The following is a 71459-nucleotide window of genomic DNA, read 5'->3' as shown; positions in this document are numbered from 1 at the left end:
ACTCAAGCCACATTTCCTCTATCCTGTCTTTCCCCGCCAGCTTATATTCTACCCTTACACAGCGGTGGATGCACTCCAATTGAATCCACTGGAGGTTTTGCACTCCAGCTTGCTCTCTCCTTTTGCTCCAGTACCCTTCCAAAGGGGGGGGGGAGCTGTGAAGCAAAACATTCAGGGTATGAAGCTCAGAAAGCTTCCTCCCTCCCCTCTCCCCCCCTTTTTTTGGATCCATCACTTCTGGGAGCAATACGGCCTGGCTCTCTCAGCCTCCTTCCAGGCTGCTCAACAGTGCGTGAGCCATCCCGGGAAAAAACAGCACAATACAGAATGGCTGAGAACATAGTGGTGAGAGGAGAGGAGGAGAAAGCCGCTTCCATTCATTCAGCAAAACAAAAAAGCAACAAAAACAGGTCAGCTTTCTCTTGGCACATTCGGCAGCAACCACTTTCCCAGGCAAGGGCTTCTGCTCTCACAGGAAAACAGGGTTGCAGATCACAGAGGCTCCAATATTTGCTCTTGAGCGCAGACAGTCCCTCGTTTTTGATCCCTTGCAAATCATCCCGTGGACTGTGTCCCTACATTTTTCTCTCCCCCCCCCCCTAATTTTGTATTCATTTTATAACACAAATAAAAAACACAAACAGAAAAGACAAACAATACGAACAAATTCTTGTCATATCCTTATTTTTCTAAACATTGTTAAGCGGGCTTCCCCAAGCCCAACTATCTGATTTTCATTATACTTCATCTTTAGCAGTTTACATATATCATAATTTCTAACCATTTTTTAATCATGCTTACTTTTACCATAAAAATCTTCACATTTTATCACTTACAAATAATACTATTTTAAAATACACTGTCTTCTACTTCTAACCCTACAGCCTATATCCACTTCCAAAGCTATTCTAAGATTTAAATATTAACATATTTTTTCAAATATTCCTTAAACTTCTTCCAGTCTTCTTCCACCGTCTCTTCTCTCTGGTCTCGGAGTCTCCCATTCTCTGAAAATCTTTAAGTGAAGCGAGGTACCAAACTTTGTACGATGAAAGACAAGCTGTGAAGCTTTGTGTATTCAGCAAATACGATGTCCAACACTGAACAGTGATTCCGGATATTGACTACCGTTTCGTATAATTCTTCATCAGCATGGTGGGAGGATATAGAATTGCTTCATAAACTCATCTTATATCGAATGAATGTATGTAAATGAAAATATTAAATGCTGTGGAACAGTGCTCATGTAAGTCTGGTACCTCGCTTCATTTAAAGATTTTCAGAGACTTTGAGACTAAAGATTTCATTTTGTACTTGTTATGGTTTGAAGGAATTCTAGAGTGGCTGGGGAAACCCAGCCAGATGGGCGGGGTATAAATAATAAATTATTATTATTATTATTATTATTATTATTATTATTATTATTATTATCTATTGCATATGTACATGGTCAACCTTGGAGAGGTGCTTCTTGTCAGTACAGTGGTACCTTAGGTTACATACGCTTCAGGTTACATACGCTTCAGGTTACAGACTCCGCTAACCCAGAAATAGTGCTTCAGGTTAAGAACTTTGCTTCAGGATAAGAACAGAAATCAGGCTCTGGCGGCGCGGCGGCAGCAGGAGGCCCCATTAGCTAAAGTGGTGCTTCAGGTTAAGAACAGTTTCAGGTTAAGTACGGACCTCCGGAACGAATTAAGTACTTAACCCGAGGTACCACTGTATAATCAATATAGAGTTCAAAGGAGCAACAGCCCAAGACTCAGTGCAAGGCAGCCAGCAGTTTTCTGATAAGACGCCCTGAGCAGAAACAGCAGTTTTCTTAATGCTGCGCTGGTTATTATTTAAAAAATACCCTGCTCCTTTGGCTACTCTTCTCCCAACATGACCTCCTTCCTCCCTGCCGAGTTCCTTAATGACACTAAATCTTATGTTGGTTTTTGCGGTGCAGTTTTGCGCTGAGTGTTAAGCACACTGTTAAGACTTCCAAATTAATTTCACTCTTGGCGTCGGCAGGATTTAAGCCCCGGATTCCCCTGGCCTGCTAGCATGACTTGACTTGCTCCTTCGAGCAGGAATTTCCAGTGCCAAATGCCTCTCCGTTTTGATCAACACCACAGCAGAAATCTTGGCTGCAGCTCAGTGTGGCTGTGGCAGGTGGGGTGAGGACTCTTCGGGTTCCTGTTCCCTGAGATACCTTAAATACAGTCTCCTTGGTTTCCGGATGTGTCTTTAGGAATCAGTATTATTCAGCTGCTGCAGCAACCCGGGGCGGCAGGGCAGGTGGGGAACTCCTTTATGAGCTTTATGAGCTTCAGAGCAAGCAGAAAATAATCTCTCCTGGGTGCTCCTGCTATGGCAACCCCAGCCCTTAGAATTAAACCATGGAACTCGCTGCCACAGGAGGCGGCGATGGCCACCAACTTGGATGGCTTTAAAAGAGGATTGGACAAATTCACAGAGTGTAATAATAATAATAATAATAATAATAATAATAATAATAATAATTTATTTATACCTTGCCCATCTGGCTATTGATGGCTCCTAGCCACAATGGCTATGCTTTGTCTCCATGATCAGAGTCAGCAATGCTTCTGAATGCCAGTGTGGTGTAGTGGTTCAGAGCAGTGGACTCGTAATCTGGTGAACCGGGTTCGCTTCCCCGCTCCTCCACCTGCAGCTGCTGGGTGACCTTGGGCCAGTCACACTTCTTTGAAGTCTCTCAGCCCCACTCACCTCACAGAGTGTTTGTTGTGGGGGAGGAAGGGAAAGGAGATTGTTAGCCGCTTTGAGACTCCTTAGGGTAGTGATAAAGCGGGATATCAAATCCAAACTCTTCTTCTTCTGCCAGTTGCTGGAAATTGCAGGAGAGGAGAGGGCTCTCATGCTTGCAGGTTTCCCACTGGGGCACATTAGTGGCCACTGTGAGAACAGGATGCTGGACCAGATGGGCCACTGGCTTGATCCAGCAGGTTCTTCTTTTGTATTTACGATGGAATAAATAAAAGTGCTTCTGGCCTGGACAAACATGTGCGGTGGGACACTGTGCCCAGTTCTGTGGGTACTTGAGGTTCACAGGGAAAGCAGGGAAAGCCTAGTGAAAGCTGTGATTAGTTGTAATTCCTGCATTGCAGGGGGTTGGACTTTGGGCTAAATGACCCTTTGGGTCCCTTGCAACTCTACAGTTCTTTGACACTGTAAGTCAGGGAGAAGATCAGCACATTGGACAGCGACAAGCGTCTGCAGAAAGCTGAAGGATTCTCCTTCTAAGAAGGCTGTAGGGAGATGTTGTCTCAGCAGAGTGTCAGGTGTAAGTGCGGGAGCCAGGCCCTGTGACCAGTAGGACTTTACAGGACTGGGGCCTTCCTAAGTTTGTTCTGAAGAGGCAAGGCGTGGCCGCACAGGTGAGGCCGATTGGTAATTCACAGAACCAGGTGGCAAGAGCCAGGAAGGGATATAAGGTCAGCCTTTTCCCTTCGGCTCTTTGCCACAGCAACACGTTCCCTGCCTTGCTGCGTTTGACTCCTTGCTTCTTGATCCTCGGACCCCTGACTTCGTGACTCCTTGCTTCTTGATCCTCGGACCCCTGACTTCATGACTCCTTGCTTCTTGCTTCTTGATCCTCGGACCCCTGACTTCGTGACTCCTTGCTTCTTGATCCTCGGACCCCTGACTTCGTGACTCCTTGCTTCTTGATCCTCGGACCCCTGACTTCGTGACTCCTTGCTTCCTGATCCTCGGACCCCTGACTTCGTGACTCCTTGCTTCTTGATCCTCGGACCCCTGACTTCGAGACTCCTTGCTTCCTGATCCTCGGACCCCTGACTTCGTGACTCCTTGCTTCCTGATCCTCGGACTCCTGACTTTGTGACTCCTTGCTTCTTGATCCTCGGACTCCTGACTTCGTGACTCTTTGCTTCTTGATCCTCGGACACCTGACTTCGAGACTCCTTGCTTCTTGATCCTCGGACCCCTGACTTTGTGACTCCTTGCTTCTTGATCCTCGGACACCTGACTTCGAGACTCCTTGCTTCCTGATCCTCGGACTCCTGACTTTGTGACTCCTTGCTTCCTGATCCTCGGACTCCTGACTTCGTGACTCCTTGCTTCTTGATCCTCGGACTCCTGACTTCGTGACTCTTTGCTTCTTGATCCTCGGACCCTTGGCTTCTTGACTCCCGGCTCTCTGACCCTCGGACTCTTGGCTTTCTGACTCCTGGCTTCTGGACTCCCGTTCCTGCTCCCACCCCGCCATCTTGCCCCTGGTCCCGATATCTCCAGCCAGGACTTTGATCGCCCGTGAACTGGACCATGACATAGAGGCAGCCAAAGCATAATATAGCAGACAAGACCTGGAGCCTGGTAGTTACCACCTCCCTGGAGAAGCTGGTTGGCTGGTTAAAGGGCCCTCACCTTATTTTGCAGACATTCACAGTACTGAGGGGACAGAGGTGCTGCCATTGGTACTGCCACCTTAGTCAGTGGATGGTGGCAGGGCTGTGTCCTCCAGCTGAGAGGATCCTTAGAAAGATGCTGATTATTCTCCACCCAAGGAAGCAGCCTGGACCTTCTCCTCTTTCAGAGTCCCTCACCATGCAGACCGTGAGCCGTGACAATCCGTTTCTCAGCTAAGGAAATCATAGCGGACTATGAGTTGAAATCAGTTTCCTCCTAACCCTGAACTGTGCCAGCTGGGTCTCCCCTTCTTGATCAAATCTTCCAGCTGATAAGTCAGATCACCAAACAATCTGTCTCACCAGATCCTGGAATGGCTTTACTTTCCTACATTTTGCCAGGAGCTCCAGTGTTGTCTAACAAAACTTTTTATAGCCCAGTACTGGAGAATTCTCAATATGGATCTTTTTGAAGCATGGACATCACAGATATGAAACGTATTTTTTTTTTATGGACAAGCTAACAGCACCCCAAAGAGACCACCATACTAGAAGAAGCCCTCTCTTCCACACCTGCCCCCCCCCCAATATTCCTAATGACAAGTGTTTTGCTAATTAATAAGAATGGAGAACAACAGCTCTGCAACCACCCCATTTAGAGGTGGTGCTGATTAGGCTGTTCTGATTATTGTGTTCTTAATCACTTTTGCTGAGGTATGTGGCACTAATCTGCCTAGGAACCAGAAATAAGGCTGTGAGCCTGTAATGCTAAACCCAGAAATACCTCTTGCATCCTGCTAAAACAGCTCCTGGGTAGCTGAGCAACACCCCATTTGGGTAGCTGAACAACACCTTTGGTCCTTGCATAGCTTGCAGATTTTAAAAAATTGATTATCGAATGATTGTTTGTATATGATAGTGTATGTATGTATGTCTGTACATATAATGGTTATATATATATATATATATACCTCCACGGTTGGGCTGCAGGACAGAACAGTTGCTTGTGCATGGTTGTGTGTGTGGATGTGTATACATTTATAGGGCTAAGGCTGGGCTACAGGAAAAGCCATAGCAAGGAGAATAGGAACAGGATCTGGCTGGCCAAGGGAGCTGGAATGGGAGCAAGCAGGGGGAAAGCCAGCAAGGCAAAAGTGGACCTGCCTTAGAAGCTGCAAACTCAGGGACTGAGTCAGATCAGAAGCTGAGAAGTCCAAGGTAGAACTGGATCAGAAGTTAGGGGCATCACAGAATTGTAGAGATGGAAGGAACAACAAGGGTCTTCTAGTCCAATCGCCTGCTGTGCTGGAATCGCAACTGGCCACCCCTGGCAGGTGGCCATCCAACCTCTGCTTTATTTATTTATAATTTTTTTATTAACAATTTCAACATAACAACATATCAAAACATCTCATATTCATCATTTCCCCCACCTCCCCAGCAAACCCTCCCTCCCTCCCCCCCAGACTTCCCTCAGCTCCTCTCTCTGATTTCTCAACTCATATTGTTCTCTGCATACTATAAAATTGTATGAATCCTTTTATTATCTATCTACTACATTAACAATCAATAGATTTGTGTATGTTTATTCATAACCTGCCAAGGAGTCAAATTCATTTTGTTGTCTTTTGAAGTAATATGTAAAAAGTTCCTGTTCTTATTTAATGTCACAGTTGTCCTTATCTCTCAGTTTGTATGTCAATTTAGCCATTTCTGCATAGTTCATCAATTTCTCTTGCCATTGTTCTTTCGTCGGTTTTTCCTCATTCTTCCATCCTTGTGCTATCAAGACTCTTGCCGCTGTTGTTGCATACATAAATAAATTTTCCTTGGCAGGTCTTGTCCTACAATCCCTAACAAAAATGCTTCTGGTATTTTTTTACAAATGTCATTTTAAACATTTTTTTCAATTCATTATATATCATTTCCTAATTTTTTTAAAATTTCTCTACATCCCCACCACATATGATAAAAAGTCCCCTCCTTTTCTTTACATTTCTTTACATTTCCAACCTCTGCTTTACAACCTCCAAGGAAGGAGAGTCCACAACCTTCCAAAGGACTCTTTTCCACTGCCAAATAGCTCTTGCCATCAGAAAGTTCTTTCTAATGTTTCATTGGAATCTCCTTTCATGTAACTTGAATCCATTGGTTCTGGTCCTCCCCTCTGAAGCAGTAGAGAACAATCTTGCTCCGTATTCCATGTGACTACTTCTTAGATATTTGAAACAACCAGCGTATCTTCTCTCGGTCTCCTCTTTTCCAGGCTAAACACACCCAACTCCCTCAACCATTCCTCATATGGCTTGGTTTCCAGACCCTTGATCATCTTGGTCAGATCAGAAGCAGGGAAGTCAGGAACAGAATCCGGTCAGAAACCGACAAGGTGCAGGCGGAGCTGGGTCAGGAACTAGAAGTCATATCACGGGCTGTGAAGTCAAGAGACAAGATTGTATTGAATACCTGCAGTTCCTGGATGGAGCTAGGGTAAAAGCTTGCAAATCATAGAAGGAGGAGGACAGAACCTGTGAAGGAAGGAAAGGAGGGAAACAGGAAGCCAGCAAGCAGGTGTGGAGTCAGAGCAGGATCTGTCCACTCAGGAAGGAGTGAAACCTGGAGCCATCTGGAGTTTACTGATTTTTCAGATCTAAGTACTGGTTATCAAGCAGCAGAAAGTGAAAACTGGTCAGCAATAAGTAACCAAACAATTAACCCCCGTGTTGCAAACAAATATCAATAATATCAAAAGGCAACACGATGACCAAGTCCAACAATGCGATGTCAATATAATCTTTATATAATCTATACAGAACATTGAACAATATGAAATATATGAAATATGCACTCTATGCAAAACCAAATAAACAGAAATCTTCTAAATCTCTGAAAGTCACAGAATATGCACTCTTGAAAACATAGAACCAAATAAACATAAGTCTTATAGGTCTCTGAAAGTCTTTGTGGGCTATGCAAGTCTCTGAAAGAAGCAATGGGTCAGATTCTTTTCTGGAGAAAACAAGCTGTAAAGCTTTGTTTTATGATGTCCAACGCTGCCGAAGTGGTCTGCAAACAGACGTAGTGAACAATGATTCTGGATATGCCCACTGTTTCATGGAATTCTTCTTCAGCACAGCAGAAGGATACAGAAATGCTTCAAAATCTGCAATTGAATTATTGAAACGATGACCTACATATACATGGTAACTTACAATAACTCAAAGTCTGACAACTGGTCAGAGCAGTAAAACATTGGGGTTCCAGCTATTCCCATCGTGGGAACCCCCACGCAAACCTTGGCAGATGACACTGAAGAAACAGGCGGAAAAGACATTGGAGGGAAAACTGGGAAGAAGAGTGTGTCTGCCATCTTCATGTTGAAAGATTCTGCTGAATAATAGGATTGGAATAGCCCCCCAAAATAAAGATATTTTTGTATGCCACTACAGTGGCAAGACTGCTATTAGCTAAAAATTGGAAATCTCAAGAAATACCAACGGTAAAAGAATGGCAGATGAAGATGTTGGAGATTTTGGAGCTGGCTGACCTGACTGGAAGAATCTGCAATCAGAAAGAAGAGGAGCAACAAGAAGATTGGAAGAAATTTAAAGATTATCTAGCTAAATATTGCAATATAAGATAATTAGAAGGTACTTGAAAGTATCAAATAAGCCTAGGATTAGAATAAGAATGTTGTATAGTAATATGGATTTAAGTCAATAAGAAAAGAGATGAGGATAGTAAATTGAAGGAGTAAATTGTGGTAGAAAGATGATTTTGGAAAACTGTTACAAGGTGATACAATGAAATTCAGTTAGGAAGGATTTGAGGAAGTCAGTTAATAATGGAATTTAAAATGAACTTCAGAAGGAATATGTGTTTTTATTTTTGTTTTTTCTTTTCTTTTAGTATTGTAATGTTCTTTCTTTTGTATGTTTTATCTGTTAAAATCAATAATTTTGGGGGGGGGAAAGATTCTGCTGAGCAACTCTGAGCATGTGCAGAGTTCAGAGCAGCACAAAGGGTCATAAAGGGCTACATCATAAGCAGATTTATTCCGAGTCCCATTGGATCCCATAGGACTTTCTTTGGTGCTAATATACACCGAGATGTGCAATCATTCTGGCTGGGTGAAAACCCTAGACGAAGGAAATACACACACTCTGTCCCTCTGTGAACCCAGCATGAGGTGGGGGCCCACAGAGTTCACTTGGGATGAGAGAGAAGAGAGAGGGACACCTGAAATAAACCACCAGGACAAAAATAGACCTGGTCCTAAGGGCAGGAGACGAGCTGAATGAAAAATAAGTTACTATTTTTAAAGCCTGGATGTGGTTGTTATGGAAACGAGTGTCTGTTGAAGCAGGCAGCAGAACAACCACAGAAAGGCGAGGATCTCACAGGCTTCCAACAGAGCAATCCTACTGAGTCATGGACTGTCTCTTGGGAGAAATATTCTCAGGCAATTGATGGAGAATCTTAAGTCGCCGACCCACACAGACTTTCGCTATATTTTGAGCCCAGCTTCTTTCAGCCAATTTTATGGGTGAAATGTGGAATTCCTGTGCTTTTAATATTCTGCTATAGGTTTTTTGGGGGGCGGGGGGGTAAGGTCAGTCTGGATGATAATCCCGGGCCCCTTCCAAACCTGCAATCCTATATCTGTCAAGGTAGAACGTGTAAAAGGGAACCTAGTGAACTAGTCAAACGAGTTCCTTTGGCCTTAGCTGGGCAGCTGAGTACTGCTATTTACAAGCACAAATAAGGCTGCCATAGAGGCAAGTTGATGGGACCTTTCCCAACTCAACTGACTGGAAACAATAGGCTACGTGCAGAATGTGGGTGCAGAATGCCGCAGCGAGACTCCTTACGGGGTCCTCGCTGCGGGATCACATTCACCCAGTGCTATACCAGCTGCACTGGCTCCTGGTGGAGTACAGGATCATGTTTAAGGTGCTGGTTTTAAAGTCCTATGCAGTCTAGGACCCACGTACCTACGGGACCGCCTCTCCTGGTATGTCCCATGGAGGACCTTACAGTCTGCAAACAAAAACATCTTGGAGGTCCTGGGCCACAGAGAGGTTAGGCTGGCCTCAACCAGAGCCAGGGCTTTTTCAGCTGTGGCCCCAATCTGGTAGAATGCTCTGTCACAAGAGACTAGGGCCCTGCGGGACTTGACATCTTTCCGCAGGGCCTGCAAGACAAAGTTGTTCCACCAGGCCTTTGGCTAAGGCACAGCCTGACCCCCCTCCTTTGGTAATTTCCTCACAGAACTCTAGCCCAATGGTTGCCATCAATTTGATTTGAACTGATTTTATAATGAATTGATTTTAGAATGCTGTATTATTTTACTGTTGTTAGCCGCTCTGAGCCCGGCTTCGACTGGGGAGGGCGGGATATAAATAAATAAATTATTATTATTATTATTACGTGGGGCTGAGCATGTGAGAGTTGCATGTGCAAGTTGGACTGTTGCTGGAACCTGAGAGACATCTCTGCTCTGTGCTGGGCCCAAAGCTGTGTTTTGGGGCTTTCATGGAAACCTAAAGGGGACAGAAGCTCTATGGGAGTATTAATGCTGTAAGCCCTTTCACCCTATGCTCAGATTGAATATATATGTAAATAAAACCATATATCCTAAAGGCTACAGGGGAGTTGCGGTTAAGGAGATGTTGGTAATGTTCTTTCCAGCGCAGTGCAATAGCTTCTTTATCTTTTAGAAGTGTGGTACCGTCTGCTGAGCGTAGGAGGCATACGCCATGGTTTATTGGCCCATAGATGGTCTTTGTGGCTTTAAAGGAACTCTGTGCATCATGAGTGATGCTGTCACGTTGGAAAATGTCAATCACTTCTCCTACCTGGGCAGTTATCTTTCCACAAGGGCCAACACTTATGCTGAAATCCAGCATCGCCTGAGCTCTGCACGTGCGGCTTTCTCCCGATTGAAGTGCAGAGTGTTTGAGGACCGGGACATTCGCAGGGAAACCAAAATGCTTGTTTACAAAGCTATTGTACTACCAACCTTACTGTATGCTTGTGAAACATGGACCACTTGTAAATGCCATCTCCAACTCCGTGAAAGATTCCATCAACGGTGTCTCCAAAAAAATTTTACACATCACTTGGGAAGACAGGCGAACTACCAGTAATACCAGTGTACTGGAAGAAGCAAAGATCACCTGTGTTGAAACAGTGATTCTTCAACATCAACTTCACTGGACTGGTCATGTTGTATGGATGCCTGATTATCGTCTTCCAAAGCAACTACTCTATTCCAAACTTAAAAATGGAAAGTGTAATGCTGGTGGTCAACAAAAGAGGTTTAAAGACTAACTCAAGGCAAATATTTAAAAATGTAGTATAAACACCAACAATTGGGAAATACTGGCCTGCGAGCGCTCCAGTTGGAGAACAGCCTTTACCAAAGGTGTCATGGGCTTTGAAGACACTCGAACTCAGGACGCAAGTGGAGAAACATGCTAAGAGGAAGGCACGCTTGGCACATCCACACCATTATCAACTCCCACCCAGAAACCTATGCCCCCACAGTGAAAGGACATGTGGATCCAGAATTGGCCTCTACAGTCACTTACGGACTCTTTGCTAAAACCGTGTTTATGGAAGACAATCTTACTCAGCTACGAGTGATCACCAAAGAAGAAAGAAGAAGAAGATATCCTAAAGGTATCACAGTCTCCGTTGGCCTTCATTCGAAGGAAACCTGGCCCTTGGAAAGCACAGGAATCCCTGGAGTCTCTTGCTGCTCAGAGATTGGGGAACATGCAACAATTTGGGCCCGGTCTTATTCAACATCTTTATCAACGACTTGGATGATGGACTCAAGGGCATCCTGATCAAATTTGCAGATGACACCAAACTGGGAGGGGTGGCTAACACCGCAGAGGACAGGATCACACTTCAAAACGACCTTGACAGATTAAAGAACTGGGCAAAAACAAACAAGATGAATTTTAACAGGGAGAAATGTAAAGTATTGCACTTGGGCAAAAAAAATGAGAGGCACAAATACAAGATGGGTGACACCTGGCTTGAGAGCAGTACATGTGAAAAGGATCTAGGAGTCTTGGTTGACCACAAACTTGACATGAGCCAACAGTGTGACGCGGCAGCTAAAAAAGCCAATGCAATTCTGGGCTGCATCAATAGGAGTATAGCATCTAGATCAAGGGAAGTAATAGTGCCACTGTATTCTGCTCTGGTCAGACCTCACCTGGAGTACTGTGTCCAGTTCTGGGCACCACAGTTCAAGAAGGACACTGACAAACTGGAACGTGTCCAGAGGAGGGCAACCCAAATGGTCAAAGGCCTGGAAACGATGCCTTATGAGGAACGGCTAAGGGAGCTGGGCATGTTTAGCCTGGAGAAGAGGAGGTTAAGGGGTGATATGATAGCCATGTTCAAAGATATAAAAGGATGTCACATAGAGGAGGGAGAAAGGTTGTTTTCTGCTGCTCCAGAGAAGCGGACACGGAGCAATGGATCCAAACTACAAGAAAGAAGATTCCACCTAAACATTAGGAAGAACTTCCTGACAGTAAGAGCTGTTCGACAGTGGAATTTGCTGCCAAGGAGTGTGGTGGAGTCTCCTTCTTTGGAGGTCTTTAAGCAGAGGCTTGACAACCATATGTCAGGAGCGCTCTGATGGTGTTTCCTGCTTGGCAGGGGGTTGGACTCGATGGCCCTTGTGGTCTCTTCCAACTCTATGATTCTATGATTCTATGAATTCTTATTCTTGCACCAGGGACTGTTTCCTAACCTCCCACTCACTTACTTCCATATTTTAGGGTACCCTTGTACTTTGCCAATGACAGTAGTCTATTTGAAGCATTCTCCAGTCTGCTGGCATCCTTCTGTCTCAAGAGACAATGGAATGCATCTCCGGGGATGACGCCAAACTGCTGGAGAATCACAGCGCCTGCTGCGGCTGCAGAGATTGGCAATTTGTAACTCCCGCTTTGTTTTTGCTGTGTTAGCAGCACACTGACGTGGCCTTTCCGGGGTGCAAGCCTAGGCAGTGCTTCTGGAGGTCCCAGGCTGCCCAGATGACAAGACCCCACTCTTGGTTTTGCTGATGTGGTCCAAAAGAAAGCAGAGTAATATGTTTCGCATCTTCATGGCTGCAGGAGTTGCCAGACGGAGGTGTACCAGAACCCATCCAAACGTCTTAGGGACTTCACTCCAGATTTATGAGCCTTTTCTTCTCCCAAAGGTGTCCGGCAAAGCATGTTTTTACATGAGCAGAATGTGTCCTTTTATTTAAAATGCATCTCTGGGTTATTTGTGGGGTCTGCCTGGTGTTTTTACATGAGTCGAATGTGTGCTTTTATTAAAAATGCATCTCTGGGTTATTTGTGGGGCATAGGAATTCGTTCATTTTTAATTTTTTTTCAAAATATAGTCCAGTCCACGACATAGTCTGAGGGACGGTGGACCGGCCCACAGCTGAAAAAGGTTGCTGACCCCTGGACTACGGCCTGAGAATATCTGCCCTAAGGCAGGTAAAGAGTCCGTCCATAAAGGATGGGCTTTGGGGCTGCTGGTTGCAACTTTTTATTTGTTAATTTTTTTGTTACATTTTAGTGCCCTCCAGTGGTGCCAATTGGAGTAGTACAAAATCCTAACACAGGGCAAGTATGAACAAATATGGGGAGAGTGCCTGCCTAAGAGCAAAGATGTCTGGAATTGTACCCAAGAATTGTGTGTTTTTTTTATGCATGACACCCATGGGCATATACCTGATAGGGAGAGAGGCGGTTTCTTAGGTTTGTGGGGTCTAGGGTTGCCATATTTCAAAAAGTAAAAACCAGGACACCCCGAAAGTTGTTGAGCTTTTTAATTGTTGAGCTTTTTTTTAGACAAACCCCAAAGATCCAGGACAAAACGCTGCCTTTCGGAAATTTCCCCTGGGCTTCAATTCTGCCTTTGAAATCCCATTAATGCCCGGGAAAATCCGGACGTACGGCAGCCCTAGTGGAGCATCAAGGCTTTAGATGTCAAAACAAGACCTAGAATTAGGCTTGGAAACATAGAGGCAGCCAGTGCAAAAGGGACAGCAGCGCATCCTGTATACATCTGCCAAAAATGTGGGCCGCTGTGTTTTGCTCTGAGTTGTGTTCAAGGGTAGTCCTACATGAAGCACATTATGGTAGGCAAGCCTGGAGGTTAGAATATATCTTTTTAATTATAAAGCCGTGGAGAATGTTTCTTAATAAATAAGAGCACCTGTCTGAGAAGGGAATGGCTCATGTACTATTAGCCCAAAGACTAAATACTATTAGTCCCGACTAAAGAAGACTGGCAAACCAAGTTAATGGACTATGCTGAAAGGGCGAAACTAACTGGAAAGCTCAGAAATCAAGATGACAATTTTTTAAAAAAAGAATGGAAAATGTTTATTATGTATTTACAAAAGTACTGCGAACAGGTTAATACACTGGTAGAATTTTAAGAACACTTGTAATCTTAAGAGATAGTAAAGGAAATTTGAGGTTAAAAATATTTTGGAGTAGAAATAATATGCAGTTGAAAAGAAAACTTAAGGAATGGGGTGGGGAGGGAAGTCACGGGATTCAAAGAATCCCATTTTATGGATTTGATATGGTTTTTGTGTATTTTTTTCTATGTTGTATTTGTTATTGTGTATTTATTTATTTTTCTGTTTTTCTTTGCTACTTTTGTTGGAAAATTTGATTTAAAAAAAAAAAAAAGACAGAGAAAGGAATGGAGTCTGTACAACATGAAGCTGGTTAAAAGGTTTTTCTTTTTTTACCAATGTCCTCCAATGGCTTCTCAAAAAGTAGTCCTGGCTCTTGTACTCATCTGATCAAAAAGGGACATAGTTACCTCATGATCTGTCACAGGTCTATCACTCCCCTCCAAACATGCCATTAGTGTGGTTACTCCCCAAATATCTCACCCCTAAATGGTTTCTGTTTCAGTACCCGGGGACCTTTGAAGTAAGAAATTGCCTTATAACCAGTTCAGCCTATTTGACCAAGTACTACAGTACCGTCTGCTTTAATTGGCAGGAGCTCTCCATGGTCTCTCACAGCTGACTTTTCCAATGCTACTTGATCCTATTTAACTGGAGATGCCAAAATTAGAACCCAGGACCTTCTCCATGTGTTCTACCACTGAGCTGCCGTGTGTCTCCCTTACTCTTTAATCAGGGTGGTCTTGCTGCAAGAGTTGAGCCTCAGTGCTGTTTGACTTGTGATATTCAGATTTACCTTGATTTCCTTTTTTTTTTTTTTTTTTTAGCACAGAAGTGCAGCTCATACTTAATGTGCACATTTACTGGGAAGAAAGTCCCATGGTGCTCAGTGAGGCTTACTCAGGAGGAATGTGTTTAGAGCCAGAGCTTTCAGAGACAACTTTGGTGAACAGCGAAATCAAGCCCAGCCGCTGAAGTCCAACCAGGAGCTTGGGAAATTAAAAGGCCCTGAGCGACACTCTTCCTCCAGCGAGGCTCTCAATTAAATTTTGCGGCTCTTTAATAGCCACTCTTCCCCACCGCTGCCGTCTGTTGTTCTTCATGCAAACCGATCCTGGCATCCTCGGAAGAGGCTCTCAGGCCAGCAGACCGCTCTCCTTAGCAGCTAATGAAGAAGTCCATGGAGGCCACCTTTCCCAAGGCCGAGATGAGAGGCTGCTTTCCATCACTCCGCCTTCCCCTTGCCTCATCCTCTCCTCCTCTGTCTCCTGGATAATCCAATTTGCCTCAACAATTGATGAAGTCAGAAATGGCCCCAAGAAACAAAATAGCTTCCTCCTACCCATTGTGGTTTTTTTGGGGGGAGTTACATGAACATTTAATCTTGTCCAAAGGGCCGTCTTTACCCGAGGGTGCAAGGGGTGTGGGGCACCCAGGCGCAGAATTCTGGGGGGAGCCAGGCGCCTGCCGCTGAAGCTGCCTAAGCTCTTAACTATCTACCTGTTGTGAAATTATAAATAATTTTGATCAAGCTAGAAAAACAAAATACAGTCATACCTCAGGTTGAATGTGCTTCAGGTTGAGCGCTTTCGGGTTGCGCTCCACGGCAACCCAGAAGTAACAGAGCACGTTACTTCCGGGTTTTGCTGCTTGCGCATGCGCAGATGCTCAAAATGACGTCACACGCATGCGCGGAAGCGGCAAAACGTGACCTGCACATGCGCAGTCGCATCTTACGTTCTATTCAGTATGCGAACGGGGCTCCGGAACAGATTCTGTTCGCATCCCGAGGTACCACTGTACACATATACCTAGCTATTACCAAAATGTATACCTACTGTTTCACTAAAGGACTTTCGACTTTGTGCGTTCATTTACCAAAGACGCACTGCACCAGCAGTGGCACTTGTCATTCACAACGGTGGCGCTTGTCAGACTCAGTGACGGTGCTTGTCATTCACAGCGGCGCCGTGCACGCGAAATTAACTCTTACATCAAAATTTTATGTTACGTATTGTATTGAGCTGCTATGAGGCAGCGGGGTCAGCGGCACCTTTGACATGGCTGATGTTTCTCCTAAGTAGGTGCCTAAACAATACTTATAAGTTTAAGTGTGATGTTTTACAGATGGTATATAACGCCAGTTAAACTGGCCAAAATGTATAAAACATGCAATAAGTGTTGGAAATGTAAAGAAAAAGAAGGTACTTTCTATCATATGTGGTGGGAGTGTAAAAAGGCGAAAGACTTCTGGGAAATGATATACAATGAATTGAAAAAGATGTTGAAATATACGTTCGTTAAAAAACCAGAAGCCTTTCTATTAGGAATGGTAGGAAACGAAATCAATAAGAGAGACTGTAAACTGTTTCAATATGCAGTGACTGCCGCAAGGATACTTCTGGCCCAAAGATGGAAACAGGAAGAAATTCCAACAGTGGAAGAATGGAGAAGGAAATTGACTGAATATGCAGAATTGGACAAATTGACTGGGAAGATTCGATACCGGAAAGACCAAAAGTTTATCAAGGACTGGGGGAAATTTACAGAATATCTGAAAAATATATGTGATGTACAGACAATGCTTGTTGGTTTTGAAGAGACTCTGTGAAATAGTAAGAAATACTGCAAAAAAGAGAGTAAGAGGAAAAGGAGTGGGGAAAGGCAATATTATGTTTAGAAATGCGTCAATAAATAGAAATTTTTCGAAAGATTGACAGAGAAACTGAGGGAAGTAAAAAATTGAAGCATGAGTGTAAAACAATTTGTTGATTGTATAAAACTTGTTTGGAAAATGAATAAAAATTATTTAAAAAAAAAGTTTAAGTGTGATGGTGCTGTATACTTAAATATAAGTGTATTGTAAATAAATAAGCAAATAAAAAAGTTTGTTTCTTTTTCCTCCAGTCTTTTGTAAACAAGAGATAAGGCATAAGCGTGGTGTCTGACATAAGCATAATAAAATTTAATTGGGGGGCTAAACTAAATTTGGGGGCGCTGGACGGATCTTTGCACCCCGGCAGTGCATATGCTAAAGACAGCACTGCTTGTCCAGGAACCCCTTTGCCATGGAGGAATTACATCCTTTAAAAAGAGGGTTATAAACACCAAGCGCCAGATGCACTGCTGTAGTCTTCTGCGTTGCCCTAATAAGGATTTGGGGAGTTTTCTTGTGGGCTGCCATTTCTTTTCTTGAATAAGCCGCTCTGAACATTTTTCAGACCCTCCAAGCGTCCCTATTTTCCAGGGACACTCCCGAATTTACGGAAGCCATCCCGGTTTCTGATTTGATCCCGGAATGTCCCGCTTTTCCTTAGGACACCCCTATTTTCAACGGAGAAATGTTGGAAGGTATATTTTCTGCATCAGAGTAAGCTGAGGGAAAAGGGTGAGAAAGAATATAATAATAATAATTAATAATAATTTATTTATACCCCGCCCATCTGGTTGGGTTTCCCCAGCCACTCTGGGCGGCTTCCAACCGAATATTATTATTTATTTATTTTTTATAAATATTTTATTAGATTTTCTTATACAAAGTCAATAATGTAATACAAAAGAAAGAAAAGAAAAAAAGATATAAGAAGAACCAACTTTCCAAACCATTTTTACCAATCTAGTCGGACTTCCCCACATCTTCCAGACCCTGCGTTCTTTACAATAAAAACATCAGCAATTTGTTACCTTGTTTTATACCTTGCTGTATCTTTCAGTTATTATGTTTCTAAATTAAAAATGCTGTTTCCCAATTACTTATACCTTTAAATAAACATAATAAAGTTACTTCACGTTTCTACCTTGTCTTTCTTATAACTTAATTTCCAATTCATCAAATCTAGTTGCTGAAGCTATAATTTCCAAATCATGCACATTCTTAACATTCATATAGTTTAAAATGTTTTTGCAAATAATCCTTAAATTTTTTCCAGTCCTCTTCCATTGTTTCTTCTCCCAGATCACGGATTCTGCCAGTCATTTCTGCCAATTCCATATAGTCCATCAATTGCGTCTGCCACTCTTCCAGTGTGGGTAGATCTTGTGTCTTCCAGTACTTTGCAATTAAGATTCTTGCTGCTGTAGTTGCATACATAAAAAAGGTTTTGTCCTTCTTTGACACTTTCTGGTCCACAATGCCCAGAAGGAAGGCCTCTGGTTTCTTAGGAAAGGTATATCTAAATACCTTTTTTAACTCATTGTAAATCACTTCCCAGAAGGTCTTCACTTTTGGGCAGGTCCACCAGAGGTGAAAGAATGTCCCTTCAACCTCCTTACATTTCCAACATTTATTATCAGACAGGTGATATATCTTAGCAAGCTTGACTGGGGTCATGTACCACCTATATATCATTTTCATAATGTTTTCCTTCAAGGCATTACATGCCGTGAATTTCATTCCGGTGGTCCATAACCTTTCCCAGTCCTCAAACATAATGTTATGCCCAATATCCTGAGCCCATTTTATCATGGCTGATTTAACTGTCTCATCCTGTGTGTTCCATTTAAGCAGCAAGTTATACATTCTTGAAAGTACCTTAGTCCTAGGTTCCAACAACTCTGTCTCTAATTTCGATTTTTCCCCCTGGAATCCTGTTTTTTTATCCAATTTAAAAAGCTCTTGAATTTGAGCATAATGAAACCAGTCTTGCACCCTATTCTTTAATTTTTCAAAGCTCTGCAACTTCCAATTGTCTCCAATTTTTTCAATTATTTCCCAATACTTCGGCCAATTGGCCTCTGTATTGAGTCTTTTTCGAGCCTTGGCCTCCACTGGTGATAGCCACCTCGGGGTCTTACCCTCTAGTAGGTCTTTGTATTTTATCCAGACCATAAATATTGCTCTTCTGACAATATGGTTTTTAAACATTTTATGGATTTTTACCTTGTCGTACCACAAATATGCATGCCACCCAAAAGCATTATCAAACCCTTCCAGATCTAGGACATCAGTGTTCTCAAGGAGCAACCAATCTTTCATCCAGCAGAAGGCCGCTGCTTCATAATATAACCTCAGGTCTGGCAGGGCAAACCCCCCTCTTTCTTTTGAATCAGTTAGTATTTTAAACTTTATCCGGGGCTTTTTGCCCTGCCAAACAAACTTAGAGATATCCTTCTGCCACTTTCCAAAACATTCCACTCTGTCCACAACCTGTAGAGTTTGAAACAGAAATAACATTTTCGGCAATACATTCATTTTTATAGCTGCAATTCGACCCAACAAGGAAAGTTTCAGTCTTGACCAAATTTCCAAATCTTTTTTGATTTCCAACCAACATTTTTCATAATTATCTTTAAATAAATTCAAATTTTTAGCAGACAAATGAACCCCTAGGTATTTCACTTTTTTAACCACATTCAATTCTGTCTCTTTCTGAAACCCATCTATTCCTATAGATGTCAAGTTTTTTGCCAAAACCTTAGTTTTTTGCTTGTTCAACTTAAAACCCGCCACCCGACCAAATTCATGGATCAGTTCTAAAGCTCTTTTTGTACTAGATTCTGGCTCCTGTAATGTTAAAACCAAGTCATCTGCAAAAGCTTTCAGTTTATATTGTTTCACTCCGACCTGTATTCCTTGCACCAACCGGTCCTCTCTAATTGTGTTCAAAAGCACCTCCAGGACTGAGATAAATAAAAGAGGGGATAGTGGGCACCCCTGTCGTGTCCCTTTTTCAATTTTGAACTCCTCTGTCACCACATTGTTCACTATCAACTTAGCTTTTTGCTCTGAATAAATTGCTTCTATTCCATTTTCAAACCCCCGTCCCACTCCCATCCCTTCCAAGTTTCTCTTCATAAACTTCCAAGAAATATTATCAAAGGCCTTCTCCGCATCAATAAAAATTAGCACAGCTTTCGTATTGATATTAGTTTGTAAAAGTTCCAAAATATCAATAATGTTCCTAGTATTATCAAACAAATGTCTCCCTGGGAGAAAGCCTGCCTGGTCCTTATGAATTACTTCATTAAGTACTTTTTTAAGTCTACTTGCCAAAATATCCGCAAAAATTTTGTAATCCACATTTAGGAGTGAGATGGGACGGTAGTTCTTAAGTTGAGTCTTTTCAGTTTCTAATTTAGGTATCAGTGTGATGAAAGCTTCTTTCCACGTTTCCGGTGCCCTCTTCCCCTCCATAATCTGATTACAAACCTCCATTAGCGGTAATATCAAATAGTCTTTTAATGTCTTATAGTATTTGGAGGTAAGTCCATCTGGGCCTGGAGATTTACCTAGTTGCATATTCTGAATGGCACCCTCAATTTCCTGTTGTGTTATTTTACAATTCAGGATTGTTCTTTTTTCCTGTGTTAGTTTTGATAGTCCATTAATTTTTAAAAATTGGTCTATCTCAGTTTCTTTCTGTGGCCCCTGTGTATAAAGTTCTTTAAAATATCTCTGGAAACACTTTCTAATTTCTTCTGGTTTCTGAACATTTCTCCCTTCAATCTCTAGGTTAGTAACTGTATTCAATTTTTGTCTCTTTTTCAACTGCCATGCTAGCAGTTTCCCACATTTATTTGCTGATTCAAATGATCTTTGCTTCATTTGTTTAATTTTCCATTCAATCTCTTGATTTATCAATTTCGAATATTGTGCTTGATGGAATTTGATTTCTCTCAGCACCTCTCTCGACTTTGGTTTTGTTCTCAATTTTTTCTCTCCATCTCTTATCTTCTCTAAAATTTTATCCTTTTTTTCACTCCAGAGTCTTTTCTTAATCGTGTTCTGTTGTATCAGAAACCCTCTCATAACTGCCTTACTTGCGTCCCAGACTGTTCTTTTTTCCACCGTAGTGTTCAAGTTTATTTCAAAATAGTCTTTTAAAGTTTTTTGGGCCTTCTTCACAATCTCCTGATCTCTTAATAGGGTGTCATTCATTCTCCATCTAAAGGAGCCGGTTGGAGTTAGTCTCAATTCCACTTTCAAAGCATTATGGTCGGAGCAGGTTTTTGGGCAGATTTCCACTTTTCTAGTCTTCGGTGCCAGCCCTCTAGTTGTCCATATTTGGTCGATTCTTGTCCATGACAAATGGGCCTCAGAAAAGAAAGTTCCTTCTTTACCTAGGGGATTCTTTGTCCTCCATATATCAATCAAATCCATATTGTCGGTTAATTCAAAGAAAGTTTTAGGTAGTCTGCCATCTTTTGTTAAGTTTTGATTTTGTGACTTATCCATGTTTGTAGATACCACCAACCGAATATTAAAAACAGTACAGCATCAGACAAGAAATGAATTAGTCAGTATCCTATCCAAATCTTAAGGAGCCCTTGCACTATTCCACAGAAGTTAGCCCCCACGTGAGCAGAGAGTCGACCGTGTTTGTTTACAAATTGCATATACCGTATATTTCCATGTGTAAGATGCCCCCATGTATAAGACGCTCCCTACTTTTGGGGACCACAAATTTAAAAAATGGGCATATGCACTTTCCATGTATAAGACTTTATTTTAAAGTAAAAAAAACCCTAGTCTTATACACGGAAAAGTATGGTAATTTTGGGCCAACTGTGCAGGGTCTGATTTTTTTTTTACACAAAAAAGTCTGATGTTTTATTGTGCTTTTAATTCTGTTGGGAGCCGCCTAGAGTGGCTGGGGAAACCCAGTCAGATGGGTGGGGTGTTATGTACTGAAGTTCTCACCCTGGGCCAGCAGGGGGATACTGTAGATAGTTATGCAAATGAAGGATCGAAAGTGACGTTCAGTGATTGGATAGTTTTAGAAAATGGCAACAGTTACATTGTTCTGGAGCTCTATATAAGCAGGCTGACTGAGCTCCTCAGTTAGTTCTGTTCCAGCTTACAAATAAAGAGCTGCTTTGGAAGAATCGCTGTGTCTTCTGATATGTTCGCCCACAACTTAACATGGGGTATTATTAATAATAATAATAATAATAATTCACTCCAAGGAAATCAAACCCTTGGAAAGCACATGGAGTGCTAAGGTTGACATTTCCCCCAAAAACAGAGATGTTCCTTTTGGGTATAATAAAGGGTGAGATACCTAAGAATGCATTAAATCTTTTTCTTTATGCAACTGAATAGCCTGTGCACAAATTCAGAAGGACAAAAACAGTTCCAGCAAAAGAGGATTGGCAGAATAAGTTAATAGAATATGTGGAGTTAGCAGTGCTGACTGCAAAGATAAGAAACCAGGACGAACATAACTTGTAAGGGAGGAATGGGAAAACTTTGGAGAATATTTAAAGGATTATAACACATAAATCTCCAAGCAGGACTAGATATATGAACAACAGCTAAATTAATTAGGTGTAGAAAGATATGCCGCACAACCAAGAGTAAAAAGGAGGGAGGTGAGGGGAAGTCAAATAATGTAGAAGAATAATGAAGAATATTGTGAAATGGATGTACCAATTTACTGTGAAAACATAAAAAAGGAAAGTGCATGGAGACCCTGAGTCCCTTGGGTCTATAATGAGTCATGTTCCTGAAGGTACATTCTTTCACCTTTGGTGGACGTGCCCAAGGATTAAGGTTTTCTGGGAGATGATTTATAATGAATTAAAAAAGGTATTTAAATATACCTTCTTGAAGAAACCAGAGGCCTTTCTCCTGGGCATAGTCGGCCAATCAGTGTTAAAGAAGGACAGAACTTTCTTTATGTATGCTACAATAGCAGCAAGAATACTTATTGCAAAGCATTGGAAGACACAAGATCTACCCACACTGGAGGAATGGCAGATGAAAATGATGGACTACATGGAATTGGCGGAAATGACTGGCAGAATCCGAGACCAGGGAGAAGAGTCGGTGGAAGAAGATTGGAAGAAATTTAAAGACTACTTACAGAAATATTGTAAAATTAATGAATGGTAGAATGATGACGGATTGAACTTAAGCGGTTTCTAGCTGTAATGGTATAAAAGAATATGGAAAAATTGGTTTTTAATACGTAAAAATTTAATGTTATAATATATCAAGATTAAAGATTAGGATTAAAAAGGAGGGAAAGGAATTGCTGGACCAACAAATTGAATTGGAATACAAAAGAGGGAGGTATGAGGAGGTCCGGGAAACAAGTAAATGTAAGAGAAGTGATGAAAAGACGGAATTGTTTTTAACTGCTTTTTTCTTTTTTGTATTTTGTATTTTTCCTTTTTATTGTTAATTTTTCTTATTAATGCAATCTTTTTCTTTTGAAATTCTAATAAATATCATTAAAAAAAAAATATAATGAGTCATGTTCCATAAAATCAGTGTTTTGTTAAATGTTAATGGGGGGGGGTCTATTCAGTCCTGATGCATTAATATAAAAAACAGCAAAATCAACAGTGTGGGTTTTAGTAAATGTTTACAGTTATATACTGATTACTGATTCATAAAAAATAAAAGGAATACTGTGCTTGTTGTTGTTGTTATCCATCTATACTGCTCCAAACTTTTAAGGGGGCGTGGAATCCATTAAGCAATTTGCAAACCGCATTCCAACGTCAGGCAAAAAATTCAGGGATAAAATGTTACAGAAGAAAATCAAATACACGTTGAAAGAAATCTCATCTTGAACGATGTCAGAATATTGTATTTTATGAAATTGGCTGTGGTAATATATTCACCACTGGTGCCTATTTATTTATCTATTTAATTAAAATGAATACCTTGTTGTTTCAATGAAATGTTTGTGATTACATATATATTCATTACTTTTGCCTCTTTATTATTATTATTTTTAAAAAGCAGCGCTTTTCAAAGAAATACTGAGTAATAAATAGTTGCTGATTTGAAATGTCATTTTTTTCTCCTTAATTTATTATTTTATTATGTGGGGCTCCCTAAGCTGACTTTTCCCTCAAACTTCTGTCTTTTTTGCCTCGTTTTGTGTGTTTCTAAAAATTCCCCTCAGGCGCCTCGAGAGAGACCCTTTCGCGCCAAAACCCAACAGTCGCCGGAAGCTGCACTGCGCGCGCGTAGAAAAAACCTCCCGCACCATACGGCGCACGCGCGAGCCCTCGTCCCGTCCCGTCCCCCGCCTCTCTCCGAAAATCGCGCAGGCGCACGGGCGCTACGGTGGCCGGTCGGGAAGCGCCGCCAATGGCGGGCCGCTTTCGCCGCGGCGAGGAGGGAAGTAGGCGGGTTGGCGCAGGCGCGCTGAAGGCTCCGGCCACTACCGGAGCGTAAACAAGGCGCCGCTGAGAGGGATGAGGAGGCGGCCGGAGCCGAGCGGGGCCGCGAGCCGTCGAGGCTGACAGGCCTCTTTCCGCTGCCCTCCCGCCGGCCGGGGACGGGGGGGCGCCGCCGCCGCCAGGGAGAGCCATGAACTTGGCCAGTCAGAGCGGCGAGGCCGGCGCCGGCCAACTGCTCTTCGCCAACTTCAACCAGGACAACACGTAAGGCCAAAGGGGGAGGGGGCGTGGCCGAGAGAGAACGCGGGGGGGGGGAGAGGAAGGAGGGGGGAGGCGAAGGTTCGAAAACGGGGGGGGGCGGGGGAGGATCCCCCACCTGGAGCCCCGGTACTGCGCGTGCGCGTGCCTGAGTGGCTATACCTGAGATCCTGCACGCATTACTATTATTATTATTATTATTATTAATTATTATTGTTTGAATTTATATACCGCCCTATACCTATAGGTTTCTGGGCGGTTCACAAAAAAGATCGCAATACAGTATATAAAATCAAAATAAAAACAATAACCCAATAACACCCCGTCCCCCCAGAAAGAGCCACATTTTTAAAAGGTATAGGATGTCAGTCAGGTCAACCAAAGGCCTGGTTAAAAAGGAATGTTTTTGCCCGGCTCCTAAAGGTGCATAATGAAGGTGCCAGGCAGACTTCTCTGGGGAGAGCATTCCACAGACATGGGTTGGCAGTGACAGCAGATATGTCCTATGCTTATGGTAATATGTTATATCTTGTTAATTATGCTGTTTTTAATGTGCAGTGTATATTCCTTTGAAAGAGGGAGAGTTTGGAGAAGAAATGTCCCTAAATGAGGCGGGAGGCGAGAGGAAGAGAAGGCACGCACACCCAGGATTTATTTGTTTCTTAGTTTATTTTTATTGCTTGCTTTCTTTTTTAAAAAATCCAAGGAGATCGAGCCAGGTGTATTATGGTTCCCACTGCCTCTCCTTTTTATCCTCAAAACACGCCTGGGAAGTAGAATTGTAGGGAGGCTGAGGATCATCTAGTTTAACCCGCTGCAATGCAGGTATTCGCAGGGGCTTTGTGGGGATTGAACCTGCGACCTTGGTGTTATCAGCACCAGTCTCTAACCAACTGAGCTATCTAGTTGTGAGTAGGTTAGACAAAGAAAGAGGGGGGCACAATTGGCTGGCTTCCAAGGATCGCTCTCAGTGAGCTTCATGACTGAATGAGGATTCATACCCACTCTTTCCCAGGTTCTGGTTCTGGTCTGATCCTGTATTTATTATTATTATTTATTCATTTAATCTATATCCCACCTTTTTCTCCATGGAGCTCAAGGTGGCAACATTCATAGTTCTCCCTCTCCCCATTTAATCCCCACAACAGTCCTGTGAGGTAGTTGATTGGCTTCCATGGTCACACCCAGCCAGCTTCATGACTGGGGATTCAAGCCCCAGTTTCTCCCATGTCCTGGACCAGTGCTCAACCATTGCACCAGTGTTCCCATGCAGTGTTCATATTTTGAGTGAAGTAAGAATTCACATGGTATATTGGATTTTGTAATCATTGCCTTCAAAGTTGGCTGCTGCTGGTGCCATATTTACCAACTAGCTTCCCCTACTTAATTCTCTCCAGATGTTTTGGACTGCAAGTCCCATTGGCCAACATCTGGAGGGCACCAGGTAGAGGGGAAGGCTGATCTAGCATAATGATGAGTTCTGGATAACTCCTTTCTTTTCTTTTAAAGGAGGTTGCTGTGTCTTGCCTGGAAGATTCAGATTATCTTTTTTAATGTGTGTTAAAATCCTAGCCTTACAGATAAATGTTGTGGTTTGCCATGGAGGTTAATAATTTTAATGTTCATATGGTATGTTGTTAGGTTTCTGTCTCTTTCTCTGTCTTTTTTATTTTTTTATACATGTTGCTGTGTTACTTTCATACAAGTACAGTGGTGCCCCGCAAGACGAATGCCTCGCAAGACGAAAAACTCGCTAGACGAAAGAGTTTTCCGTTTTTTGAGTCGTTCCGCAAGACGAATTTCCCTATGGGATTGCTTCGCAAGACGAAACGTCTTGCAAGTTCTTGCGAGTTTGTTTCCTTTTTCTTAAAGCCGCTAAGCCGTTAATAGCCGCTAAGCCGTTAATAGCCGCTAAGCCGCTAATAGCCGCTAATAGCCGTGCTTTGCAAGACGAAGAGACTCGCGGAACGGATTAATTTCGTCTTGCGAGGCACCACTGTATATTGCTCCCTTTGTTAACTTTTGCTTAGTAACATTCTGATGGTTGGATGCAAGTAAATCTGAATCTGGCCAATTCTGTGAGCGACTAGGAGTTTGTCAAGTTATTCAGATGGCCACTGTTTTATTTAAGGATCTCAGGTGGGTGAGAGACAATGCTGTTGCCAAACCTGCCTTGTTAACTGGTCACTGTAGCTATGTTGTAATTGTCCCTGTATGTCCTCTTTTCATTTCATTTCCCTCTGAACTTACTTAACTACCTTTCCCAACCATGTGTTGGGAGATGCGGGGTGCGCACACACACAGTTGTGTGTACTTGCCAGTTCAGGATTACAGTTCATACATCTGACAATATGAACAAAAGTAAAAAAAGGTAAAGGACCCCTGACAGTTTACGGTATATATTGGTTAGCATTGTAAGATACCGCAAATCTCGTTTTTGTTTTTTGCTGCAACAGACTTAATATGCTACCTGTCTGGAAGGTGTATGTGCTGCAAGATGCTTGTGTTTTTAAAACAGGTTCTTGGCAGGGAAATATTTAACTTGCAATTCTTTCTCCATTGTGGAGGTACTTTGATGAGGGTTAGAACCTCGAATCATCACACACACCCTTCTTCTTGAGCTTAGAGCACCTTGAGGGTTGGGAAAAGTGGGACTTACTGCTGAGTAAGCATGCACCATATTTGCAGTTCTAGGCACGCTTGCTCAGAAGCAAGTTGCTGGGGATCATAAGAGGGGGAGACTTCTAAATCTCCAGTGTGTCTCACTGAAGAAGGCTTCAGGAAGGCATTGGTGGAGAAAAGATCACGACTGATGGCCTGGGCAGGTGGAGAACGAGGGATTGGTGGTGGTGAAGTGGAACTCTTTATTGATGCCTGCAATGAGAGCAAATCCCATAGAACCCAGTGGGTTCTAGCACTTCAGAAAGAATGAAAGGCCGGGTCTGTGCCTCAAGCTTACAATATAGAGGATAACACAAGGGCCACTGTGGTGTAGTGGTTAAAGTTTTGGGCTGGGAGGGACTGGGGAGAGCCAGGTTTAAAGCCCCACTTGGCTATAGAGCTTACCAGTTGGCATCAAGTCAGTCACTACCTCTCAGTCCTATCTCACAGGATTGTTGTAAGGATAAAAGTTTACGGCGGGGGTGTGATTATGTGTGTGTGACAAACTGTGCATGTTGCCTTGTGCTCCTTGGAGAAAAGTTGGGTTGTAAACTAATAATTCCCAGAGGAAGGGTAGGCAGAATATACCATGTTTCATTTACACATACCTAGGTTCAGTTTAATTGCAGTGTGAAAACTTCACTGGGAAGGCTTTGAGGAGGGGTTTGAAGTCCTTGGCAAGCACTTCAGGCACAGTTCTGAGTAATCCCAATTTGGATTCAGCTGCAATCCCCAAAGCACCTTACTTAGGCATATGAAACTGCTTTTTATACTGAGTCAGAGGTTTGATCCATTTAGCCCTGACTTGCCTACTCTTGTGTTAGGGCCTGGGGGTGGGGTCCCAGGCTTGATGGACTTCCCCACAAGTCCCATGAATGTGTGGCCTAGAATATGCTGCTGCACTGGGTAAGGGATGTGGGGGCGGGTGTCGCAGGGGGCAAGCCTTTTCTGTTTCAGAGCAGCCTCTCTGATCCACTCACTGAGAAACTTACATTGAGCTTCCCAGGAACCTCAAGGTTTCCTGGAACATAGTATGAAGGCCTTTGGTATGAACAGTGTAAGAGATGCTCTGTCCTTTTCAAGGCAACCTTTGCCAACCTGGGGCCCTCCAGATGTTTTTGGACTACAGTAGAGTTATCACACCTCTCTTGTGTGGACAGTGCTCAAACATTAGGTGCATTGAAGTCAGTGGACACCCAGTAGTTTTTCCTGGAAGACACCCACTGCCCTGATGCAATTAGCCTTCAGGGGGGAGAGAGGGCCCTAATGTTTACTCAGATGTAAGCCCTGCTTTGTTAGTGAGCCTTACCCTGTAATTCTGAGCAACTGTCTTTGGAGTAAGTCAGGAATGGGAAATCTGTGGCTTTCCAGGTGTTGCTGGTCCACAGCTCCCATTGGCCATGCTACCTAGGGCTGATGGGAGTCTGAATGCAGCAATATCTGGAAGGCCACATCCCTGCTGTAATCAAGCTCTTATTCTTTGTATATATAAATTTGGTATAACCACCCCCAAATCAAAGACTCTGTGTGTGTGTGTGTGTGTGTGTGTGTGTCCCCGGGTCTCCCCTTTCCCACTCCTTGTCCCCAAATTTGTGGCTTTCTGGGCCAGATGGCCTAGCGTTGGTGTGGGGGTGTGGGACTTCCTATAGTGGGAGCAGAAGCAAGCTGAAACACTGCAGAGTTCTTGCCTCTTGAATTCAAAGTAGGGCACACACCGAAGTGCATGGGAAAGAAGTTGGAGTATGTAGTCAGAGTGCGAGGGTTTTGAAATGCTTAAGAGGCAATTGATGGGGCAGTGATAAATAGGCCATTTTGCAGGGAGGAGCATCACCCGTGGGAAGTGAATAAGAGGAAATGATCAGGAGAGCTATGCCGTTGGGCTGTTTTTGGAATGACTGCTTCCTTTGTGTACAAGGGAAGCCACACAAAATTCCTTTCCTTGATGCTGGGTGACTCGCTGAGATCGAAGGGCCCAAAGGTCTAGTAGCCTGATCCTTTCCTCAAAAGCTTGGCTCTCTTGACTCCTTCCCAGCACAACCCACCACAAATAGGCTTGCATAGTCTGGCCAGTGTATGAAATTCTTTAGTCAGTGTTTGTAATAGAGAACCGCTCTCCCTGTAAAAGAAAGTGATCCGAGTTCATATCCCTAGAGAGAAGTAAATTCTGCGGCCCAGTACACTGATATTAAATATACTATGATCGCACCTTGCACGCAGTCAACTTGTGTGATTTCAACCTTGCGTGACTGAAAGCCAGCTGGTTGAGATCTTGCAGATAAATTGCACACATGGGTTCTGGTATATGTGTTTTTGCATAGTTGCACCATCTTAACCCCTGCACAAAGCACACTAGTACTAGTAGATAAAATTAAATTGCAGAAAGTGTAAGTGACAAACTTGGGAATTTTAGCACTATGGTGTGGACTTATTTAAATAAAAGCACTGAACTTATGATTAGGCAGAGCTCTACCCCCTCCCCCCTTTCATTGCAGGAATGTGAAACTAGACCTTCCTGTTGTGGTACAGAGGTTTGTGGATATCATTTGCTGTAGGTTCACACTGAAATAAAAGTGTGTAGAGTGAAATAATTGATTTCTGTGATTATTGTTGATAAATTCCCCAGCAGGGAGTACATCTTGAGCAACAATAAAAAGAAGGGTTTTGATATGAAGAACAGTGTTCTGTTTCAGGTGGATATAGGGGTGATCTTGAAAGAAATGTTGTGGTCCCTTGTTCTTACATTGTACTCTGGTCTTGTATGCAGAATGCCACAGTCCCACTTATCACGTTAATAATAATAATAATAATAATAATAATAATAATAATAATAATATATTTGAGGCTTAGTGGGACACGGGTGGCGCTGTGGGTTAAACCACAGAGCCTAGGACTTGCTGATCAGAAGGTCGGTGATTCGAATCCCCGCGACAGGGAGAGCTCCCGTTGCTCGGTCCCTGCTCCTGCCAACCTAGCAGTTCGAAGCATGTCAAAGTGCAAGTAGATAAATAGGTACCGCTCCGTCAGGAAGGTAAACGGTGTTTCCGTGTGCTGCTCTGGTTCGCCAGAAGCGGCTTAGTCCTGCTGGCCACATGATCCGGAAGCTGTACGCCGGCTCCCTTGGCCAATAAAGCAAGATGAGCGCCACAATCCCAGAGTCAGTCACGACTGGACCTAATGGTCAGGTGTCCCTTTACCTTTACCTTTATTTGAGGCTTGTCAGATATGCTTAGTGTATGTTTTTTAAAATGAGAACCTCAATATTTACCAACGAGAGCTAGGTGCAAAGGATGTTTAGTTAGAACAGGATACTTCTGAGCACTTTCTGAGCCCAGGAATTTGTATTTAGTACCAGAACTGAACTGGACCAAACTCAGTCCTTTCACCTATAAGTCTACTCATGGTTTGCTTTCTTCAGGTCAGCAGCCTAATTAGGTGGGGAAAGTTGCTGTTGTTTAAAACATTGGGAGTCTTGTCCACCTGCAACAAATTACCCAGAGCTCTGCCAACAGATCCTGAACCTCCTCCTCATGCGCAGAGTACCTGCTGTTGAGAGACTTGTGGAAGATGCTCAAAGGAAGTGTTTTACAACCACAGTGTGTGTTTTGTCTTCTGACAAGTGTAGTCTTAATTATTTACAACCACATATCACAGCATGTTAGTAATCGATCTTTGGTGCTGTTTGGAAGGATAATGGCACAGGAAGAGGCTGTTTATCTTTCAAGCCAGTTCTTCCAATCAGACCTCAAAATGGGGGCTGGGTGTTGCATGAACAATTCCCCCCTCCCCCTGTTTCATTTTCTCTTCTTAGCTGCTGTTCTTGCAGGCAGCACGATGGCATTGCTAGCTCAGAGATCCTAAGGAGGGGCGGGGAGAGATGGAAAGTGGGAGAATTATACCATGGACACCAGAATCCCTAGTCCTTTAGGACAGGGATGTCCTACCGGTTGATCGCGATCTACTGGTCGATCGTAGGGTGTCCCTGGCCGATCGAAGCTCAACAACTCTGGTCAATCCAACGGGTAGATCACTGCCAGTTTTTTATAGTGGGAGTAGATTGCAGTCTCTTGGAAGTTGGATGTGCCTGCTTTAGGAGAAGGCCATAGCAAGATGTTTGCCTCGATCCCCCTAGGTACATACTTGTAGAGGGAAGTTCACATCCCTAACAGGACAGGGAACAGGGCGTGCCAACGTGAGCTACAGACTGGGTTGAATGTGCATCCTCTTGGTCAAATAGGGAAGGGCCACAGCTGAATGGCAGAGCATCTTTTTTGCATGCAGAAGGTCCCTCGCTCAATCCCAGTGGCATCTCCTGGGAGGCATTCCTGCCAGAAACCCTGCAGAGTCACTGCCAGTCAGTGGAGACAGTACTGAGCGAGACGGACCCGAAGGTCTGACATAGTGTGAAGCAGCTTTCAGTGATAGGTTCAGCCTATGGTTGGGGAGCACGGGCAAGGCCGGGGTTCTGTCCTCCCCCCCCCAAAAAAAAGAATTCCCTCCACATTTTGTCGTGTCAACAAGAGGGCTATATATGGATTGAGGCAGTTGTGCTTTTGTCACATTGTGTACACAACAGCTTCTGGATTCCTTCTTCCAGTCCCCCCTTTTTTTGCAGCAGAAAACACATTGTTATGTCTATTTGAATTACCTGTCAAAACACCATGCAGCTGTTTTGTGTGACCTCCAGTGCAAGAAAATGCACAGGCACGCCACGTTGAAGTGAGTGATTTCCCCGGCATGTAATAAAAATGACACAGTGCTTCTCTGCTTGCTATCCCCAGCTTCTAAATGACAGGATTATCGCTGATCCACTTGGCTCTCCAAAAATCAGGCCTTTTTGCTAGGTCATCAGCACAACAGCTTGTTGTGGGGTTTGGTCATTTGATTTAGCGTCTGATACAATTGACAATGGGCAGTGCAAGTTGCACAAACCTCAGAACAACAAATGCCTTAAAAATAAAGGCTTTCGCTACATGGCGCACATTACAACTAAGCATTTCAGCTTCCCCAAAGAGTTGTGTCTCTTAAGGGGAAATGAATTGTCATGTGATTTGTGTTCATGTGTCAGTTATTTGGTCTGGTCAATATCTGACTCTCTTGAGGACATGCCTTAGCAATAACTTTGGAAAAAGCAAGCACTTAAGCTTCTCCCCCTCCCCAGGCCACTCAAAGAGAAACAGTTTGCCCCAAGCCGGGAATGCAGTATGCAAAGAAAGCACTATCTTACGGGTGCAAACAAATCACCCAGCCATTATCAATATGCACATAGTTCTGTGTTCAGCTCTTACTGCTCCTTGCAGCATGCTCTTTTTGAACCTTGGTCTGCATTTATTTCTGCAGTAAGGCAAATAAAGAAAAGAATGGGGCTGCTATTTTGGTTTTGCAAGCAGCCACATACTTGAATGATGAAATTGGTGAGCACATGATGATCCAGGACAAACTGTGAAGCTGAACGCACTTGTGAGAGAGCTTGGGGTGCTCTGTTGCAATCTTTGCCAACCTGGTGCCCTCTGGATAATTTGGGCATGACTCTTACCGGCCCCAGTGAGCACAGCCACTTTCACTGGGGCTGATATAGTCCAATACTTCTGGGAGGGCATCAGGTTGGTGGAGGTTGCTGCTTGGTTTTCTGTGTGAAACGGCAAGTTTGTTCCGTTCCCATGCTTCATTGACCTCATGTCTTGCTTTGCAGGTCCTTAGCTGTTGGCAGCAAATCAGGTTACAAATTCTTCTCCCTTTCTTCTGTGGATAAACTGGAGCAGATCTATGAATGCAGTAAGTGTATATTTTAATTCCCCTTCTACCCCACCCCATGCCCCCTTCCATCTTTATGTTGTGGTCACATTTTGGACTGAGCAGATAGTTTCTGGAAAGAATCCATCTTCTCCTCCAATTGACTGCCCCCTGCTCTAGTAGCCTTCGTTACCTAATTGACTTGATCCCTGGGCTTGCCCTCCTAGCTGCAAGGACAGCGGCCAGCTCCTTGACCCCAAACATCCGAGCTTGTATGTTTGGTATTTTTCTGGAGCTTCTTTCTAAAAAGTTCTTTTTGCATCTCTTATTCCAGAAGCCTCCAAAGCAAAAGAGGGAGAGAGAGATGTTTGGGCCACCTAAAATGGTAGTCTCTAGCCCCAGCACATGCAAGATCTTCATCAGTGTGTTGCTGACTTCAGGCAGAAATCCAGTTGGTGCCGGCTGCTGGGGGCAGCTGCTGTTGCACTGCTGGCAAGCAGCGAACCTGTCCTACAGGGTTGTGGTTCATGACTTCAGTGAGAGATAATAAACCACAAGTGGTATATTGGGGTCCCTGTGGCAGCTCTGCCACTTCCAAGAAGACAATACATCTGTGATTAATGGGGGTCAACGGTGGCTTGCTTCTGCCCCACTCTGCACCTTCATTAAAAAAAAAAATTTGACTTGGCCTCAACATGGGTTCAGCAGATTCTTCATTCTGCATTCCCATGATCTGCAGTTGGTCCATTTACATGCTGCCCTAGCCCCATGTGAACAGCTCAACATCCCTGGGTCCCAACTCCCCCTTTCCTGGCCCAAATGTGTTCCTAGCTTGTGTCCATGTGACTCAACCACCAGACCCAGCCTTTCTCTAACTGGGAGGTCTCATTTGCCTTTTAACAACTCACATCATGCTTTGCATCAAACCAGAAGAAATGTGACTCTTGAGTTACGGTATTTGCGATGTGTGTCTTGAGTTCTTCCTGACTTGGAAGCTTTGATTCTGAACAGAGGGTGGAGGGGAGTATCTGTTCCCCTCTGTCCCCTCTTGCCACCTTTTGGGTGTTTTATGCTGTTTGCTCCCCCAATGTGTTTTTGACATTACCCCACCTGTTTTCAGCACAAAGAGGATATCTGGCTGCATGCTGCGGCCTTGGCTGGAGCATTGGTATCTTCTCACATTACCAAGCATTTTATGTAGTTGTGCAGGAATACGAGATGAATCACGCTCAGCTCTTTGAACATTGGTGCAAAGGTACCCAAGTTCAAGGATGGCTTTGTAATTTACACAGGGAAACACGTTTGCCATTTGTACACAAATGTTTTCCCAGAGCAAGCGCAAACCGTGACAACATACGGGCATATACATGTACCTAAGAGACATGGTTGTATCACAGCCTGCAACGTGTGTGTTGTGCAGAAAGCAAACTTGTCACACAAAAGTGTGGTACTGTCCTAAAGGACAAAATCCCTGCGTGGTGCCGTTGTTTGTGTTTCACTCTGCTGGGTAAATTGGGTGTGTTTTGCCTCATTCGATGGGCAGGCATTGATTAGGAATTGATGAGCCGCCCCCCCCCCCAAACTCACACCTCTGCTTGGTGTGGGGAAATCCACCCACTAAATCACACAAGTACAGTTTGTCTTCTTTTTTTCATTTTAGCTCAGCTTTTGGAGCAGATAGTCTGAAAGGAGTGAATTGCCCTTGGTAACGGAAATGGCGCCGCTTGCTTGATAGACCCAGTAGATGAACCAGAACCCCTTCAGGCTTTAACTTCTGGCAGTTTTCCTAGTTGGCAAATGTCAACCGTTGCACTGCTTGATACAGTTAAGATTTATACTAATGGTTCTGGCCAGGAAGCCTCGGTAGCTGCTTGAAATCTGTTCCATGGCACATGCTTTTAGCAGGCTCTTTATTTACAGCTTGCTCATCTTCAGCAAGCAGAAGGTTGGGCTCCCTCCCATTCTGTTGTCTTCCCCCACTTAGCAGCTTTGCTCTTCCTGCTGTAATATTAAGGTCTATTTACAGCCAGCCTAGCCTCGGATGTGTCAATCTATTGATCCTCAGGGAAGAGCGAAGCTCTAGCCAGCTGTAGTTTAGTCAAGCACCTGCATGTTCTCACTCAGTTCAGTCTCTCTCCCTCAAACCCTGTGCCTCTTTAAATAGAAAAATAAGGTAATTGTGACCATACGTGCCTAAAGTTTTGGATGGGAGACCTTTAGGAGCAATCTTAACACCTTGATCCTAGGCACACTTTCTTGAGAGTATGTCCCCTTTGATTTCCATGGAGTTTCTTTGTAAGTGTACACACTAGCAATCTGATTTTAGGGTTAGCCCTCTTGTCAGCAAATGGTTTTCAGATTTCCCTTCCCTCAGGGAGTCCTTTGCATATAGACTTGCCATCTGATCAGCCACTGTCCATGCCACAGAGGAGTCTAATGGGTTTAAGTGACAGGAGGATGGATTTCGGTTGAATATTAGGAGAATCTTCTTGATGGTGAGAGTAGCTGAACAGTGGAACCAATTTCTTAAAGCAGGGGGGAGGCTTCTCTTTCCTGGAGAGCCATATCCTGGGGACGCTCAAGCTTTGGAGTTCTGCATCAGGATGAGATGCCTTACAGGCCACCTGACATTTTTTTTGCGGGGGGAGGGGATGACTCTGGAGGATGTAGGGACACAACCAGACTTACTGGGCGTCTCCATTGTGAATGGATAGGGTGACACAGAACATGCTCTACTCCCCAGCAACTGCAAATTGCAAAGTTCTTTCAGCAAAGCTTGTCAAAAATGACTACAGTGGTACCTCGGGTTAAGTACTTAATTCGTTCCGGAGGTCCGTTCTTAACCTGAAACTGTTCTTAACCTGAAGCACCACTTTAGCTAATGGGGCCTCCTGCTGCCGCCGCGCCACCAGAGCACGATTTCTGTTCTCATCCTGAAGCAAAGTTCTTAACCCGAGGTACTATTTCTGGGTTAGCGGATTCTGTAACCTGAAGCGTATGTAACCTAAAGCGTATGTAACCTGAGGTACCACTGTAAACCCTTAAAGGGTTCCAGGGAACCCTAAGGTTCACCTGAACACAGTTTTGAAACCACAGCGTCTCCAGACACATTAAGAAGGGGGTATGACTCTTAATTACTGTCTTTTGAATCGTGTTGTGTCTTTGCTTTTGCTGGTTCTGGGGTGGGCGGTGCAGGCAGATGAGGCAGGAGAATGGGGCAGGTCAGCAGCAAGAGGAGTGACTTGAAATTCTGATTTGCTGTGTGAACAGCTCCTTTGCACCTTCATCCTTCATTTTGTCAACTTTTTCCTACATCTCTCCTTTCCACCCCTGCAGCTGACACAGAAGATGTGTGCATTGTGGAGAGGCTCTTTTCCAGTAGCTTGGTGGCCATAGTGAGCCTCAAAGCCCCTCGCAAGCTGAAGGTTTGCCACTTCAAGAAGGGGACAGAGATTTGCAACTACAGCTATTCCAATACAATCCTGGCTGTCAAGCTTAACAGGCAGGTGAGTCGTGATGCTTTTGCGTCATCTCAGGCTTCTTTTGTTTTTCATTCATATTTAGTATTTTATTGATTTGGTTAACCAGAGTTCAGTTCCCCACTCGGTCATGACGCTCACTGGGTGACCCTGGGCTAGTCACTTGCTCTCAGTCTACCCTACCCCGCAGGGTTGTTGTGAGGATAAAATAGGGAGGAGAACTATGTCAGGCACCTTGAACTCCTTGGAGGAAAGGCAGGATACAAACCACAGCAACAAGAGTAAAGAGCCACCGTAACAAAAAGAAAGAAAACAAAGAATCAGAAATGTAAAGCATAAAGGACAAAAGGCCTCTTTATTTGTGGTCAGTCCAGAGTCTAGGAATAAGTTTGAAACTGTGGTCGCAAGTGGGTGGGTTTTGTGGCACTGGTACTTTCTAACAATAGAAGGGACAGTAAAACTTCTTTTTCTGGACACACCTATGCTGCTGACAGGGGCCTCTTGCAACTTGAACGCTTCTCCTTGCACCAAACAAACAAAAAACTATATATCTCATAGAAAGCTAACCTATAAGAGCAATATTATATGCGAGTTTTCTATGTACAGTGAAGACAGCAAAATAGGAGTTGACCCTGTTTCTGGACTCAGCTGCTGCAGGGAGAGGCTCACGCAGATGAATTTCCTCCTGTCCCTGTGACATGCTCATACCAGCCATGCATAGTTTCGTTAAGTGATTTTTGTGGCATCAGAGGCATTGGAAAGGGGGGGGGGGGATACTTTGGTAAAATTTCCCTGGAGGCAGGTTTTGCTTGCTGATAGCAACCAGGCAAGCGCCTGTTTTCCAGGCCTCCATTCTCAGACTAGAACATAGCACCACTAGCTCTAGCTTAACAGGGCGACTGGTGAGTAGTCAGTCACTTGATCCAATCCAATAAATAATGATCATGGATTTTTTGTTGGAATCTTGCTTAGTATTTTGTCCCTTGAGGGACTGCAATAAATTCTAATCAACTTTTACTTATTTTGAGCACAGATATTTTTGTTGTGCGGGGCGAGGTGATAATTGCACTTCCTTCTGACCCAGAGCACAAACACACATTGCCTGTAGGGCGAAGAACAGTCAGGATCTTTCTTGAATTGAGGTCAGGATCAGGTGAGGCCTCCTAATAACAGGTGATCACAATTGCCTCGCCTAAGTTGTGGGAAAGGAGGCTTTGCCTTGCGCTTCTAAATCAACATAATCCAGGCTGGCAGATTTTAAAACTGCCTTCACTAGTCACTAACTTCCTTCTCTAGGAAGCTTCACTCTGAGGGTTTTACGCTGCTTCAGGATTTTCTCTTCATTCTCTTCCCTCTCCTTTTTTTATTTCCCTCCTCAGCGATTGATCGTGTGCTTAGAAGAGTCTCTGTACATACATAACATCCGGGACATGAAGGTGTTGCATACCATCAGGGAGACGCCCCCCAACCCCGCAGGTAAGGGAGACCATTCTCCATTTCCCACACATAATCTTTGACACAGTGAAAGCACCACCCAGTTGTGATTCTGCAAGGAGGGTAGCTCAGTCAAGAATTAAATTTGTGTTTGTATAGTCGACCCTCCTGGTTGCATATTCTTCAAGGGGCAGCAGCTTATGAATACAGACATAAATGTGCTGGTTCTCTCCCTGTTGCCCTTCTACTGGCAGGTGTTTGCTCCAACAGGCCTTGGGGAACTGACTTTTTAAAGGAAAAGGCTGTGTGGTTTTTAGCTTTTTGTATTTTACCTTTGCTGTCCATGTGAACTGCCCTTAGTCCCCACCACAAGGTCACCTTAAAATGCTCCCTGTCACCCACAGGAACTCCAAACCCTGTCCTGCAAGCCTCGGTGACGGCTGCTTTCCCTTCCCGGTCCTCCTTGAAGTGTTTGTAGCCTGAGGCAATGCCCCCCTTTTCTCTCTGTCCCTAGGCTTGTGTGCGCTGTCCATAAACAACGACAACTGCTACCTGGCCTACCCAGGCAGTGCCACTATTGGGGAAGTCCAGGTCTTTGACACCATCAATCTGGTGAGGTTCCGCAAGCATCTTTCCTGCTTCTGTGCCCAAGGAGATCTTCCCTGTCTGGTGCTGGCTGCGCCTGTGCTAAGCTCTTGTGCCCCTTTTTTCTTTTCTGCAGAGAGCTGCTAACATGATCCCTGCTCATGACAGTCCTTTGGCTGCGCTAGCTTTCGATGCGAGCGGCACAAAACTGGCCACGGCGTCGGAAAAGGTGAGGGCCTGATACACTGACTTCAGTTTTGAATGGGAACAAAGGCAGCATTTCTGTGTGAGCTTTTTGAAAGAGTGAGTTGAAGTGCCCAGAAGCCTCCTGCAGTGTTTCTGCTTGGGAATAATCCAAAATGTCAGCACAAACCTCTCATCCTCCAACTTAGGACTTGAGCCGCTGTTCCAGCTATGAACACCCTGTCATGCTAAGCTGTGCGTTGGTTCTTTTTATCAGGTGGGGTTCTGTCCGCCTTTTAAAGTATAGCTGTATTGTCAGGGCTTTTCCTGCAGCGGCACCAGGTTATTCCTGATGAGCATTCTCACAGATCCTGGCAGGAATTCTCTCCTCCTGTTTGCCCTGTCCCACCCCACAGCTGGTACAGTGCTGTATCTTTGAATTAAACTCTATGACGCGGTAGTGACGTTGATGACAGTCCGACACTTTCCAAGCTTGCTCATCCTGTCAGAGTTGGCCCACAGGGTGTAGACAGCCAAAGATCTCTCCCCCAGAGCTATATAGGTTCAGCCCCTCTGCTCTCGAACTATATTTAGACTCTGCAGCAGCTATTTTAAATTGAACATTGAAGTCTTTGTTTCTCACCTCCTTTTTCCCAACAGGGGACGGTGATCCGGGTATTTTCCATTCCAGAGGGACAGAAACTCTTTGAATTCCGAAGGGGTGTGAAGAGGTGAAGTAAAATGCTCAGTCTCAGAAGCTTGCTCTTTGCAGGAGGTTCCCCCCCCCCCACCTCAGCAGTTCAACCTGTGTCATAGGTAGCTGTGTTTCTTCATGGTGGAGGGAATCCAAAATCTGCAGAAGGGCGAAACCTTTGTTTTGCAGCAGGAAGCAGTGAGCAGGTTTTCGGGTGCCTCAGAATTCCCCAGCAGTTAAATGGGTGGAACCCTACCTAGGTCACTGTAGAATGTGGAGCAGTTGCCTCTGTCTAGCTGCCACCTCTTCTTCCTCCAGTTAGGATGTGGGAACTGACCGGCCGTTTTCTTTTCTGCTTATTCCCTCCAGGTGTGTGAGCATTTCCTCTTTGGCATTCAGCATGGACGGCATGTTTCTGTCTGCATCCAGTAACACGGAGACAGTGCACATTTTCAAATTAGAAACTGTGAAAGAGAAGTAAGGAAACCTTTCTTTCCACAGCTGCCCACTTAGATCCAGGGTGGCCATAGGGTGGGTGGCAACCCAGCTCTTATCTCTCAGGCTAAGCCTCTAAGGGCTTTCAGTGTGGCTTGGAAAGGGGGGGATTTGCCACGTTCCTCTCTCGTTTCGGAATAGTCTCCCCAGCCACTATTCATCAGGCCCCTAAGTTAAATACGGCTCGTGTCCAACTAATCTAGGCATGTTCAAAGCCCTTTTCAGGGTGGTGCTATGGGTTAAACCACTGAGCCTACGACTTGTCGATCAGAAGGTCGGTGGTTCGAATCCCCGCGACGGGGTGAGCTCCTGTTGCTTGGTCCCTGCTCCTGCCAACCTAGCAGTTCGAAAGCACATCAAAGTGCAAGTAGATAAATAGGTACCGCTCCGGCGGGAAGGTAAACGGCATTTCCGTGCACTGCTCTGGTTCACCAGAAGCGGCTTAGTCATGCTGGCCACATGACCCGGAAACTGTATGCCACCTCCCTCGGCCAATAAAGTGAGATGAGCGCTGCAACCCCAGAGTTGGCCACGACTGGATCTAATGGTCAGGGGTCCCTTTACCTTTACCAATCTGGCCCACCGGTCAGTTTAATCTGGCCCTTGTGGCAAGGATTGAAGCTCAACAACTTCAATCCTAAAAAAAAAAAAAAAAGCTGTGGGAAAATTATAAAAAAAGCTCTACAACTTTGGTCGGCCCTCAGGCATGTTCACTTCATCAAATCTGGCCCTGTTTGAAAAAAGTTTGAGCACCCCTGAACTAATCCATACTGAGAGTAAACCCATTTAAATCAGTTGTTTTAGGTTTGTCACATTCATTGGTTTCACTGGTCTGTTCTGAGCATGACTGAGTGGTAGGTAGGTCATAACAGTGGTAGCTTTTTAGGAGCCAGTTTAAAGCTAAAAAATACCCAAACGTTTGACGTGCTGACTCTAGGGTAACTTGCTTTTTGCTTATATATTGTCCTGGATAGATGAACTTTTCTTCCTTGTTCAGAATCGTTACTAGCTGTTGTGAGCATCAGCAGGATACACTAAACACTTTTGATAAATATTTTTCTTGCCGTAGAATCGGGGTGGAACTGGGCTGTTAAGGCAGTGTGCACACACAACAACCCAATGATACTGTTTCTTTAAAATTTGTGCTGCTTGTTGATGTAAATATAGGATAATTTTTAAGGCCACATTGTTTCGAAGCAAAAACCCAATGCAAGCAGTGCTCTGGTAAACCATATAGTGGAGAGAGAACATGAAAGAAAAGGTTTTTAAATCAATAAATAAATCTGCCTTTGGAAATAAAGTAAAGCTAGGTCCATCTGCATCTCCAGAGGCGGAACAGGGAAAGTCCCACCTTTTCTGTAGAGGCCAGCCTATTTCCCAAATGCAGTTGAAGACTTGTGCTAATGTCTTGAAAGAGCAGCTGATGCTTAGAGGGAGTTACGCATCTGCCTGTGGCTGTAAGCCAAGACATACTCAAATCTGGCAGAGTTCTTCTTGTGATATATGAAGTGGTGCAAGTGTAATTTCCACTCTACCTCCTTGCTTCCAGACCTCAGGAGGAGCCCACGACTTGGACGGGTTACTTTGGGAAAGTCCTGATGGTCTCCACAAACTACCTGCCTGCCCAGGTGACAGAAATGTTCAACCAAGGCCGAGCTTTTGCCACCGTCCGCCTCCCTTTCTGTGGGCACAAAAACATCTGTGCGTTAGCCACGTAAGTACAGAGCGCTGAGTGGGGAGGGGACTTCCCCCCCATCTTTCACAAGCTCCCTACAGGTAGAGATGGGAAGGGAGGCAACGTGACCTTCTGAACATATGTGTGTTTGTTTGTTTTTAATAATCATACTGCATTTGAATAATGCACAAAACCCAGGTTCCTTTGTGCACAATAGTGAGGCCTGTGAGGCTTCATTGATCAGCTGACAGCAAAGTCCTGTGCATGTTTAAAAAGGTAAAGGGTAAAGGGACCCCTGACTATTAGGTCCAGTCGTGACCGACTCTGGGGTTGCGGCGCTCATCTCGCTTTATTGGCCGAGGGAGCCGGCGTACAGCTTCCGGATCATGTAGCCAGCATGACTAAGCCGCTTCTGGGGAAACCAGAGCAGCGCACGGAAACGCCGTTTACCTTCCCGCCGGAGCGGTACCTATTTATCTACCTGCACTTTGACGTGCTTTCAAACTGCTAGGTGGGCAGGAGCAGGGACCGAGCAACGGGAGCTCACCCCGTCGCGGGGATTCGAACCACCACCTTCTGATCGGCAAGCCCTAGGCTCTGGTGTAACCCACAGTGCCACCCGCGTCCCCCTGTGCATGTTTACTCTGAAGTAACTTCCATTCAGTGCAGTTGGACTTACACTGATCTTTGTAAAGTGAACTTGGCTGCTGGGAGGAAAGCAGCAACTTTAAAAACCACACACACATAGTTAAATCTTACATAGTAAGGTTTTTAAACTTGACTAGGATTTACTTGCAGAATCCAAAAGATCCCTCGGCTGCTGGTAGGAGCTGCAGATGGGTACCTGTACATGTACAACCTGGACCCCCAGGAGGGAGGCGAATGCACCCTGATGAAACAGCACAAGTAAGTCTCCTGTCCTGCTTCCTTCTTGTGAGATGCTCCCATTTTTTTTGTTTTGAGATTTTCCATTTCAGAGCTAGGGTGAAGCATTGCCTCCATACAGGTGGCTGTGGTAGCTTTAATTATGTCACATATTTGTACACCACCCTTCACCAAAGAAAGGTGTTGGGGCAGTGTACAGCATATGTAAAACGGTAATGCAGAATAGTAGGCCCAATGCCCTACAACAATTTTAAAAGGTTAGCACAAGGCTGAGCAAAATGTACTGTCGTGAGTTGGGAGGGGTCAGCCTGGATGATGCCCTGAGTCCTTTCCAGTTTTGGGGATCCTGTATCTGTGGCAGTAGAAGGCACGAGAGCAAGGTTGCCAAACCAGTCCCTTTGTCTAAGCAATGGCTTTGGCTGACCAGCTAAACACAATTTGCATAACCAAAGAATGTGTCGTAGAGCAAATGGGTGGGCCTTTCACCTGCTCTCCTTTAACTGCTAGGTAGGAGAGTCATAGCCAGAGTAGTGTGTGTGAGCTGAGCCAGAAGCAGGCTGGAAGCTGGACACGCAGAGATCCGCTTGTGCTGTACTGGATCCAAAGCTGCGACTGATGAAGGAGACAGATCTGTTAGGGCGTTAGTGCGGTGAGGCCCTCCATCTTAGGCTCACGTTGTACAGGTTGTTAATACCTGGCGAGTATTTCAATTTTAACCTGAGGATTGACATTTGTCCAGTTTTAACTTTAATTTTAATTTATATGAATTAATTTTGGGTTGCATTTGAATCGATTGATTGCTTGTTTTTATGCATATTGTATTATTTATATGATGTTAGCCGCTCTGGCCGGGGAGGGCGGGGTACAAATAAAAATTTATTATTATTATTATATGTGTAGATGAAACCATAAAGACAACACAGTCTTTCTTTCTAAGGATTGCATTGGTCACCGTTCGCTCTCTGGTTCTTCCCATAGGCTGGATGGCAGCATGGAGCCAGGCAATGAAATCCTAGAATCTGCATCGCACGACCGGCCGCTAGTAGCACAGACGTACAGCACTGCTGTGACTAAAGGTACTTACGTGCCTTCTTCGCCTACAAGGCACGGTAAGGATGGGACCGGGGTGGCTGAGTGAGGAGCCCGCAAGGGGGGTGCCCACAAGAGGCAAGTTCCACATGGCCTTCCCCATAGGGCATGACTCGCCCCTTGGGAGAGGAAGACCACCCTGGTCAAGAAGGCTGCTTGAGCCACTCGGCCTGGTCCTTTCGTTGCTCCACTCCTTGTCAGAGCCAAGAAGTCAGACATTGCATCCCCCTTTATTATGAATAAAGCGTTGACAAAACTTGAATGTTATGTATAAATGGTAATCCATTTTTTTTAAAAAAAATATTTATTAAAGTTTCAAAGGAAAAAAAGATCATATTAATAAAAAAAATTAACAATAAAAAAGAAAAATACAAAGTAGAAAAAAAAGAAAAAACAGTTAAAAACAATTCCATCTTTTCCTCACTTCTTTTACGTTTACTTGTTTCCCGGACCTCCTCATACCTCCCTCTTTTGTATTCTAATTCAGTTGTTAATCCAACAATTCCTTTCCCTTCTTTTTACTCCTAATCCTTAGTCTTGATATATTGTAACGTTAGATTTTTACATATTAAAAACCAATTTTTCCATATTCTTTTGTACCCATACAGCTAGAAACCCCTTAACTTCAATCCAACATCATTCTAACATTCATTAATTTTACAATATTTCTGTAAATAGTCTTTAAATTTCTTCCAATCTTCTTCCACCGACTCTTCTCCCTGGTCACGAATTCTGCCAGTCATTTCTGCCAATTCCATATAGTCCATTAATTTCATCTGCCATTCCTCCAGTGTGGGTAAATCTTGTGTCTTCCTATAAATGGTAATCCAGTCTTTGGGGAATGGGCTGTAATTATTGGTAGGACAGCTGCTTTGCATGTAGAAGGTCCCAAGTTCAATCCCTGGCAACATCTCCAGGTTGGGCAGGGAAGGTCCCCCTGCCTGGAACCTCGGAGAGCAGCTGCCAGTCTGTGTGGACTACACTGGGCTAGATGGACCAACCGTCTGACTTAGTATAAGGCAGCTTCCTTCGTTGGTTCCTCTCTCTCTCTCCCTCTCCCTTTCTTCCTTATATTGTTATGGTAATACAGTGGTACCTCGCAAGACGAATGCCTCGCAAGACGAAAAACTCGCAAGACGAAAGAGTTTTTCGTTTTTGAGTTGCTTCGCAAGACGAATTTCCCTATGGGCTTGCTTCGCAAGACGAAAAACGAAAACGTCTTGCAAGTTTGTTTCCTTTTTCTTAAAACCGTTAATACCCAGGGTGACTTCGAGGAGCAACTCATAGCACGTGGTGTGGTAGCCTTTTTTGAGGTTTTTGAAGACTTTGGTGATTTTGAAGACTTTGGGAAACCGTGCTTCGCAAGACGAAAAATTCGCAAGACGAAAAAACTCGCAGGATGAATTAATTTCGTCTTGCGAGGCACCACTGTAAATGTATTGAAATGAAATGAAATAGGGCACAGGAATACCCAAGCCTATTGACCATTTTAAAAAGCACTCCTTCCCCCCACTTGCACTCCAAAGTGCTGCTTTCTCAGGAAGCTGCCACCCCACAAGGCTTGTCAGGAACTTGGGATTGCGCTGCACCAAGGTACTTCAGTCCCTTTGGGTCTCTGGGTAGGGAGGGGAAGAAGCTGTTGACCCCTTAAGCCACCTCTGCCCCATCCTGCATTCTGCCTTCAGCCTCCATCTTGGCCATACCCACCCCTAGCCAGCAAGGAGCACCTACTGTGGCCAAACTGCCTGGGCATCACTGTGGACAGCCAAGCCTTTTGGATTACCTGGGTCTCTGGAGATTAGCACTTGAGGCTGCCACCCTAAGCATATTTGCTAGGAATTAAATTGAGTTTCCCTCTGAGCAAGCGTGCTTACAGATAGAAAGTCCACATCTGGGTCTGTATTTATGTATAAATAAACTCTCATTGAGTGGTACTCCAGAAAACAAAGTTTGGTAGCAGTATCAAGCACTGAGGCAGAATATATTAGCCTATCTCTAGCCTGTAATGAGGTTGAATGGTTCAGACAACTTTTCAGTGATCTACATCAAAATTTTCCAGAAACTGTAACCATATTTGAGGATAATCGATCATGTATAAGTATGATTGAATCAGAAAATGTAGACCTGAAACAACACTTAGATATACGCCATGCACATGTGAAAGATTGCATTTGAAAAGGGTGGATGAATCTCGGGTATTGTTCCACTGAGTTTATGTTTGCAGACATTTTCACAAAGCCTTTGACTTCCCCCTCCCCCTCCTGCATGGCAAGAGATCTTGAAGTATCTGTCTTTGGGTTGATGCTGTGATAATGCAGTGTGTAATTCCCCAGTGTAACCTTTGCCAACCTACTGCCCGCCTGGTTACTGTAGGCTCTCCATGTCTGTGTGTGGCTTCCAAAACCTTGCACTTTTCATTCGTCTTCCAGCCTATACCGAGGACCTGGGTGCGGTTGGTGGCGCTTGCCTGGAAGAGGACGCCAGCACCCTGCGGCTGGACGAAGACAGCGAGCACCCCCCGATGATCCTTCGGACGGACTGAACTTTGACCTGTGAACTCCACTCCTGAAGCCGAGGACACAGGCCTGACCCTCTGGAGGATTATTGTGTCTGTGCTGCTACGAACCTTGACCCGGGCTGAGAGCAAGAGGGAGGACGGCGGACGACTCTGAAGTCATTTTAAAACAAACACACACACAAACCATTGTAGCCGTAATGCTGATTTGATGCCATGGAGGTGGGGGGGGTAGGGTGGGGGGGAATATATGGTTTCACTTCAGTGGCTTTTAAATCCTGCTTTACCTTTTAGCTGTGAGGATATATGCATATATATTTTCCGTCGTTGTTCCTGTTGCCAAAACCTGCTCTCTCTGTGCAGCCTTCGGCACCTCCTAGCTTTGCATGCTGCCTTGTGCCAAGCAAGCAGATCACTTCATAACGAAGAAGTTTGCCGAGTTCTGGGGTTCTCTCTCTCTCTCTTTTTTTTTTAGAAGACAAATACATGTACATAAATGACACTTGGCATCCATGAAGGGAGGAGCAGCAAAGTTTGCTTCTGGGTGCTTTGACTTCTTCCAGTGCTCTTCAGCCTTACCATCCCCAGATGTGGGTGGACTACCACTTCCATCGTCCATGGCCAGCTTGGCCCGATGGTCATGGATGATGGGGCTTGTAGTCCCTCCACATCTGGGTGCCCAAGGATTTGAAGGACATTGGCTTATTCTACTCGGACAAAGGTTCTAGGTAGTTTCTTGCGCATGGGCTTTCGGTTGCAACTCCTAGAAACATGCAGCGATCTCTCTCTATTTTTCTTTTCTTGGGTTCTTCCCATCACACAACCTCCCCCCTCCTGTCCAGCTTCACAGTTTATTCCCTCCTTTCTTCCCCGCCTCCTTCTCGCCTCCTTTTTCCCTGGACCATTTTGTTAATTAAAAACTCCTTCTAAATGCTGCCTTGCTTGTGGGACTGTTGTGTTCTCTTCCACAGAGGTGATGGTATGCCTCTGCTCTGGATCTCGCTTCTTTCTCTCTCTTTGGGGACGTGAAATGGAGAGAGTGACCAATTCAGGCTGGACATTCTTTGGGAGCAGGGGAATCTTCTCCCTTCTGTTCTGTCTTTGTCCGAAAGTAGGGTCAGAGTGTTCCAGTTTCAGAGGTGTTGGCCAGTTAACTCAGAAAGCATCTTCATCCTTCGGCCCTTCACGTCCATCTGCTCATCTTGCTTCAATCCTTGCAAAGCCTTGCATCCTCCTTCAGCTCTAGCTCTCTTCACAATCTGTCAGCCCTGCTCTCATGACTTCTCCCTCTCCTGAGCCACCTTCAGATGGCCACTATTTGAGCTTTCCCCGAGTTCCTCCAGGGCGAATTGACATGCAGAGCCGCTGTCGAAATCCGCCGCCCTGTTCCTGGTACTCTCCATCTGCCTTCACACCCTGCGCTGTGGTACCACTTCAGTCAGTCATGGCTCCCCCCCCCCCACAGAATCCAGGGAGCTATAGTTTGTTGAGGGTGCTGAGAGTTGTTAGGAAGCCCCCTTACAGAGGTACAATTCACCAATGGTTGCACCACTCTGAGAATTGCAGGTCTGCGAGGGGAGGGGGTGGTCTCCTCCCAGCTCCCAGAGTGCTTTGAGGGAAGCCATGCCTGTTCCAAGTGGTATTGTAGCGCTTTAAATGCATGGTGTGAATGTGGCCTCACTCCGTAGCCCATAGTGGGGCTTGGGAGATGGATAGCATGGGGTACCGAAACATGGGGCAACTTCGGCCATGCATCACTGGAGAAGGGAGCGCTTGTTTCTGTTTCCAGGGTTGGCCCTGTGATCCAGCATGTAGTTGTGATTCTAGTCAAGGACCCCAAATCTCCCTCTGTGGCTGCACACCTGAGCTACAGCTCATGCACCTGTGTCTCAGTCTTCATCCCAGACCTCTCAACCTCCAATTCTTTATGTAATCTCCCACCTCCCAGCCGCTGGAACAGCAGTTCCGGCGTCAGGAGGAGGGGCAGGTTTTTGTGGAACTGCAGGGACTCGCGAGGAAGTGACCAAAGCTGGGCAAAACTGCCGCCCTCTTTTACAGAGCTGTAATGTGCCTTTTTTGGTTCTTAACCTTCCAGTTTGTTTTCAATGAGCAGCAATGTTTGTGTGGGTGTGTGCGTGCAAACCCTTTGGGTGTGAACCTCTTGTTTTCCTTAGATTGTCAGCCAGCTTTCTTTTTTCTTTTTTGATTAAATTATTACTCACTCTCCCTTTTTCGTGGCGTTCTCTTCCAGGCAATGAAAGAATCGTGAAACCCAATACGATGGCATTCTCAAGGAAGGGAAAGTGGGCTTGCCTCAAGGGGGGGGAAGACATGCTCGTGGGTTTCTCCCTCCAACGGGGGCTCACTTCCCTCCCAAACTGCATTCCAGGCTCAGTTCAGACAAGAAAGAATGCTCTTTGTAAGACCGAGAGAGCACCCAGGACATTTTGCTGCCCAGGTCTTTATTCCACCCAGCAATACTTGAGCAGAAACTAATATGAAGCATTGCTTTATAGTGGCTTGATTATTGGGCGGGGGGGGGCGGATGCTTCAAATCTAGCAATACATTGCAAAGGGCACACAACATTTAGTGGTGTGCTTTTGTACCTTCCAGCATCTAGCAGTTTCTCGTCGTGCCACTAGATGGTAAACCTCTCCTGGTTTTTTTTGGGGGGGGGCAGAATGCAGCTATAGACATCATGTGAAGTCATGACTGCACCACAGATTATTGGGAGGAAAACCCTGTTGCTCATACAGCAGCCATGGAAAGGCAGGTAGCGAGTCGGTGGTGCTATTCTGCAGAAGGATGTTTGCCAAGATCAGGGTGAGAGAGAAACGGGAGGAAGGCAGTGCTTGTGTGAGCAGCAGATGCAGGGTGTGGGCAAGGCCTGGGGGCTGTAAGCCCCCTCTTCTGACCTCTCCATGTGACCCTCGGAGCACCTCCCAGGCCAGATGCCCCACAGGCTTTGCCTTTCAGGTGTCTTGTCTACCTGGAAAGCAGTGGCAAAGCGTGGGTTGCCAGCATCCGGGGCAGAGCAAATATCCTTGGCACTGCTCGCCGATAGACTGGAACAGGGGCCGGCAACCTAAGGCCCACTGGCCGGAAGCGGTCCACGGAGGCCGTTTAACCGGCCCACAAGTCGCCCCTGAACCAAGCCGCCCACTCAGTGAGTCCCTGCGCGCTGCGCTAAACCAACACAGCGTGGCGCGAGGACTTTCTTCCGCGGCTCCGAAAATCGCTTCTGTGCATGCCCAGGTGCCGGAAATCACATCTGCGCATGTCTGCAGTGCCAGAAATCGCTGCTGCGCATGCCCAGATGCCTAAAATTGCTCCTGTACAGAAGAGGTTTTTGGCCACTGGGCATGCGCAGAAGCAATTTCCGGCGCCGTGGACATGTGCAGATGCGATTTCCGGCGTTGCACTGCACCAGTCCGGCCCATGGAGGTTCTCCATGGGAGTGATCCGGCCCATGCCCGGTAAGCCTTGCCAACCCCTGGGCTGTAACAAAGGGGTAATTGCGAATTACCCGAGTGACAGCCACAGCACCCATGCGCATCAAACACCACAGAGAGCGGGACGTGGCATTGGTTGGGAGTGGGTGTGTTTCTAAAAAGCCTGAGAAGAGTGCGCCCTAGCAACTGGTTGTCGCCCAAATCCACTCTGCTGTCTGCCCACACAAACACTACGAGATTTTCCGTAAGGGGGAGGGTGTGCTCTTTTTTATTTATCATTGCTATCTCTTCTAAATTTTGCGCCCCTAGGAATTTTGCATCCAGCACAACCATCCCCATAGCCCTGCCCATGCTACCCCACTGCTGAGAATTGTCCTTAGACTCAGTCAACACAGTGTGAGACTCTTAATCTCAGAGTCGTGGGTTTGAGCCCCACGTTGGGTCAAAGTTTTCTGCCTTGCAACGGGTTGGACCTAGATTGTTTTCCTGGTCCCTTCCAGCTTTACGGTTCTGTGGTCCGAATTCTGATGATGCCTCTTGCTTGTTTGGGAAGAATACACAGAGGGATGGAAAATAGCCTACTATGGTATAAAAGTAATATTACCGTATTTCCCCCCCTATAAGACGCACTTTTCCCCTCCTAAAAAGTAAAGGGAACTGTGTGTGCGTCTTATGGAATGAATGCAGGCTGTGCAGCTTTTGCTGAAGCCAGGAGAGCAAGAGGGATCGGTGTGCAAGAGGCTTTGCGTTGCTTTCGCTCCGTTTCTTCTGCCGCTTCGCTGAAGGGGCGCTTCGCAGAGAGGGAGGGCTGCACAGCGCCCCTTCAGCGAAACGGGAGGAGAAATGGAAGGGGCTCTGTTTCTCCTCCCGCTTTGCTGAAGGGGCGCTGTGCAGAGAGGGAGAGAATTTTTTTCCCCTTGTTCGCCTCTAAAACTAGGTGCGTCTTATGGTCGGGTGCGTCTTTTAGAGCGAAAAATACGGTAGTTTTCATTGCTCCGCCTGCTTTCCCTTCTGGCCCTGCAGAGTTGCTCAGAAGGAAATGTGCCCCACAGGATGAAAATAGTTCCCTACTCATGTTAAAGGGGGCTACCCTTCAGACCCAGGGTCAGTGCTAGGGAATATTTTGGGGGGAGGGAGGGTTTAACAGCCAGTCACTTTCCCCAGGGAATTCAAAGAACAGTCACCCTGCAAGGGGAATAGTGGTCTACTAACTTTATGCACTTGTAGAATCGTAGAATTGTAGGGTCCAAGTAACCCCAGAGGCATCTAGTCCAACCTCCAGCAATGCAGGAATCACAGCAAACTACAGTTCCCAGGATGCTTTAGCCACCCAGAGCGACCGAGCCAGATGGGGGGGGGTACAAATAATAAATTATTATTATTATTATTATTATTATTATTATTATTATTATATCGGAGGGGAAGCTACAGTTGCTTGAAATGTCTCAGGTGGATTTGGACAGAGGAAATGGCTAAACGTAAGCCTTTGAGACGTTAGCTGTGTTGAGCATCTTGAGCAGGATAATTCCATTTGAATCCAACCCCTTTAAAAACAAAACTGTTGTTCAGTCTGAAGGAAAACTTGCCCAAAGCAGTTGAAATATGGAAGAAAGCTGAAAAGCAAGGCCCTCTTCTCTCTCCCTCCGCCACTACCCCAGTTCTCATTTGATGTCCTCGTTGAACTCCTTGCAATCTTAATTAGGAGTAATTGAACATCAAAGGTATTAACATGGGGATTCAGGCAACGAAAGGGCCCCTTTTTGTAGATGATGAGATTGTAGGTCTTTTTTTTTTCTACAGTAAGAGCTGACATGATTTTGAAACAAGTTAATGAACATGACGCTTTTGTGGAAGGCAGGGAATAAATTAGACCGGGGCTGGGGAAGGCAGGCGAGAATCTGCAGCCTTCATTTCTATTGACTCAATATCCATGCCGGAAAATAAACACTGTTAGCTTCAAGTCACTCCTGCTGGCGTTAAATATCCAAGAGATCAGGATGACCTTTAAATGAAGAAAATGAGAATGTTTTCAGCGGCCAAACCTTTGGCTGGATTTTTTTCAAGCCAGCGTTTGAACGCCCACCTTCTCCCCCGCCCTCTGCAGCTCCTCGCCATATTTATACATTAATTATCAGTTATTACGTTTATATTCCTTTTGTGGAAGGAGCTAAGACGGATTACATAGTCCCCACCCCTTGGGTTGCCTGCATCCCACCAACGCAAAAGGATTTAACTCTCTGATCGTTAGCTGATGAGCGTGGTTCATTGCTGGGGGAAATTAAGTGAAGTATTTTATTGGGGGGGGGGTTAGTCTGGATGGTGCCGTGAGCACCTTCCAATTCTTGGGCTCCTGTACCCAGTGAGGATCAGAATCTAATAGAAGAGCCTATTGCTGAACAAGTCGAACAAGATTCTTTGTAGGACCTTAACTGGCCATGTGAGTGTCCTCACCAGCAACCCCAAAGAATAAGCCAGGTTGCAAGAGCTGCAATTGAGCGATGGGACCCTCAAGGCTAAGGGGTGGGCCTTTCCTTCCCCTTCTCACCTAGCTGCTAGGTAAGAGAATAATAGCTGGTGTGAAAGCAGCCTGGAAGCTGGAGACGCGGAGACCTGCTTGCTCTGCACTGGATCCGAAACTGAGACAAATGGAGAAGCAAGATCTGTCAGAGTGTCAATACTGCGAGCCCCTCCATTGTATGCTCAGGTTGTAAAAAGGTAAAGGGACCCCTGACCATTAGGTCCAGTTGTGGCCGACTCTGGGTTGCGGCGCTCATCTCACTTTATTGGCCGAGGGAGCCGGCGTACAGCTTCCAGGTCATGTGGCCAGCATGACTAAGCCGCTTCTGGCGAACCAGAGCAGCACACGGAAACGCCGTTTACCTTCCCGCCAGAGTGGTACCTATTTATCTACTTGCACTTTGAGGTGCTTTTGAACTGCTAGGTTGGCAGGAGCAGGGACCGAGCAATGGGAGCTCACCCTGTTGTGGGGATTCAAACCGCCAACCTTCTGATTGGCAAGTCCTAGGCTCTGTGGTTTAACCCACAGCACCACTCGTGTCCCTTTGCTCAGGTTGTATGGATATGTAAATAAAACCATATATCCTGAAGACACCGCAGTCTCCGCTGACCGATGTTCCAAGTAAACCGAAATGAATGAATGACTGAATCTTCATTTGCATCAGCCATCGGCCATAGCGATAAAACAACAATACGATGTACAAAAAATAAAAAGTCAATTATATAAAATACATTTGGGGGTTTTGAATCAATAGTCACATATTGGGTCTTATTCTAATTGCCCCAGCTAAAAACCTTGCAACCTTTGCTGTCACCTGCTCATCTGCCAAGAGAAAGGACAAGTTGGCAGCGCTGGACAACCAGGAATGGACAATGAAAGAGGGGTGATAATCTCATTCCTCAAGTCTTTGTAAAGAGTGCAGGCCAGAAGGACGTGTGCCACCGATTCGGTACTACCATCTCCACAGGGACAAAAGCATTTTTCATGTGGAATCTTTTGGAATTGTCCCTCAAGTACAAGCAAAACCCGGGGTGAGTGCTTGCAACCCCTGGGGTTTCTTCACTGTTCAGAGATTGGGGTGGCAGGTAACAATACAGTGGTACCTCTTGTTACGTACTTAATTCGTTCCGGAGGTCCGTACTTAACCTGAAACTGTTCTTAACCTGAGGTACCACTTTAGCTAATGGGGCCTCCTGCTGCTCCTGCACCGCCGGAGCACAATTTCTGTTCTCATCCTGAAGCAAAGTTCTTAACCGAGGTACTATTTCTGGGTTAGCGGAGTCTGTAACCTGAAGCGTATGTAACCTGAGGTACCACTGTATCTTTCTCCCTCTGCCCCCGCCAATTCCACACTATCTTGCTTCTGTTAATTACCAGCACGCTCTGAAAGAACCAAGTTGCTCCAGGAACAGCAGAGATTCTTTTGCAAAAAGAAGTCCAGCCCTCTTGCCATCTAATTAAGGTAAGCTTTGGATGAGGTCAGCTTCGAGCCAAGGAAAGATTAAAATTCAAATCACAAACGGGACTGAACAAAAGTTTAAAAGCTACAGCTCAAAAAAAAAAAACAAAAAAAAAAACACGATACCAAGGGCCCTGGCAATTTCATTCCCATTATGCACCTATCTGTTTATTTTAGGGCACAACCCTATTAAGGACTATTAAGCACCTTTCAGCCCCATCAAACTTGGTAGAGATTTACAGAGCCTGCTCAGAAGTAAATATAAGACGCAGTCTTTAAGACATGCTTAATTCTGCTGATTGCAGTCTCTAGGGGGCTTTCAGATCCAGCGTTATTTATGTATTAAAAATACATACTTCCCTTAAAAAATAAAAGCCCAGGGTGCAAGAAAATATAAGGAAAAAAATACCTTAAACGGTAACCACTATGCTGCCATCGGCTCACAATTCTGTGGGTCAGTTCAGAATCTTTTCAGCACACCTGTGGAATAGTTAACCTATGGAACTCCCTCCCCCAGGAGAAAGTGATGCCTGTCAATTTGAATGGCTTCAAAAGAGGATTGGACAAATTCCTTTTTTTTTTTTTTTTAAATGATATTTATTGGAATTTTTCTTTTTTTAAATTACAAAAGAGAACAAAGTAGAAAAAGAAAAAAGAAAGAGCAAAGAAAAACACAAACCACATCAAACAATACAAATTCAAAAAACAAAAATACACCACAAACATTTAAAAACAAATCCATCATTCTCAAATCCTCAACTGTCATTACCTTCTTTCTTTGACCTCCTCCTCCTCCCTTTTTTTGTATCCTAGTTGTTAATTGTCACAGCAAATCCTTTCCATATTTCATAATATTCTGTCATTACATTACCTTAAACTATTTTAATCTTATCTTACTATAAAAAACCTTAAAACTTAAAACTTAAATCTTATTTTTACCAACTTCTCATAACCATAATATTCTTACATAATTCTTTACACATTTTTACTAAAGCCAAGTAATTTCATTCCAACATTTTTCTAACATTCATCAATTTTATAAAACAATCCTAGTAGTAAAAAAGAAATAAAAACAATCCAATCTTCATCCAGCGTCCCTTCCTCCTGGTCCCGGGTTTTGTCAGTCCTTATTATCCCATCGATCTAGCGCATTAACCTGGTAACCTTGTATTCGAGGCCCTTAAGTCTCTTCCATGTCCCTTCCACAGCTCTTCTTCATATTTATAACTGTATTTTCCCTTGTCTCCTGCTCGTTTCACTCGTGGGAACTCCAGCTTAACAATGTTTTTGACCCTTCTCGACAGATCAGCCCCTTTTCCATAATCCACACTAAACTCCATGTGGTATTTAAGAACATGTTTCAAAATCCCTCCGAAATTAAGAGCCCCCACAACCCCAAACATCTCACGGCCCATTGCCAGACTTGAAAAGTCCAAACATCCCTGCATAGGGGGGTCTATCCAGCCCCCCATTTCCAAACCAAACCAAACTTTTTCTTTCCAAATCTGGCTTTTTCCAAGTTCATTTGTCAAATCCAAAAGCTCATGTTCCTGTTGGGCCACAGCTCCCTCCATCTCTGGTGCCCAAGATTCAGCAACATCCTCTTCCCTCATCTGTTCTGTCAGGGCACACTCCTGATTTAATTCCTGGGTGGGCTCCATATATTTTCCCACTGCCTGTTCAAAATTTCCCACTGCTTGTTTAAAATTTCTGATTGAATCAGTCATCAAATCCGTCTTCTCATGTTCCAGTAGGGCATTTGTTTTATAGAAAGCACACAACAGAGCTTCTGAATACATTGTCCTGCAAGGTCAGAAGTCTATTCCCACGATTGTAATCTGTAACAGCTGCAAGCTCCCCGGAGTTGGTTACAGTTTCACAGTCTCCCTCTAGGGGGAAAACTTCTATTTGTTCTTTCTTTTAAAGACAAGTCTAGCAACAAAGTTTCCTTTTTCAGATATTTTGTCAATATTTGTTCCTTTAAAAAGCGAAGGGGAACAATGGAATCAATGTTTCTCTTCTTATAGCTATCTGTCAAAAACGTTGTCTCTGGTCAATGAGCTTCAAAAAACGTCAGTCCTAACACCCCGCTCCAGGGTCAGGACGGTGGAAAGTTACTTTACTTTACCCTCACTTCTGCAGGTTTAAACAGTCCGAAAAAATCCCCCCTCTTCTCCTGCTTCCGAAGGGGGTTCAGCAATTTTAAATGATGAAAGTTAGTCTTTTACAGGCGATTTTCTGAGCTCTAGTTTGTGTGATGGCCTGGGATTCCGATTCAGAGGCTGAACCGGAGGAATCCCAGCCTGCACAGGAGTCCCCGCCTCCAGGGCCGGCTGAACTGGGGCAGGGCCTTGATTCTGAAGCGCCTGCACCTGTGCCGGATCCTCAGGAGCAGGCACCAGGTGAATCCACTCTGGCTCCAGAGGTGCTTGAGGACTCAGTGCCTACAGGTGAGTCTCCCCCTGGGCCCAGTAACCCTTCGGCCTCTCCTGAACTGCAGAGGCTCAGGGCAGAGAGGCGAAGGGAACTGGTTTCTCCCAGGAGGAGTGCTCGCCATAAGGCCAGGAGAGGCGGGTCTCCTGGGGGCCGGGGCCGCCCCTAGCCTCAGAGAAGATAAAGGCCAGTCAGCCCGGTCCCAGGTTGCGGGAGCAATGTCGTCGATGAGCTGTTTCGGCCAGCATCCAGTCCTGTTCCCCCAGTGTACCTGTCCCCACCCGGCTTCCTGCTTCGGACCTCACCTCGCTCCTTGAGAACTGTTTCCAGACCAGTGACCCAGGACCGGACTTTGTCTACGCCAACGGTAACCTTCCCCCCGGGACCAGCACAGTTTGCCATGTCTTTGCTTTAATCTATCTACAAAGAAACGGAAGGCTGACTTCCTGTTTAGACCTTCCCGTTTCAGTGCCAAATTGAGGTAAACCTTTAAGTCCAATTTTCCTTTCTGCTCACAAGTCCTTATTTAAAGTCCAATTGTCCGAGTTTAGGTACTCACGGGTGATTATTTTAGAAGCCAAATTGTCCCAGGAAAAAGGCAGCGCTCTCCGGCAACGGCTGTGCGGCTTCGCTCCACGGAAGAAGCATTTGACTCTCAGCACCGCGCCACTTCCCCCTCTTTGCTTCGGAGCCCGTTAGTGGGTTCCTTTGCGGGTTGGGGGGGCGCTAAGGGAGCCCGCCGAGTCCCATGGTCACAAGCTTCATCCGCCTGTGATTTTTGAAAGAGTCCCCGCTTCGCCATAGCAGAAAAGACCCGTTTCGCGTGGAGCTAGTCCCTCCAAATCAGAGGGAGTCCACCATTGCCGATGGCGCCACCCCGGAAGTCGAGGATTGGACAAATTCCTGCAAGAAAAGGCTGTCAGTGGCTACTAGCTGTAATGGTTATGCTCTGCTTTAATGGTTGGAGGCAGCAAGGCTTCTGAAAACCAGTTCCTGGAAGCCGCATGACCGGAAAGTGCTGGTCTTGTGTTCAAATCCTGCTTACAGGTTTCCCACCATGGCTGACCACTGTGGGAACAGGATGCTGGGCTAGACAGGCCACTGGGCTGATCCGGCAGGCTCTCCTTACGTCCTTATGAATCTCCCGTTCCGTATCCATCATTGGTGTTCTCTGCAGTGCCACTCAAGGTGCCAACCCCTTTGGTTTTGCCTCAAGTGATAGACGCTGCCAATGTCATGGGGCGAAGGGGAACCTGAAGCCCTGGGTGAGAAGCTGGCCTGGTACATGTAACAAGTACCTATGGGACCGCCTCTCCTGGTATGCCCCACGGAGGACCTTAAGGTCCACAAATGACACCACGTTGGAGGTCCCAAGTCGCAAGGTGGTTAGACTGGTCTCAACTAGGGCCAGGGCCTTTTCAGTACTGGCCCCGACTTGGTGGAATGCTCTGTCCCAAGAAGCCAAGGCCCTGCGGAACTTGACATCTTTCCGTAGGGCCTGCAAGACAGAGCTGTTCCACCAGGACTTTGGTCTGGACTCAGTCTGACCCTTATGTTTCCCTCCCATTATGGTCTTTATTTATCAGCTACTTTTAAAATGAGGCTGCATTTTAAATTGCATTTTAACCTGCATTTTAAATTGGTTTTTTTCCTATTATGTTTTTACTGTAATTTTACTCGTGTTAGCCGCCCTGAGCCTGGTTCTGGCCGGGGAGGACGGGGTATAAATAAAAATTACTATTATTATATATTCATTTTTATTTATTTATTATTATTATTATTATTATTATTATTATTATTATTATTATTTTATTATTTATTAGTCTTTGCACACACAAACTTGGCATCTTGTTTTGAAGGCCCCCCCTCCCACCATGACAGACAAACAAAGACCGCAAGGGTTGGACAAGCAACAAAGGGGAGTAGCCCTGAGCTCTTGCCTCCCGTTATTTTCTGAGAAAAAACTATTTAAAAGAGGAGAGGGGGGGAGAGAGAGATGAAGACTTTTTAAAATGTCATATTAGAAGCACTCTTTCATGTGGCCCAGCTGAACAGTCATTTGCATATCAAGAGGTCCACATGGAAAGCTTGCTTTCATATACACGGCTAAATTAAAATAACTTTTGAAGCCATTAAAATATGCGAAGGGAAACGATCGCGCGCGCCCCCACCTCCTGTCATGTGTTCTTTATCTGTTCCATGTTGTTGTTTTTCTAATTGGGAAATTACTCGGGGTTTATTCTTTATTCTTTTTAAGGAAAATTAAAACTTCTGTCTCATCCTACAGCACTAGTGTGTGTTTTCCCCCCCTTTCCAATTTGCATTTAGAAAAAAAGTCACCCTCCAAAGCGGTTTGCAGAAACAAACAGGAGTGCCAGGCACTTCTGTCTTCCACTGCCTCCCGCAGTTTGGTCAAACTCATGCTGGTCTCTTCAAGAACACTGTCCAACCATCTCGTCCTCTGTCGTCCCCTTCTCCTTGCGCCCTCCATCTTTCCCAACATCAGGGTCTTTTCCAGGGAGTCTTCTCTTCTCCTGAGGTGGCCAAAGTCTTGGAGCCTCAGCTTCAGGATCAGGGCTGATTTCCTTCAGAATGGATACGTTTGATCTTCTTGCAGTCCATGGGACTCTCAAGAGTCTCCTCCAGCACCAGAATTCAAAAGCATCAATTCTTCGGCGATCAGCCTTCTTGATGGTCCAGCTCTCACTTCCATACATCACTACTGGGAAAACCATAGCTTTAACTATACGGACCTTTGTTGGCAAGGTGATGTCTATGCTTTTTAAGATGCTGTCTAGGTTTGTCATCGCCTTTCTCCCAAGAAGCAGGCATCTTTTAATTTCGTGACTGCTGTCACCATCTGCAGTGATCATGGAGCCCAAGAAAGTAAAATCTCTCACTGCCTCCATTTCTTCCCCTTCTATTTGCCAGGAGGTGATGGGACCAGTGGCCATGATCTTCATTTTTTTGGTGTTGAGCTTCAGACCATATTTTGAACTCCTCTTGAATTGAAAAAAAATGTTTAAAAGTACCTTTCCAAAAAAAACCCAGTCCTTTTTGTAAATTAGAAAATTGTGTGTGTGTGTATTCACCTCCAGGAGTCCTATAGCAGGGTCCCCAAAATTGAGGAGATAGACCCACTTTTTCTGCCTCAACTGCAGCACAGCAGACTCTGTTCCTGACCCAGCTGACACGTTTTAAATTTACTAATGACTTCAAGTAATCCTGAAATGACTTGCAAATATGTGGTTTGCATAGCCAGGAGCTCAGTTAGTTCACACCGTTTGGCTCCCAAAGTAACAAGTGGCATCGTTTGTGCTCTTAAATGAATTCTTTTCTCTCTCATTTTTTGGAGAGAATACACGCTGCACAAAAGTGAAAAGTCAAATTTGTAATCTTATTTTATATGCATGAAGTAATTTCTGGTCTTATTTTGAACCGGGCGACATGTGTTTGGATCTGCCGTTTGTGTATGCATGACGGCAAAAGCTAGCAAATAAATTGGATTTGGATGCAATTTATATTTGACTGTCTGTGGTCTTTCATTTGTTGGCAGCGAGATGAAGCATGGCATTGTTTTTCTTCTGAATTAAAATGAGAGGCATACTTTGTGTCTACAAGAATAAGGATCCACTGGCTTTAGGGTAGCCCACCTCCTAGTGGCCAGCACCAAAAGCAACATCCACCTACCCCACTAATTCGCAAAGCCGTTTTACAAATAGTGTTTAGGTGCTTGTATGACTGGGCATGCGACCATCCAAAATGGTCAAAGGCCTGGAAACGATGCCTTATGAGGAACGGCTAAGGGAGCTGGGCATGTTTAGCCTGGAGAAGAGGAGGTTAAGGGGTGATATGATAGCCATGTTCAAATATATAAAAGGATGTCACATAGAGGAGGGAGAAAGGTTGTTTTCTGCTGCTCCAGAGAAGCGGACACGGAGCAATGGATCCACACTACAAGAAAGAAGATTCCACCTAAACATTAGGAAGAACTTCCTGACAGTAAGAGCTGTTTGACAGTGGAATTTGCTGCCAAGGAGTGTGGTGGAGTCTCCTTCTTTGGAGGTCTTTAAGCAGAGGCTTGACAACCATATGTCAGGAGTGCTCTGATGGTGTTTCCTGCTTGGCAGAGGGTTGGACTCGATGGCCCTTGTGGTCTCTTCCAACTATGATTCTATGATCCTTCACAATGGCTCAGTGCAAAAGATGCTATATTGCGAGGTCAGCCACACACACACACCCCCAGTCCCTCTTGGGACTTTGACATCCTGCCACGCTGTTGGCTGCAGTTCCAAGGAAGCAGCAAAGCATATTTTTATGAGGGTTTTTTTTTGGGGGGGGGGGGTTCTGTCTAGATGATACTGTGGGTTCCTTCCAGGGCCTGCTTCAAATCTAACAGAAGAGGCTGCTGAACCATCTAAGCCAGTTCCTTTGGCTGGCCAGTTCAAAGAAACAGTTTTTATACTATTTTTTAAAATAAAAAATGTACCCATAAACTCTCTATCTACCTTCCATGCTCCAGGCCCTCAATCTCTTCACAACTGTGCACATACCTTACCTATAATGTGTGGGAATGTTCAGGGATGCAGGAGAGGATATATTGTTTGATTATAGCCTTTCCAACTTGTGTTAACAAGTTTACAATTTAGCAGAGTAACATTTCCCCTTTTAAACTCACAGCGGATGCGTTTGCTCAGGCTCGCTAAAGCCTCTATAATAACTGTTCTGGTATTTTCCCCTTCTTCCCTCATAAAAGAAAAGACACGACACAGTCTTCTATAAAAGTATAAAAAGAGTTTACTCACTCACATTCTGTTCACAATCGGATCCCAGAAGCCAGACTTAGCTTAGAAAAGTAACATACACCTGGAAACTATCTCATATGAAGACAGTCCCTTTGTCCTCTCTTGGCTGGAGGCCAAGAGATCATCTTTGGCTAAGCAGATGTTGCTTCTTCAATGCATGTAGTCAGAGAGAGAGAGAGAGAGAGATGGCTGCCCTGTCCTGTGCTTTTGTTGTTACCTGCACAGGTGAGGCCATGCCCACCTCTAGTCACATGCAGAGGAAGCCTGTCCCAGCCCAGAAGGAAACAGGAAGTTTACTTGCTGGCTGGACAAACACTCCTCCTCATGTGTAAACATGTTCACTCTAGGAATGTTGTACTTGACTGCTCCTGTGTTTCACATCCCACATAATGCTGCTACAAATGGCATAAAATTCCTGCTGGGTCTGTTCCTATTGAACAGGTTATATACCCCTCAGTTCCATAATTCCAGTCATGGGTTTCAGGAATGCCTATTTGATTGTTATTTTGTATGCATTGCCTAAGCACCAGCTTCCAGGGTAGGGTGGCATATTTCATCACTTATCTGTAGGATGGTGTTATGTTTTGAAAGAATTTATCAACTTGGAGGACAGACTCTTCAAATAGTGGGGGGGGGCACTAAGAGACTTCGGCCCCTAGGCATTGGCTTGTGAGTGCAAGTGTTTGTAGTCTGCCAAGTCGTCTTCCTGTTCTAGGTTGGGGGCAGGAGGAAGAACGAAAAGCGAAATGTCTTTGGATCAATTTTGGCTCAGATCTCAGAGCATCGGCCGACGCGGCTGCAGCTGCTTCCTTGCGCCTGCTGTGCACTGTGGAAATGCAATGCGAGGGCCCTGCTGCAAACATGGAAGGGGTTGGGTTTGCTTTTTCTTGGGGGGGGGCTGGTGGCAGGAGATAAGTGTCCCCCTGCAGTGCTGTGTGGCTGAGAAGGAAAGAAAGATGGGGTCTGACCTCACCCGAATCGTCACAAACATGTTATCTTCAGAGAAGGGGTGTTTGGAGGGAAAAACCTGGCTATTTTTAGCTCTTTGCATTTGTTCGGAGAGGGCTTTGCTCGTCTGCTGATCGCTTTCGGGTGAGATGTGGTATTTACAGCCAAGAGATGAGCTTAGGAGGACGGCACACAGGCAGTGGTGGAGACCACATGCCAGTGGAGTGTGTAATCCTCTCTTTTTTTGGGTTTTTTTAATGTAAATTCTGCACCCAGAAAGTGTGACTTCCCTGCCACCTGTATGCATTAGGCAAATTGAGCAGATTTGCATCTGTTTTGCTTATGTTGCACATATTTTCCCCTCTGCACCTGCCATTCATGGGACGGGGCCAGAAACAGGATCCCTATGCTCCATTATCCTCCAATTTAGTTTAGAGAGAGGAACAAGTCTTATTAGGCTTCGGTTTGGAACCACCAGCTTGCAGTATTGGACAGAGCAGGGAGATTTACGCTTTTGAGAAGGTGGGATTTCAGCTATCTCTGTATGTAGATAGCTTGCTACTGTTTATTAGCAGACTTGAAATGGGCACACTGGAATTAATCAGATTAATGAATGGTTTTGTTAGAGTTTCAGGGCGTATGATTAATAGGTCAAATTCTGAATTAATGCCAGTGGACAAGTGTACAGCACCTGTTTTGCATACGAACTGGGAATGTCATTTCTGCCCAGAAGTCATAGCCCATCTAGGGATTTTGGATCCTACAGGAATCACTCAAATGATTAAAATATTTTTTTTATCACGTTGTGAAAGGGAATCTCCAGCGATTTGGAAAGGTGGGTGCTACTCAGGCTTAGTAATTGGGGTTAAGATTAAGAAGAGTCTGCTTTAAAAATGTAGTATAAACACAAACAATTGAGAAACACTAGCCTGCAAGCACTCCAACTGGAGAACAGCCTTTACCAAAGGTGTCATGGGCTTTGAAGACACTCGAACTCAGGACGCAAGGGAGAAACGTGCCAAGAGGAAGGCACGCTTGGCAAATCCACACCAGGGTCAACTCCCACCCAGAAACTGGTGCCCCCACTGTGGAAGGACGTGTGGATCCAGAATTGGCCTCCACAGTCACTTACGAACTCCTTGTTAAAACCGTGTTTATCAAAGACAATCTTACTCAGCTACAAGGGATTGCAGAAGAAGAAGAAGAAGAAGAGGAAGAAGAAGGGGAAAGTATTCAACTGCATAGGCCTGGCAGAATTGAAAAGTTTTCAGCAGGCATTCAAAAGTCGAAGCAGAAGGCACCTGCTGACTCTCCAGTGGCAGGGAGTTCTGCAGGACCTGGCCGATGACAGTAAAGTCCCTGTTTCTCACTGTTGTCAAATGAGCCTCACCAATTTGGGGAAAGGCCATTGACACTCCTGTGAGTGACCTCACCTGTGCACTAAAAGGGGAGGGAAGAGGAGGGAACACATCCAAATTGGAGCAAAGTTATTCTGTATCATCCAGCCAGCCAGCCTTCCCCTGAACCTAATCCCCAAGTGGCTCCATGTAGCTCTTTGCTGAGCTCTCTGCGTGCAACATTTGTACATGACAGAGATTGGGGATAAAAAAGGAAGCGTGCGGGGAGAGGAAAAACAGTTTCTCTGTTTTAAATGGCAAAATAATTACAAAGGCTCTCAAACACAGCGGAACCACACTGGGCCTTTTTGACTTCGTGAATAATATTAGCATTTTCTCAGCCCTTTGATGAATCGTCAAGTTCATTTGTTGCCTCCCTGCTTCTGAGGACGGCTGCCTGATTGGTTTTTGTCCCACTTGTGTTAATTAATTTCCTTACTAGCCGTGATAGGGTGGCATGTGACCTCATCATGGGACAGGATGCCATTGTGCCCTTCCACGCGACAGAACAGCGGCCGTTTGGGATGCTGTGAGATCTTGCGTGATTTCTCCCAAAACAAGCGCTTTTGGGGGGCACGGCACTCAAAAGCACACATTTTGGGGCACCATGTGAGATCGTAGCCCCCTTAAAACCCTTTTTTGGGGGGGAAATCACAGCATGAAATCGCAGCATCCCAAATGACCACTGTTCTCTCGTGAGAAAAAATGAGATGCCTCGTTTTTTCCAGGACAGTTGCGGGGGCTGATGTTGTCACCTGCCCTGGAACCGTAGGGTGAGTCATTAATTATAGCAAGGATGATAAATAATAACTTTCCCCTTGCAGGGCTGTTTGGTCAAAGTCTGGTTTAATTACAGAGAACCTGCAGGAAGGAAGTGGGCAGAGGAGGCCTTGAAGTTACCTTGAAGTCAGCAGGTGGTACCTGGGCAGCAGAATAAGCAGGACAAACAGCTGATTGTCACCTTCTCAGTCCCCACCCCCCCTTATCCTTAAGATATCAATGACTTCCCTTCTTCTCTTTCCATGGTTCATTTTGCATATCATCAATCCCTGCACATTTTACAGGAACTATACCATTCCGTATTCCATTATTACATCCATCATAACCTACTTACACTGTTGAATTTATCTGAATGCTGCCAGTGTTTTCAGCTGTACACAGTTATTTCCCATTGTCCGCAGGGTCTTTCTGCCTGCTGGGGTTTCGCCCCTCCTGGATTCCTCTGACGCGGAATCAGACTGCTCTTGCCCCCTCCTGCGGGCTTTGGGACCTGGCCCCTCCTCCGGGCTCCCTGTACTTCCGCGCGCCTCTACATTTGAACTTGGCGCGCGCGCCCAACCTCTAACCTTCCTTTTAACAGCTACACTACTCCCTTCACTACTCCCCTCCCCTTCCGGGAGGGTGGCTTGCTCCGACCTCCCTCCTTTCTCTACTGCCGGAGCCGCTTCCCCTGATACACTGGAACCTCCACCCCCTTCGCTGCACTCTGGCGGGGAGGCTGGTCCTGACGCCCAGCTGCCACTTTGGGATCCCCCGCTGGCCCCCTGCTCCTGACACGTCCCCCCTGGGGCTCCCCTGGCCTTGACCACCGGCGCCCCCTTCTGGGAATCCTCTGATTCGCTGGAAAGACTCATGGAATCTCTTGAGTCATTGTCATCCTCTTCCTCGCTGTCCTGGGATTCATCCCCATCGCTCTCCATCTCCTGCCTACCCTGTGCCTCTGTCCCTGAACCCCTGACACCCATATATTCAATAAGCGTTTTCCAATCTTCTTTAAACGTATGTTCTTCTTATTCTATATGTTAAGTCTGCAAGCTGCACATATTCTGTGCTGCTCTGTTTCTATATCCAAAGAGGGGTCTCTGTTGCCGTAGAGGCAATTGAGTGGGGCCTGTCGCTACCTCACCTGGCTGGAGGCCACGTTGCCCTAGGATTCGGAGCAGCTCCTCCTTCGAACTTATATGAAAACCATTTAGAAACCTTTAAAAAAAAAAATCCCTCTTTATTTATTTATACAACAAGAAAAAAACACACACAAAAAACACAAATACCAAATTACACACAAATTACAAAAATAACCATAGACACATAATTTTCTTGGCAAATAATAAAACATCTATTGGTCTTAACACTAAAGACCCAACTTCCCGTCTATTCCATATTTCAAATTCATATTACGTATTGCCAATACACATTTTTTTCATAATTAAACTTATTCTCAATAAATCTAATTTCTTCTATCTACCTAGCAACTATCACTGAAGTTCCTCGAATGCTGCAACAGAATTTAAACTACTATATTTATTTTTCAGATATTCTTTGAAAACCTCCCATTTAGAAACAAATTCCTGTTTTGATTTATTCTTTATTTTTTCTGATAAACCATCTAATTCGGCATATTCCGTCAGCTTTTGGATCCAATCTTGTATAGAGGGGATTTCATTACTCTTCCATTTTGCTGCGATCAAAACTCTTGCTGCCGCCGTCACATATAAAAAGATACCCTTCCTCTTTTGTGGAATATCCAAATCTGTTATTCCCAGGAGGTAGGCCTCTGGTTTTTTATTGAAAAAAGGTTTCATTTAGAAACCTTTAAGCATTAAATCATGTGTAGGCAAACCAAGGCCCGGGGGCCGGATCTGGCCCAATCACCTTCTAAATCTGGCCCGCGGACGGTCCGAGAATCAGTGTGTTTTTACATGAGTCGAATGTGTCCTTTTATTTAAAATGCATCTCTGGGTTATTTGTGAGGCCTGCCTGGTGTTTTTACATGAGTCGAATGTGTGCTTTTATTTAAAATGCTTCTCTGGGTTATTTGTGGGGCATAGGAATTTGTTCATGTTTTTTTCTTTCCAAAATATAGTCCAGCCCCCCACAAGGTCTGAGGGACAGTGTACCAGCGCCCTGCTGAAAAAGTTTGCTGACCCCTGCGTTAAATAAACACACTCCAGTGAGAGGACAGAGGTGCAGGGGAATGTGGCAAATGAAATACGTTGTCAGTGCAGAGAACTGGGGGCACAGAAGTGATTGTTTAGATCGAAGGGGCAGGGGCGTACGAAGGGGGCAGGGCGGAGGGGGTGGGCCGCCCCGGGTACCACTCGGGGGGAGTGTGACAAGATGGCCCGCTGCTTCCCCCCAGCTGTAGAGCAGCCAAGGGAGTGCACGCAGTTGCCTATGCCCACACCTGTCAAGTCCTCGCCTCTCGCCGGTATTAGCAGCAGTCTGCTGGCAAATGGAACCCAGCTTTCAAGGTATAATGTATCACCATGGCAGCCCTTATTGCTGCTAGAGATTAGAAGACTGATGCTCTGTTCCCCGGCGCCTCTTATCAGCAGTAGTCAGCGCCGAGTCTTCTCCCTGGGAACACCTGCCCCTTTGTAGGTTGGCACCTGTGCTTTTAAGCTTGAGCACCTGTCTGATTCAGATCTCCTGCTACTCAGCGGACGAGTCCGTGCTTTGTTTCTGCTAAATGGGGGGGGGTACTTTTTGCAGGCAGCCATTTCGTTTGCATTCATGGCACAAGGCGGGAGCTGCTCAGTTACGGCAGGGAAAGCCAGGCAGCGGCAGCAGCAGAACACACAGTTATTTCCCCCGCATCTTTCTTCCCTCACAACACCCCTGCGAGGTAGGTAGATTAGCCTGGGAGAGACTGGCTGTCCCAAGGTCACTCAGCAAACTTCAGAGCAGAGTATATTTTTCATCTTGATCTTCCTGGCCCTAATCCAACATGCGAACATCTGTATTATTCAACAGAATGTTTTAGCTCGAGTAGGTTTAGTTGCACTTACTGTCAGATTGTTGCAAATCAAATAGATTCCACATATTTGGGGGGGAGCACAGGGTTGCTGCTGTGCAAGAGAGAGAGAGAGAGAGAGAGAGAGAGAGAGAGAGAGAGAGAGAGATCAGAAGAGGACACCAACTTGCACAACATCTGCAGGTGCTAATTCATATGTACAGTTGTACCTCGGGTTATAGACGCTTCAGGTTCCATACGCTTCAGGTTACAGACTCCGCTAACCCAGAAATAGTGCTTCAGGTTAAGAACCTTGCTTCAGGATGAGAACAGAAATCGTGCTCTGGCGGCGCGGCGGCAGTGGGAGGCCCCATTAGCTAAAGTGGTGCTTCAGGTTAAGAACAGTTGCAGGTTCAGAACGGACCTCCGGAACGAATTAAGTACTTAACCCGAGGTACCACTGTAGCTGAGACTCCAATACTTTGGCCACCTCATCAGAAGAGAAGACTCCCTGGAAAAGACCCTGATGTTGGGAAAGATGGAGGGCACAAGGAGAAGGGGACGACAGAGGACAAGATGGTTGGACGGTGTTCTCGAAGCTACAAACATGAGTTTGACCAAACTGCGGGAGGCAGTGGAAGACAGGAGTGCCTGGCGTGCTCTGGTCCATGGGGTCACAAAGAGTCGGACACGACTAAACGACTAAACAACAACAACACTACTGTATAGATGCAAATGCAGAAATAATTCCTGTAGCCAAGCTATCCACTGGACTTCATGGGGCAATGTTGGTCCCCAAGTTTGTCTCTCTCCCTCTTCCTCTCCCTCTCCCCCTCTCTCTCTTTCTCTCTCTCTCTCCTTCAGTCATTTGGAAGTGGATTTGTAGCAATGATCGCTGGGTGTGGAGCACACTCCCCCTCACAGATAAAGCCACCGCTGTCTGAACATCTTGCCCTCTGTCTAACCTTTTGCCATCTCAGTAGTCTGCGGTGTCCTGTCTGTGACCTTTGTCTCTGAGACCTTTTGTCTCCTTCGTCATACACTGTGCAAGGGGAAAATGACGTGGTGGAAACAGACGCCAAAATAGCTTTGTACCACCCCACGATCTCAGGACTGGAAGATGTGCAAAGGTCACAGCCCAAAATGTATCTGCCTGGGTTTGCATATTGTGTCAATAAAAGGAGCCTCCACAGAGCTGGCCGGCAGCTCGCTTGCAGCTCACCTGTGCGCAGCTCACCTGCATTACCAACTCCTGCCTCATGTCCTTCACTTCATGGATTGCTTAACAAATATGTGGTTTTATTAGCGATTCATTGCATCCTTCCAGAATACAGAGGAAAATTGTACAGGTATGTTTAGCCTGGAGAAGAGGAGCCTGAGAGTTGAGATGAGAACTATCTTCAACAATCTGAAGATGGAGCAAGCTGGTTTCCTCCTGCTCCAGTGCGTTGGCCCTGAACCAGTTAAATCCAGTGGAATTTCAGTGAAACCAAATGAAAAGAAAGGCGATTCGAAATAAACATTGGGGAGAAGTTTCTGTCGGTAAGAGCTTTTTGTCAGTGAAACGGACTTTCTTGGAAGGTATCAGCCTCTCCTCCACCAGAAGTTTTTAAGCAGAGATTGGATGGCCATCTGCCATGGATTCCTTAGCTGTGATTCCTGCATGGCAGGAGGTTAGATTAGATTATTCTTTGGGGTCCCTTCCAACTCTACAATTCTATGATTCTATATCTGGAAGTGTGTTTTTTAAAATGCCTTACACATTAAGTATACACACAGTCATATGGAGGGGGGGAGCCAGCCTTTGAAAACAATACAGGCGGAAGAGAAGTTTTAAACTAAGATGAACGAACGACCAAAATTATATATTTAAAGGTAACTGTTTTTTGGTCCTGCAGATAACTGAGAAATGCCGAGAAGACTGAGAAGTTTTGTTTTGTTTTGATTTGATTTTACATATACATACACATCAAATAATCAGAATATTAAAAAAGAAAAAGAAAGAAAAAGCATATCAGCAATAAAAAAGGAAAAAGAAAAAGAAATGAAAAACAGCCTCAAAAACAAGCATTTTCAAAAGCAAATCTTCGTAGAGAGTACAAGCCGTCTTTTTGCAACTTCTGGCTTGACTCCTTGATTCCTAAGATGACTTCCCGCTACCCATGAACGTTACTTGATAATTCCTTTTCCTAAATATCTGTACTCAGTTGGGAAGTCTGTGGAGAAACGTTCTGGTTGCCAGTGGGGTTTTAATCTACGCTAAGCCAAGTGATGGTCTGGGAACCTCCATTTTTCATATATTTTATAAAAACATCCCATTCTCTCCTTATTCTCTCCTTTGAATGATTTCTTATTGAGCCTGTAATTTAGCCAATTCTAGGTATTCACTGTTTTTTAACAGCCATTCTTCCTTTGCTGGTATTATAGACTGAGAAGTTTTGAACTCTTTTTGTTTACCCTGTGACGGTCCAGGCCGGCGAAGCCAGGATCCTAAAGACCCTCATATATTCCGCAAGCTGCTACTTCTGCATCTCCTCCACCTAAATCTTTGTGTGTTTGTGTGTGTGCACACCCACACTGCTGTGTACATTCTCAATGAATGTGTTATTCAATTAGGAATTTGAACACGCGATCAGATGATGACTTAAGAGGATTTTTCCTGAGTTGGGGTTTTAATAGACTGGTGCATTCAGGCACACATTCTCTTAACGGGTTTATTCCTTTTATCAGATTGCGTCTCCCTACTTCTCAGCTAAGCTCCTTTTAATGCATTTGGGGTCCCCCCCCCTTCTTCTTTATATTGTCAAGGCCTTGGTTCCTCCAGGCCTCTTCCCTCCCTCACTTGAGATTATGCAAATCCTCGGTAATGCAGTTTAATGGGGCTGAGTTTGTCATGGAGGGCTGAGTCCTGAACGCTGCAGAAAGGAGGCTTCCACAAACGTCTTCCCTGATTAGCAATGGCAGAGAAAAGGGCGGCCTTGTGAGACGGAGAAGGAGAGAGACCTCTGGCTTGGACCTGACAGCCTTTGCTAGAAATCCTGTTGAGCTGGAGTTCCTGAGGATGAGATATCGGTGGGCGCCCTCCCTCCCCAAAAATCTCCGCCGCCTCCACTCCTACCAGCTTGTCTGTCACCGGCTTTCTTTTTGACATAACGACATAATGCCAGCAAAGTTCTCCGACACCGTAATCTTACAGATTTATCAAGGAATTTGAATGGAGGGTTTGGAGCCAGCCTTGTCCAAGTCGATTTCTTGGTTGGTCAGTCAGCTGTCAGGGCAGGAGAAAAGCTCCACGCTGAGTGTGCCTTGACGGCCTGAAAGAATGTCTTCGGAGAGAGGGCCCTCTCCCCCCCCCAAGGGAAAACGGTGAGCCCCAAAGAGGGGCATGGGCAAAATGGAGGTATTTATTTCATCCCTACGATTTCTACACCACTTGATGGCAAAACCTCAAACAAAAAACCCCAAAGGATAATAAAATGAAATGGAGAAAAACTTACAAGACTTTTTAAAATATACAAAAAGTTAAAATATTAAAATGGGTTAAAACTTGCACCGGCTTTCTAAGCACCTTGGTGAGGCTTACCTAATCAAGAATGCTTTTATTATTGTTTATTATTTATTCAATTATATCTGTATCAAAAGTTCCCAGGGAGATATGCAATGTTAAGAACACACCTTACGGAGCATAATAACAAAAACATAATAATATCTAGAGAGAAAAAGAGAGAGATTGCACATTCTTTTGTAATCCAAGGAAATCTTTAATAAAAACTATTTCAAAAATAAAAATGAAATAACCATAGCAGTCCCACCCCCCAGCTTTAACAGGCCATAGATTAGGCAGGTAAAAGGGATACAGTGAAGGGCCGTGCTTGATATCAACAGGCAGGGAGTTCCGGAGTGTAGGTGCTGCCACACTAGACAATCGAATGCTTACAAACATGGGATGGGGATCACGTGGCGCCTTGCAGTCAAGGAGAACACTCTCTTTGTGGTCTGTTCACGAAGCACAGTCCCACAGCTAAACCCGACCTTCCTCATGATCAGCTGGATAGCTCAGTTGGTTAGCGTGTGCTGCTGATAACGCCAAGGTTGCAGGTTCGATCCCCATAAGGGATAGCTGAATATCCCTGCATTGCAGGGGTGGTGGACTAGATGATGCTCAGGGTCCCTTCCAGCTCTAGATTTCTATGATCCTACCTATTGTATGTTTTGACTTATTACAAAACAGGCATCCCAGAATATAAAAAAGCTGCAGGAATTATGAAGGCGTGGAAACCTTATGGTCAAAACTCTCAGATCCGCAGTGTGGATGAATAATTTGTGAATTTCTCTCTCCGCAGACTATTATAACGTGCTGCTGAGATTAAATTGGTCTGTGGGCAGCAGTTTTCTTTGGCCCAGTTTTACGAAACATGGAGATCCTGCCTTCCTGTTGGGCTTCAGCTCTGCCAGAGAGATCTGAGACTGGGATCAGTCGGTGTCTATCCCATATGCAGATCTGATACAGGCAGGGAGTTTGGGAAACCTGGTTTGTGTGGTGGAACAGCAGGATCTGTGCCTGTTGTTCCCCGAAGCTAAATGAATGCATAATGGTTATGAGTAGCGAAACAGAGCAAGACACAGTCAGAGAGAGAGATGGAAATTAGCAGCAATAAGACAAGAGGACAAAAATATCTGGGTTTTTAAAGACAAAGTTATAAATGAGCCGAGTGGCCAGTGAAGCAAGGAGAGAAACATAAAAGCTCCTTCAGAGAATCATGCATTTGGACTCTCGTATCTCCACCTAATAAGCTCCTCTCTGCAGACAGCAATTAAACAGGGAGGTGTAATACACCACAGTTTCCCAGTTTTCCCAAACTGGGAAACTCTGGTTAGCAGCTTCAGAGCAAGCCAGAATCTTAGACCAACTTCAAGCCTTTAATGTTTAAGATTTTAGCCTTGTTCCAAAGCTGAGAACCATAGTTTTCTGGTTTTGATGGAACGGGGAAACTATGGTTCATTCAAGATTGCCCAGTTTGATTGTAGCTTGTGGAAAGGGAAGTGAGAAGGGTCTGCATGCGTTAGCAAAGGCTCAGACATATAATGCCATATTATTAGCCATTTGG

The 71459-nt window shown here is 45.0% G+C and overlaps 1 protein-coding gene across 2 annotated transcripts; it reads left to right on the top strand.

The window, feature by feature from the left end:
* The first annotated feature begins 23868 nt into the window (after positions 1-23868).
* Positions 23869-47831, top strand: WIPI2 (WD repeat domain, phosphoinositide interacting 2). 2 transcript variants are annotated; one of them, XM_080981154.1, is made up of 12 exons: positions 23869-24186; positions 32531-32613; positions 35908-36077; positions 37430-37526; positions 37999-38096; positions 38206-38298; positions 38913-38983; positions 39316-39423; positions 40991-41155; positions 41915-42022; positions 42980-43077; positions 45520-47831. In XM_080981154.1, the coding sequence occupies exons 1-12, from the start codon at positions 24113-24115 to the stop codon at positions 45630-45632; spliced, it is 1278 nt and encodes a 425-aa protein (XP_080837280.1). In that variant the 5' UTR covers positions 23869-24112; the 3' UTR covers positions 45633-47831. The 2 variants fall into 2 exon arrangements, with proteins under 2 accessions (XP_080837280.1, XP_080837279.1); XM_080981153.1 differs by having other exon boundaries at positions 23870-24186; positions 42980-43110.
* Positions 47832-71459: the final 23628 nt, after the last annotated feature.

The sequence above is a fragment of the Podarcis pityusensis genome (genome assembly GCF_964106645.2).
Source record: "Podarcis pityusensis genome assembly, chromosome: 14".
Taxonomy (NCBI): domain Eukaryota; kingdom Metazoa; phylum Chordata; class Lepidosauria; order Squamata; family Lacertidae; genus Podarcis; species Podarcis pityusensis.
This window is presented reverse-complemented; position numbering and strand designations above follow the sequence as displayed.

Excerpts from the sequence above, each read along its gene's own strand:
- WIPI2 (XM_080981153.1), top strand. The coding sequence starts at position 24,113 with ATGAACTTGGCCAGTCAGAGCGGCGAGGCCGGCGCCGGCCAACTGCTC. Across the intron at positions 38,097-38,205 it reads TCTTTGACACCATCAATCTG|AGAGCTGCTAACATGATCCC; the intron begins GTGAGGTTCCGC and ends TCTTTTCTGCAG. Across the intron at positions 43,111-45,519 it reads TTCTTCGCCTACAAGGCACG|CCTATACCGAGGACCTGGGT; the intron begins GTAAGGATGGGA and ends TTCGTCTTCCAG.